Here is a 72,089-nt window from a genome sequence, read left to right on the forward strand (position 1 = left end):
GCTAGAAGGTCTGTCACCATCTTTCTTATAAGCCCCCTTTAGGATTGGAAGGCTGCTCTAAGGTCTCCCCAGAGCCTTCTCTTCTCAAGGCTAAACACCCCCAGCTCTCTGTCTTTTCTCAGAAGTATTCCATCTTCTGATTGCTTCTGTGATCATAGGGACCTGCTCCACCAGGTTCATGTCTTTGCCATGCTGGAGGTCCTCGTGCTGGACGCAGCACTCCAGGTGAGGTCTCACAAGGGCCGAGTAGAGAGGCAGAATCATCTCCCTTGACCTGCTGGCATCAAAGGCTAAATTATTTCCTTCTCTCAAAAAAATGCATTAAAAAATGCTGTCTCTTTAAATAAATCTGAGAGGATTCTTAGGAGAAAAGGGGGCAGAGTGCTAAAAGACATCTGCAGTGAGTGAGTAAGATTCAAATGACTGCTGGCTGAAACAAACAGTAACAAATGTAGCTTGTTACATTAAATATTATTCTAACCTGCTCTTTTTGTCCATCATTTGAGTTGGAGCCTGTGCTTCTAAATACACGTGATATTGCTAAATAATGAGTCATTCTTGCTGTGAAACCTTTTTTTAAAGACAACTTCCTGGAGTGTACAGGACTGAGAAATCATCTATTTTTAGGTGTTTCCTTAACATCATGAAGTAATTTGACTGTCATGTTGTGTTAGAAAATTTATGTGTCCTGTTCAGCATAATGTTTCACTATGCATTGAGTACTTCCTCCCCCTGCCCACTACCTTTGACATTCAACCTCAGGAAAGTTATTGGGATAGCTATTTCCATCATGCTTAAGAGGCCTCTCTAAGGCTGTGTTTTTCACTGGTCATGAACACACAAGGCCAAAAAATAGAGCTGAGGTATTGAGAAGGAAGGAAACTGACTCACAAATATAAGAGAACATAATAAAGTAAGCCAGTCAGCAATACAGAAATAAAGCTTAATGTGTTCACTGTAGTGGCAAGTGCTGTAGAAGAATCATCTTGGAAGGTCTGTTTCTTTCAGAAGGTATGATAGTAGCACTGGATTGTGTGGAACTTGACACCTGAAAAGAACTATGGATCTAATTATGTCTGTAAACAGTGTGAAGGAGTAAAACTGCTGCTATCCAGCTGAAATCAGTAATTGCAAAGCACTCTGTTAAAGGTTGTACCTTAAAACTTAGTTATAAGCTTTGTTGGACAAAGGTAATGTTTCCTTTAAGGCTTTTTAACTTGCTTGATGATGTAAACAGAGCAGGTTGATAGGAAAGCCTTTCTGCATTATCACTGTAGCTTTGTCTTTGAGGAAGGTGTGAGTTGATGTGCCAAAATAGTTTTGATACTATTACAGTGTGTTGTATTGAAACTATTTATTTCACATAAAAAGCTTGACTTCATTACTTCAAGATGGATAGCAATTAGCATGTGCAAGAAGAAGGAAAATACTGAGTCTTTTGCCTGCATAATTAAGATTTTTTTTTTCCTATACAAGATAACATATGTCAGTTCCTTTGCTTTTAGGCTCAGACTGCCTTTTCTTCAAATCCAGCTAATCCAGCAATCTTGTCTGAAGCTTCTGCTCCAATTCCTTGTGATGGAGGTAAGCTCATGTACTGCATAGTATCATAATGTTTGGAAAGCAGTTATGAAATCCTAAAGTTAACAGTACAGTCAAAAATAGCTATAAATATGTTACCCTATTTACGAAGGGTAATAAATGTTACTTTGTTTACATTTCCATTTTGAAAATGCCAACACCCACCTTGGTAAAGTGCTATAGGAGTCAAAAAACAGTGTTTGCTTATAAAAGGAAGTTGTGGCAAGCAGTCACCCTTCTCTTTCTGCAGCCTTTTCCAAGTGAGCCTAGCGTAAGAAGATTTGATGTTGGCGCCTTTGGACTCTTATTAGCTCTTACCTCAGATGCTTAGTTGTTGTTATTTGTGTCATGTATGTATTTGTAAGCTTTAGAGGACAGTGTGAGTCAGTCTTTACGTGTGAGTTTGCTTTGGGACAAAGACAAATCTCTGTCAACAAGAGAAGTGCCCAAGAAGCTGGCAATTAATCTTGTTGTGCAATCAACATAAAGCTTCCAGCAGATTTTGGAATCAAATGTGTGGTGGAAAATCCGTCAGATCTAAAGCTGAATGATTTGTCCTTGTACTTTCTCCTTTTCTCCCAAGCGCATGTACATCCACAGAGGTGCACAGGTATGTTTGAGGTTAGAGCTCAGCTATAGTCAATTACTCTTGGTCTAAAAGGCCTAAAGCCTCTAACTAGCAGGACCAGCAGCAGTGCTGGAATGGTGGTCAGGAATGCTGGTCAATCAGATATTAAATGTTGGTGGATGGAACTTTGTCTCCAGTTCTCCTCTGGGTGCTCCTGTGTCTAGGATGACTTTAAGGCAGATGTTCGCATACCATGGTTGCCTCTGGTAGATCTGGAGTAGGTACTTATCTGGCCTAACCCCACCAGATCAGACTTCAGTTTGCTTCAGCAGTCTTGGTAGCATTTTTACTACTGTCCATAGTTTGAATTTTCCTGCATGTATTTGGCCAGCAGGAACCAAAACTTAATTTTGACATCAGTTTGTGTATGAATTGCTCTGGAATTCTGTGGCTAAAGAGTGATTAATCATTCAGTATATCCCAAATTAGAGAAAGCCTTACATCGTCTATAGGATGTGCCAGATCCACTGGAAATGCTTCTGTCCTGACAGAAACACAAGACTGCAACATCGAGAGTTTCTGTGTTCTGCTATGTGTTCCATTATTCTGAGCATTCTCTATTTTAAATGAGAATGTAATTCAGCCAATAAAGATGCATCCTGTGTTGTGATCTTTAGTAAAGAACAAAACAGAAAAACACCTGCAGAAATCTTGTGCTGTGTTGTGTATAATCCCAGGGGCTTGAAAAAGCAAGCAAAAATAGAAAATCTATTAATCAAAAATTTTTCTAATCAATATTGATGAAGATGTAAGCTAGTAGATTAGTCCAGAAATATGGTCAGACAGCTCTCATACAAAGCAGTGTATTAAAGAGCAGAAAAATCTCTTGTTTATACTGGCATTTGCCTTGCAATGACCTTTGTTCCTTCCCAGAAAAGTTACTTTCCGTTGCTGGTCAGACATGGATTCTTACATAAGCTGATTTTATTCATTTATACCCATAAATGAACACTAGAAACCTAAGCCTTGTGTACTGGGGAGTCTGGTTGCTTCCTAAACCCTTCTTTTCATTGCCTCTCTCTCCAAGCAGCCTTTTCTGTCCCCACTCATTTACTCAGAATGTCAGAGGGACTCTTAAGAGCTCATAACTGGCACTTGTTAAATGGCACCAATTAATGATCTGTGGAATGTCAAGAGCAATATCAAGTTTATTTCCAGAGTTGTTCAGCTCAAGGTCTGACAAGTCTGTCAGTTCAACTTCCTTTCCTCCCATTCCTTGTGCCTCCCTCTGCTTGGGTGTGGAGAGATATTTTAAAGGCTGTGTGTGTTTTGTCTTGGTGAGAGGCATTTATAAAGCTCCTTCAGTTTGAAGCTGTGAGAAAATGACAGCTACTTTCTCATGAAGACTCAAAGCAGACTGTAGTGTGAACCTTAAAACCAGGAGGCTTCTGCAGAAACCTTCCCATGTCTTGGATCTGGAATATCCTTGGTTTGAATGCCTCTTGGGAGTGCTGTTTTGAACTTGGTAGAAGGTTTCTGTGTGTGTTCTTCAGCACATCTGGTTTGGGGGTGGGGAGGAGTTCTTCACTAACTGCCCAAAAGTTCTAGAGCTTAAGGGAATATCCTCCTGGAAGGCAGTGCATGGTTGGTTTTGGAACTGTCACCATGTGTCTTGTTTGTGTTGTAAATTGTGAATAGAGTAACTGAAACTGAAAGTTCTCTCTAAGTTCTTTTTCTCAGAAGTGCTGCTTGTCTGGTTCCTCTTCTAAACCAGGCCAGAATAATAATTCTGATTCAAGTGGGTCTTTTGTCTGTCATAATTTACCAGTTAAATAATTACAACAGCACAAGATTTGTTAAAGTAATTGGGCATGTAAAAGCAGTTAATGGCTCTTTTTTTTTAAACCAACAGTTGTATTGATTTTTGTTTTGTTTTTCTCCTGTAGGCTTATACCCCAGATTGTATCCAGAACTTTCTCAGTATATGGGCCTGAGTCTCAATGAGGAAGAGGTGCAGAGAAACTTAGCAGTGGCAGCAGCTGCTCAGCCACAGGGTGTAGGTACCAGTCAAGCATATTCTAGAAAACAAAAGTGTAATGACTACATGTGTATCTAGCATTCTAGAGAACAGACTATTATTTGCCTTAAGTACCATAGTTGACTGAGAGGTGAATTATTTAAGTAGCAGTGTCTATTTTAGTCTGTTCTGGAACTCAGCAGTCCATTTTCAATGTTTGGATTTGGTGGGGGAGACCTGGTCTTGTGGCTTATTTTGTGTGTTGTTTTTTTTAAATATAACTTCATGCAAACTGACATATAGCTATTCTTAAAAGTTGAAACTAAGTTATCTGGCTGTTTTGTTTTAATCAGCAACTGGTAACACGACCTTCTGCTAATTACATGGTAGCTCCAGTGACTGGAAATGATATTGGAATTCGCAGAGCAGAAATTAAGCAAGGCATCCGTGAAGCAATTCTGTGTAAAGATCAAGATGGCAGAATTGGGCTTCGCCTGAAGTCTGTTGATAATGTAAGTGTAGAAGTTGCTTTTTCCCCTAGAGATTTTACTGCTGGACTATATATTAAAGTATAGTGAAGTTAGTATGTGGTCACAAAATAGTCTTCTGTATAATGGTTTCTTATCTGTTACCAGGATTTTAAAATCCTCATTAGACTTGTAACTAGATTTCTAGCTCTCTGGACTAGGATCTGAATTTACAGACACAGTTTAATGCCATGTGTTTTTTATAAGACTTGAAAAATACCAACAATATTTTTTGTTTCAGTTTAGAGTTTGAACTTGTCCTTGTATGGTTGCTGTGATACTTTTTATCAGTTCAGGACGGCTTGTCTTTACCTTTGTGGAAACACTGGCAGTACTTAATGTTCAGCAGTATGCAGAATACTGCCCACAGCTTAGAAGTATCTCCTTTTTTATTAAAGGTGCTTAAACTATTTAAGCCATTTAATCTGTTTTCTAAAATTTTTTTTCTTTTTAAAAAAGCTGTACTGAAGGTAGCATATAGGGTGAAAATACTTTCCTTTAGCTCTTCTTATGCAGAAAATGGAATTTTCTTAGAGTAGCATAGTGTGATGTTGGTTTAACATCCCTCACTCCCAAAGGTATTATTTATAATTTGCTTTAATATACTTTACTTTGTTTTTAGGGGTACTTTGAGTAGAAATAGTTTTGTAACACCAGTTAAAACAGACAAGTATTTACCCCTTTGTTTAAGACTTTAATGTTGTGCTTATGGGTTTTTTTTATTTTTAATGTTTAGCGATCTATATAGATTTGCTTGTTTTTGAACTTTGTTCTAGCATTAATTATCTGTCAGACTTCTAAATACATCTAGAAACAGACTGAAATTTCAAAAGTGCCCCTTAAGAAGAGATAATTAGCAAGTCCTTCTGTCTTGTCTGTTTGGCTGATATTGTGTAGAATGGAAAACTTCAGGGGCTATGTGTTCTGTGACTGGTCTTCATCTTTAAGCAAGAACTTCCCCTTCTCCTCCCTTCCTTTTTTTTTTTTTTTTTCCCTTTTGCAGGGTATATTTGTCCAGTTAGTTCAGGCAAACTCTCCAGCATCCCTTGCTGGTCTGCGGTTTGGGGACCAAGTTCTGCAGATCAATGGTGAAAACTGTGCAGGATGGAGTTCTGATAAAGCACATAAAGTCCTGAAACAGGCTCCTGCAGAAAGGATTTCAATGATCATTCGGGACAGGTAAAGCCAACTGCAGATAAGGATTTGCCATTATCCATCTCTAAGTAATTCTAAGGGGTTTGGGTCTCCCCTTGCTTGAGTAGGTTTAACAAAATCTGTTTGTCCATGTACTTCAGTAATAAAGATCTTCATAAATGTTCCCTTTTGTGGGGAGCAATCAAAATGGTTCCTAGTTTGTAAACTTCCTGGTCATGATGAGGCGTAACATTTTTCCAAGATAAACTAGTGAGAGAGAGATGGCACAAGTTAAATTTAAACTCTGAATTGAAGAGTTCTGTCCTTTTTTTTCAATTCAATTTTTTTTTTCATTTAGTATAAGTGAAAGTCAACAATAAAAGACAGTAACAAAATGTTTGCTGTATTAATTAATACATTTGCATTTTATGTAGCATGATAGCTTTTCTTGTGAACTCTGTTGCCTACATAGGAATTAATGCCAGTTTTACTAAAAGCACACTTGATGACCCAATATGTTTTTAAAATAATGATCTTGTAGCTAATTGTATGTAGTAACAACAGGTCAGATTCAGCTTAAGGCCTGTAGGCTGCAAGAAGACAGATGATACTTCATGTGACTAAGTATATGCCTCAAAGCTTTTTCCATGTTCCTTTCTGCTTAAGAAGCAAGCCTGACTCAGTAGAAGGCAGCTGCTTTAATCAGGGCAGTTACTTCAAACACAGAATTAAAATACTGTGGCAGTAGATTCCCTGTTCTGTCTACCGCTTCTGTGCCCAACATGCCACCCCCTTCCTATATCTGCTGCCTTTTTAAGACAATTTAAAGGTTTATTGTCCCCAAAGCAGTAGAAATGTTGTTGGGGGAGCTTTGTACTCTCAGAATCCTGTGGTCTACCTACAGTTGCTTAAACTGCCTGTGCCATTTTATCAACCTTATAATGTTTGTAGAGAACTTAATTTTTAATGGAACTTTGGTTGGTTGGGGTGGTAGGTGGATGTTGTATGGGATTTTTGTATTATTATTAATCCAAATATTGAAATATCTGTAGAACAGGGAAAACATGTAAGGTTTATAAATAAGTACATTTTAGTACAATAATAATGAAGTTAAATGCAACAACTTTTCATTATAGAAAATATATGGGTCCCTTAGAGTACAATTACTTTTTATAAGCTAAATATGCTAAAATAGCATGTATTTTTTTTATGTGGTTTAGTAGACTGAAGACATTGCTTTGTATTTTAAATTCTTTATAGACCTTTTGAACGAATTATTACCATGCATAAGGACAGCACAGGACATGTTGGTTTCATATTCAAGAATGGAAAAATTACCTCAATAGTGAAAGACAGTTCTGCTGCAAGAAATGGACTTTTGACAGAGCACAACATCTGTGAAATTAATGGCCAGAATGTAATTGGGTTGAAGGTAAAATAACTACTGTGTGGGGGGTGTGGATAGTTGTGAGCTTTTTTTGTTTGTGTAGTGTGTTTTGGAGAGAGGGAAAAGGTTGTAATATACTGTTTAGTGTTTGTCAAATAACTTCAGTCATTATGTAACTTGACTGGAGACACACAGATGTTTTGGGCTTCTATGCAGTTTTGTATTGGTTGTTAGGGCATCTCATTCTCATCTTCTTTGCTTCTACCTGGCAAGGCTAGCCCTTTGTTTTTATCTGTAGTCCAACCCTGCTGCCAAAACAAAGGGTAAGCTTCCTCCTTCCAACCTGCATCAAATTTTAGCAGGAATTGTGTATGACATCTGTGTCCCTTCTCTAGTCAGTTCATGCAAGATGCTCATAACTGAACATCTGTGAAGTGGTGTTGCACTTTCAGGGATTTGTCCTGAAGGTTGAGTGCTCCAAACAAGGAGTTGGGGGGGTCTCAAAGCCACTTGAAATGTATCTAGAAAAAGCTCTTGAGTTGCTTTCTTAGTCAGCTTGAGTTGCATTGCTCATATGACTTCTTGTTTACCAACAGGACTCACAGGTTGCAGACATCTTGGCAACAGCTGGAAATGTAGTGACCATCACTGTCATGCCTTCCAGTATCTATGACTATATAATAAAGAGGTAGGTAACACAAAGCAGACATGGTGTTAATTATAATCAGGTGGACTGTGTACTCACAATAAGACCTAATTAAAAACTTTACTTGAAGCTTGGAGGAGGGATGGGGGTGCCTGAAAACTTGTTTAATGTGATATTTTGGTCAAGTTGGTGCATGTTGGTACTGTTTTTAACTTATGCTATGTTTGTGATGATCCTTTGCCTTTTCCTCTCTTGGAAAAAAACTTTTCTAAAGTTCTTTTGACTAAGTCTGAATTTCTGAGAACTGGATACTACATGTATTTGTTACCTTGTAACTAAAATGTTGCTTCTAGTGCAACTAATTCCTGTGGTGTAAAAGTGATTCTTGGCAGGATAGTTTTGGGTTTCTTCCTAATCCGTTGGCAAGTATAGCTTTCGACAACTAAACCTGTCCTGCAAAAATATTTTTGAAGTTGCTAGACATTAATAATGCTTCAGGTGTAATTGAGTCTTTTTTTCTTGGTTTTTTTTTTTTTTTTTTTTTAATTTTTTAATTTAACCCTCTTGGCTTGGTATCCTCTTTCTACAAAGCAGTTTTCAGTCTAACAGCCACCTTTCACTCTGCTCTCCTTCCCTTTTGCTTGTACTCTGCTTGCACATGTGTCCATACCCTGAAAGGTACCAATAACACAGCTCAGATACTAATAGAACTGTTGAGTATTGTAGGCTTCTCTTTCATCTGGGGGTGCAATTTGGTGCAGCTGTCTGTAGCAACTTGTCAAAAATAGTGGAGTGAAAGTCCAGCTTCTGGTTTGTATTACAGGCAGTGACAAAGCTACTGTGACCACATGCTTGAGTGGTCTTCTGTAGCTGTCTTACAAACTTGAATGCCTTTTCCTTTTCCTTAGGATGGCAACTAGCATCATGAAGAGCCTGATGGATCACTCTGTTCCTGAAGTCTAAACTTGCACCATGGATGTGTGTGTACATATATATGATGATGATTCCACTAAACTTGGGCTATTATAATCAGTGATCTCTTTCTTCTGCACATGAGCCTTTCTGGAGGCTGAGAGAAGATATGCTGCATCAAGCATTTGCATCTATAATGGCTGGGAATGTCACCGTTCAACATATCTGTGTATTCACACACTGTAAAACTTGCAGCCTTACATGCTTGACAAATGTGAAATTCCAATTGTTATGACTTCTTTTCGTAGGTCTTTTATTTAGCTTACTACTCTAAGCCATTGCAACTAAAGGAACCAGGTATCACTTGCAAAGCTACATGTTGTTACCCAGGACAATGCTGTGCTTTGTATGTCTAAGAAAAATGAGTATTTTTACTGCTTTTTGTTTGCAAGAGTAGATTTGAAATAGCGTATTAGAAGTAAGGCTAGTACTAGTTAATTTTTTGTTCTAGTAAATACTGTTTACACAACAATGCCACCTAGCTGAATATAGCTCAAGGCATCAGTCAGTAAGCATTAATTAAAGTAGTGTACAGATACTCAAATCTTTTTACTTGTTATATGAATTGTAACTAATATGCTTATCTCTCGCCTTAACCATGTTCTTTTAAGGATTCAGACGTAACCAAATAAATGACCAAAACTTTACATCCTGTGTGTGTACATACTTAAGATGAGCTAAAACAGGCTTGTTTTATTGAGGTCAGTTTCACCCAACAATGAAGATAGGAGATGCATATTTTAAAAAGTTTACTTGTTTTAACATTGAAATGCTTTAGAAGGATCGCTCTGGGCTACTTTAAATAAGATGTGTTTAATGGAAAAAATTCTTCACCATGAGGGTGGTGAGGCACTGGAACAGGTTGCCCAGAGAAGCTTTGGATGTTTCATCTCTCAAACTGCTTAAGACCAGGCTGGATGTGACCCCCGGCAACCTGGTCAAGTGGAAGGTTTCCCTGCCCCTGGCTGGGAATTTGAACTAGGTGATCTTTAAATCCCTTCCAACCCAAGCCTTCTTACAATTCTAACTTTCTTTACACCTTAAGTGTAAAATATGGAACAGCACTGAGCTGTTCTACAAGATTTACTAATTGTAGAGTTGTAATTTCACTGTAAAACTGCCTGCAGCTTGCTAGGTATGCTGGGTTTGGCTGGGATGAAGTTAATTTTCTTGTAGGAGTGGGTATGGGGCTGTGTTGGAGGCCTGTGACCAAAGCAGGACTGATAATAGCAGCATGTTTGCTGAGTTGTATGCGCACATTGACAAGGCCTCTCCAGCTTCTCATTTGGTCCCCTGCTTCCTGAGAGGGAGCACAGTGTGACCACTGATCCAAACTGGCCAAGGGAAAATTAACACCATTTGGCATCATGCTCAGCAATAATTAGGGGGGGAATATTTCCAAGGCAGTTGTTGGTCTGGGCATCAGTCTGCTGGAGGAATAAGGGAATGATTACCTTTACATCACTTTTTTTTTTTTTTCTTCCACACTTTCTATTTTCTCCCATCTATTGCAATCTACAAATTTTCATAGCTTTTGCCCTTTTGAGTCTCTTGCCCCTCTTGCTGTGGGGCAGGGTAAGTAAAAGGCTCAGCAGGGGCTCAGCTATCATTTGGATCAGCCCACCACAACAGGTCAGACACATGTTCAACTGAGACTTGAAGTTTAGTGACTGCCTTTTTACTATTTTTTTCTGCCTCTGCTCTGTTCCAGGTTTCAGCTATGAAATCTAGGATTACTAACTTCAGTTTTCCTCATAGTTGGCAGCAGCATGAAGTCAAAGCAAAGAACTTCAGTTCAGTAGAGGTATTATTTTGTTAAGATGTATTTGGGGGATCAGTTTAGCTATTCCTTCAGAATTTACTTGGATCCAGAAGTGGTCTGGGAGTGGTGGCATCTTACTTTTTTGCTTGTCCATTTAAGGGACATATACTGCAAAAGATTATAAGAGATCACACCAAAAAGAAAAGCAAACAGTTCAGAGCTTGGCAATCTGCAATAAACAGTCTCTCTCATCTGCCACTTCCTCTCATTAGCATGTGTAGCTAAGTGTAGCTTTTCCTGTTTGAAGGAAAAGCAGGGTTGGGAGACCTGCTCTTCCAGGGAGAAGTTCAGCAGTCAGGAAAAGTCTTGCCATGTAGCTTGCTGTTTCTTAAATGAATTTCTCAGTTACAGTAACCCAGAGAAAACCATTACAGCACTTTAGGCTGGAGAGGTGATCAAATTCATCCTGCAAGCCAATTTAGTGGGACTGTTTGGTTACTAAATGATGTGTCTCTGGAACCACTGTGGCAAGCCTACACTGGCAGTAATTGGTGGCTTCATGTAGCACTGGTGTAATTCGGCCTCATGGGCCCTGCCCTTGTGCCTGCAGCCATCTCTAAGGGCTTTGCCAAGCTCCTTTGCTTAGCTGTGACATCCCTGGAGCCCAGACACTGATCTCTGCTTCTAACCAGTTTTTACACAGGAGCAGATGAGTCAGCAAGGGCTGATTATAGATCTAATTGGGCTTTAAAACTCTTTACTTACAGCTTAACAGGTGGCATTTGGTTACTTAAATCTTGTGACTCCCTACTAAGAACAAATCTGGCTAAAATTAAAACTGGAAAAAAAAAAGTAAATGAAGACAACAGTATGTTGGGGGAATGTAAGTTGACAATACTTATTTTTTTTTTTTGTTATCAGCCAGATTGCTGGAACTACTGGGAAAATCCATTGGAAAAAACAGGGGTAGAATTTCAGTACAAGAACTTTCAGCTATAGCAGATAGCAACCAGAAGTAAAAGAATAATAAAAAAGCTCTTGTTTTAAGGCAGAAATTAGCTAGCATTGAAGAGTTACTTATGGTTAAATGCATATAAATTCACAGAAACTGCAAGGAATAGGGTTAGTCAATAGAGTTGACTGCTTTTTCCCCTTTAAAAAGCTATGGTTGCTTTAGGCAATGAAGCAGTGGATGAGGGCTCTGTTCTGTGAGCATGCTTTACAGCAGAAGGTAAACCTCAGCTGCACTCAAGAGTTATGTGTACCATGTATCCATATTTAACCAAAAGGGTATATTCTCTGAGGTAGTTTGACCCTGAAGCTTGTGCTTTCTCAGTTCTGAGTTATTTTCCTCTGGTTTAGCTCAGCAGGAGGCCCCCTAGTGATAAGGACAACCCGGAATTCACCCAAGCCATTTCCAGGCAAGTGTAGAAAAAACACATTCTATTATCTGTCCCTGCACACAGATATGTTTGGGAAATAAATAAATTTAATAAATAATAAATAAATTTAAAGGTGAAGAAACATGCTCCTGCAAGATTAAGTCTGGTACAGCAGGCATGCATGGTACAGCTTAGTCTTTTGCCATGTGTGGCTTCACCACACACACTCACTTGGTTACATAAAAATCCAGTTACCTCCTGAGTCAAGTGAGTAGTGTGGCTGAAATAAATAAACCACTTTGGTTTAATACTCTTACCTTACTGAAAAATAAGCTCACACTGCAGTTATAGAAGATTATGGGAAGGAGAGAACAGTGCCTAAACATAAGCTGATTGTTTTATAAAACCAAGAAACAGCTGTGCCTTGGAAGAAGCACTGGGTGTCAAACCCAAGGCAGGATATATGACTGAACACAGTTTAAGGCACCTCACCACCAGCAGCAGGGAAAACCAGCAGAGAAATAAACAGATCTTCAGTCATACTCAGGCAGCATTACAAATGCAAATGCTTATTGCTGTAAATAAACCACTTAAATATTATTTCAAGTCTTTCACTTCAGAACAGCTCCCAGCAGGAAAAGGATACCCTGAAGTCCTACAGAGAAAGTAATCCTTGTGCAACACTCCTTTCTTCTTGGGTTAAGACAGCTGGGGGATTGGATAAACCCAGAAACTGTAGCTCTGTTTAAATGCTGTATTGAAACTTCATCCCAAAGGTGATTTGAGTTAGAGGTTGAGAACACTAACCAAAACATGAAAATGCTGAAGATTACTGAGGATAGTAATATAAATGAGGAAAAGGAAGAGTGATAGTCTTTTTGTGCTCCAACTTCAGGCACAGGATTAAGGAAATATTTATCCCAATACATGGAGCGGGTCTGTTAGGGGATCAATTTTATGCTTGTCTTCTTTTCAGACCAATACATTAGTGCTGTTTCTGAGTAGGAAAAGCAACAGAGAAATTTTCTTACTCTGTTCTATGCCTTTGCAAATAGTCACAGGTAAGGACTATCTGGGAGCCCAGACTGAGGACTGCTCAGAACAGCAGCTGCTGTGGTGTTCAAAGCAGTATTTACAATCACATACATCTCCACTAAGAAAGGTTGACTGCACACGACATGACAGCATTAAGCTCCACACACCCTAAAAGGCTTAAATTAGATATGCAAATGCTTCTTCTTTCAAAGCAGTGCAAACAGCAAGCTCTGATACATTCCATGTAAATCAAACAATGACTGCAAGTTAAGAGCTCTTTAATTACAGAAAAATAAGTCTTTAATTTCATATCAGATATCATTTTACACAAGCAATTTCAGTATGATAGTCCATGAAAAACAAATGCATACTCTATGGAAGTTAAGAGCTCTCAGTGAAGTCACCATAACATAGAAAGTTGTGGTTGAACAAAGCTTCCTATCTGGTTGAGCTTCAGCAGCCATCATTGCACACAGTTAAGTTCCTTTAAAAGGTTTGGTTTAAAATTAGAGTTCATTTAAATGACTGGAGGGAAAGGCACTTAATATTGCAGTTTCCAGAACATGATTTGTTTGTCTTCCCCTCCTGTAATAACACTGTTGCATTGTTCATTCATCCACATGGACATTACAGCACCTGGGAAACAAAAGAACAAACAAGTAAATCTAAATGCAAGTAAGTGTGGTACTCCAGATGACAGAACAGATCTTTTTGAGAGAGTTTTGCATAGTCTGATCATTGGATTATATTGACACAGTGTATGCTAAGAGAAATTTTAGTAGGGTTCCAGGTAGTTGTAATTATTCACAGTAATGATCTCATACTCTATTGCTTCAGCTGACTTTTGGTACTAGAGGGACAACATCATTGCAGTGCAGAATGCAGATGGCAACTAAGGAAAGTATTCATGGATAATGAGCTTTTTTAACATGGAAAAAGTGGCAGAGTGCAAAATGTATTCACATCTTGTAGCATATGCCTCAGAAGCCCACTACTCAAAAGTCTCCAGCTACAGAATGATCTCTTCATAGGTCAAGTTCCAGAGTAAAACTTACAGTAGGGAAAACAACTGCTCTTAGTTAAACAGCCTTAAAAACTTAGGTAGTTTTTCTCCAAAGATCCTGGCTGCTCATGTACTGAGACTATAGATACATTTAAATCAGCCTATAAATCCCCATCCAAAACAAGTTTACTAGAGAATTTTACTTAATATTGTTAGATTCAGCCTGGACACACTGTGGCAAAGGATACAGTACAGTCTATACTATATTTGAGGGCCAAGAGGTAGAAAAATATTGACTTTTGCATTGTGTGAATTAGAAAAATTGAAAGTAATTTCCCTCTGGCCAGTCTTGTCCAAAGCAATATTTCCCCCATTCTCATTTGATTTCCTAGGAGGCTCACATGGACCTACTTTTAATTCTGGTGTTTCAGGTTAAGCTGACATCAGGAACAGCCAGCCGGCTGAGCAGATGACTCTCAAACTTTTCAGTACTAAAAGAGCTGGAAAATAGGAATGTCACACTTAGTTTGAGAATGGGAATAGTTCAGGCATACCTGTATGCCCTTTGATTCTTTCAGTAACTCTTCCTCCAAGAAGGTCCCAAATCAGTAATTCACCAGATTGAGATCCTGATAAGATGGTATTTCCATCCCATTTGAAGCACCTGCAAATAAGTGTGAAATTAGTTCATGTCAGGCTTTTGCATGATGACAGCCAAACATTTCCAAACTAGGTCAAAAAAGAACTGGAAATAGAGATATGAAACCAAAGGAAACTACCCTGTAACACAGCCTTTCTGGAAAGATTATTCCCAAATTATTTTAAAGAGTCATAACCCAAACTTGGTTCTCTAACTGCCCTAGACCCAGCCAGGCTTTCCCCTGGCAGAGTATGAAACATAATCCCATAACAGCAGAGGACCCAGTCAACTACACATATGTGTCATATCCCAGTGCTCTCCTAAGCCTTCACGTTCACTTCTGCCACTTTATATTCCTGAAACCATCATTTAAAAAGCAAAGATGACTTTCAGGTAAATAACTAGTGAAAATATATATATGTGAGCATTTGTGTACCCACCAAAAAAATGACCAAGTGTATAGCTGCTATATTTTTACTCTAGTAACTAAGTAAGCATTTCTTCTGTTTATCTGATAAACCATAAATAACTGTATACTTTTCAGTTGGTGGAAAAAGGTGATCAGTCTTTGATTTTAAAAGCCAATCTTTTTTAAGACTATCAAAATAAATTAAAACATTAAAACAAACCCTCCAAAACAAACCCAAAAAATCAATATTGGTGATGGAGATGATTCAAGTAAAAAACTCAACTTGTCAGACATTTCAGTAGTTCAGCTGCTGGAAGAGCTTGTTAGCTACAGCTGTCATCATCATTAAGGGACATGAAAGTTGTTGAAAAGTTATTTACTTAGAGAGCTGTTTGATTTTTCCTATTTGGAAAGCTTGATCATAATGTGCAACATGCTAGAATGTCAGTCTCTGCACTCTAAAAAGTGCTTCAATAAAACAAAGTTCCCAGTATCACTGCCCTTCCCACCTTGGTGTCTCCAACCATCTCCACCCAGGTCATAACCTGCATGTTCTCAGCATTACCTCTGTGGCTCTTCAGTGGTCACAGAAGATATGAGCATTCCAGTTTGTACATCTATTACTTTAAAACAACAGTCCTCCCCTGTGCTCAGTAGATGTCTGCTGTCTGTATGAAAGAAGGAAGAGAACAAACAAAAAAATCATGTTCAGACATTCAGTTCTAGTTACCAAAGCACTCTGCAATCAGCATGTTGGATGTGACATTGCCTGACCTACTTATCTATAAATAATTTACTGGAAATTAAGTCTCTAAGCAAGCAAAGATGAACAAGATTGGTTTAGAGTCTAGATCACTGGTCTATAGCCTAGCATGGCTTTTTGTACAGTTAAATTCTTTACAGTGGAGATGTGTGACAATCCAAAACATCTCACTATCCTCCTTAAAGCACTAATTCCAATAAGAAAGATATATTACATGGCATCAAGAGTAAGATTCCTTTTGACCTCCCAACAGTGCATATCAAAAACTGAAATCCAACGTACCAGGACTAAAAGCAGCATGAAATACAGTCCCAGAGTGACATGGCAACTGGTGCAACACTGTTGCTGTAGTAACATCCCAAACACTAATGGTGCCCTCTTTGGTTCCAGATGCCAGGATGGTATTTGCAGCATTAAGGTCGACTGTATTTACCTAGGAAGTTAAAAATCCTGTGATTTTTCCTGTTCTTTCATGTGAGCCATCTTGAGACGGGTTTTAAACAAAACAAGCCCATTATCCCTAAGATGATATTTTATTTATGAAAAGCTTTGAATTTAATTCTCAACATCCTTAATTAAGTACACGTATGAAAAATACAAACCATAAGAAGAAAAAATAGGTCACCTTGAAGATATTTTAAAAAGCTTTTGATTTTTACAATCAGAAATGCTATCTGACATTTCAGATTGCTTCTGGTACCGACATTCTCCGTCTAACTGCCAGACTCTACCCTTAAGGGTAAAATTTTCACTTTAAAAAATCTTCCTACCCATCAGTTACTTCCAGCTCTCTTGGATACAGTTCTTAAATGTTACCAGAACTGTTTCAGTATTTGCCAACATTGTGACCTATTCAAAAAAATAGCTCTTAGGAAGGTTTAGAACAGAGTCATTCTGAATATCTTACTAGAGTGATGTTAGAAGCTGTAAAAATAAAGTATGGAGTTACACATTTATGACACATTGCACGCAATATGTTTATATATTTACAGTGAAATTCACTAAGATATTTACCATGAAAGCATGGTAAACAACTCAGGAATTCTTTTTCATTTGCTTGCCTTACATTAAGAGGAAGCTGTAACAACCAAAACACTTGAAAAAATATTAATCTGTTTTCAAAACCAAAGAAACAAACAAAAGCCGCCCAATCCTTCCTGCCCACCATAAGAATTCTGTGCACACAAGCTGAGCAAGACAAATTAAGAAATGTCTGTTTACACTGGTGCTTCAGTCCCAAGAAATGGACCTTTCAACCCAGGAAGCAGGGAACACTGGTGCAGAACCATCAGACAGTGAAAACCCCAAACCAAAACACCCCTACACACATTTCCCAAAATATACTCCTCAGCCCCATATCTAATCTTTGTGTTTTACCACTAGATCATTATTTAAATAATCAATTAATTTTCTTATTCTGAGATATTGTATCAAGATACTTACGCTAACATCATGTTCTAACTCTGCAAGCAGTTCAAAGTGGTGTTTTTTATTGCTCACGGTCTCTCCAGGAACACAGTGCCACACCTACAACACAGATAGTTAAGTTTGTTCAAGGAAGCAGTAGTATAATGCCAGATGAGTTCCTTCAGTGCTGAACTCTCACATTACAAGGAGGGCTGTTTGTGTTCACTGTGGACCTTGCCTACGTGGCAGAATACAGCAAGAAATGGCACCTGAACTCCTTTACCCTAAGCCACATGGTGAACACAATTCTGCTGACTTCAGATAGCCTACAGAGCCTATCTAAGAATGGGTATATCACTGCATTAAATGTGCAGTGATAAATAATACACAGCAGGCTTTGGGAAATTATGTCCTGTCTCTAGTTTCCAAATTATCTTCCTACCTAACTGTAGGCATGCTCTTTGGATTAGCAAGTTTCTGGTCCTCTTAGCTGAAGAATGTAAACTACAAAATTATTAAACACTTTAGAAGCCTATTCCCAGGAAACAGAATCACCAAAGTCACAAAACATTCCAGTTCCTCCAACAAATACAGTTTCTCTTCAGAATACTCATTTTTATAGTAAGGTAGAATGAATGCAATTTCTTGAAAAATAACACTTCAGCTTTGAAACAGCTGAGCTAAAGCTAAATGAAGAATAAACTCTAGAAATAAATTTACTGTGATTCTAGCCAGGTTATTACTCTAGTACAACAGGTACATCCACCCTAAGGCATTTGGCTGGCTGAATATTACAAAGTACTGACTATAAATAGTTATGCAACTGCAACAATTCCATCTACAAACCTTCACAGTGGAATCCCAAGATGCAGAAAATAAGCGCCCATCACACCAACAGATCTTGCTGACTGCATCATCATGGCCCATTAGGACATCTTGCTGTCTCCCAAATGCAATTGAATAAAAATATCTAACAGAGAAAGGTTATAAAAGCATTAAGTTTTGTAAAACTTAAGGGTTTTTTTTTCTAAATAAAATAACTTTGTTTCTGTAGTTTCTAACAGAAATCTAGTGGAGGTGGGGGGGGTAACACTGTGTTTTAAAAATTATTTTCTGTATCATTATCTAAAACCATAAGCATGAAAACCAAGTCACTCCATGCAATTCAATACAGTCAATAGGAAATAAATACACACATATGATTGTCCCATGAAGAACTTATGACAGTGGTATCTCCTGGTAAGATTACACAAGATGACAAAGCCTGTAAGAAAAGAAAAAAAAAAATAGTAATACTCATTTTCTTACCACATATCCAATTCAAGCATATCAACATGCTTTTGGAGAACAAGAAGCATTCTAATCTTCTATAAAAATAACATGCAGATGTTATATGAACACTGATCAAGAAAACCCTTAGAGGCTGGACACTGAACATCACAAATACTTTATTTCTGTTAAACAAAGGGAGCAGAAAGATTCAGAAATACATGCAGAACTTAAAGATAGATCTTTCCAAAGAAACTGGCATTTCAAGCACGTGATATGTAATTGCTCGCTCAGAAATAACTGGGTCAGTTCTTCATCTAGTAAGCTACTATCAATTCTAGACACAAATAGCTAACAGAAACTAAAAATGCAGATTCTTTTGATGTTTGTTCTCCATCACAGGTATTTATCAGCTTAGGTTTTTCAAAGAAAAAATATAACAGTCTAATTCCTACTGCTCTCAACAAGAAACATTATTTACAGATACTTGCTCAGTTACATTACCATCACCAGAAACAGCAAGGAAAAAACCAACTATCAGCCCAGTGCTTCTACCCAGTATCATTACTGGTCATGTTTTAGGTCTGTTGAAAAACAGTAAGCTGCTGGACTGTAAACACCACTCCTTTTAGCATTGCTGTAAGTGTTTAGATCGGCACTAAAACTACAGGTGAGAAGAATAAGAGTATACAAGGCCTCCTCATGAAACACACTTTTGGCTTAGGAGTCAAAGAGCTCCCTTTTCACAGTGTCAAGAAGCGATGTTCCCAAGTTTCCCTTTGCTGAAGCATTAGGCACTGATGTATCTAGATTCACCTGCTAGTGTGCCCCATGGCAGACCATAGGGTCTTGATCCTGTATTTACCTGGGGACCAGTCAGAGCATGCTATGACTTCTGTCTGGACAACACATTTGCCATTCTTGTTGCCCCAAGAGATGATGGTAGAGAGAAAACATATATCTCGGTGTCTTGCACCAATAGAAGACTGAATATACTAACTGGGAATGTATCTTTATAACCCAGGTCTGGCCACAGTGCTCAAGCACAGAAAATCAAATGCAGAATTGCTTTCCCAGCTCTTTTAGGAGCAGGGGAGAAATGTTGTTCACAAGTTGCTGAGATCATTGCTCATGGAAGGAGGATGGCTCATTTTCACCCAGCACAGATCCACTCCCTGTGCTTAGTTTTCCTTTGCTGGCTGACTCACAGGCTTCAAACACTGGGGTGCAGTAAGGTAATCCTGGATGGGAGGACGTGGGTGGAATTTAAGCTTTGCAACTCTGGTTGCAGTGGCAGTTCAAGGTTGCTCAGGAAGACACCCCTGCTCAGGCCAGACTATCTGTCTACCACAAGCTCTTCCCTGGATAGCAGGGCAACTCAGAGCAGAGCCAGTGTGACCATTTAATGCTCCTTCTCCATGTTTGCAAAATGTGCTCTGTCTCTCTGTGGCCTGAGAGAGTCTCAATTCACTCTGCTAAATTATTCACACACAATACTGAGTAGGCAGGGGAAAGAAAAGAGGCATTGATGCATGCTAAGAGCCATCTCTCTGAGCTTTTAGAATATTCTCAATCATCCCAATCATCTCGATCTTATTTTGACAGCATCTTACCATGTTTGAAAAGGACACACTTCTCTGGATGGTTTTCGAGTCTTTGGAAAACATCTTCAAAGTTGAATCTGGGGATAAGGGACAAAATAGAAAAAAAAAAGGACTATTTTATATTCTAGAAGCTGATAGTTTTGCTCCTGCTTGAATATCTTACTATGAAAAGCAGACAGATTTCTCAGAGTCTCTAAGAAACTCTTTATAAGGCTTGTGACTTGGGCCTGGAACTTCCCTGTTTTGTACCAGTTACAGATAGACTACACCATGCTCGTCAGACTCTAAGAGAACTCTGGTATCAAAATGGACAAACTTCCATTGTTATACATTATTATTACTACTGAAATTCTCTTCCAAGCCTAGATAATATTGATTCTTGAGTCAAAATCATCTAAAACTGAGCAAAATCATATACTTAAGCTATTCAGTTACATCAGATATCACTCAATTTTTTTAAAAAGAGAAACCATTAACCTGCATTTATTCTGCAGGTTGTGGTAAATACCTCTGCAATACTTACCGTGGGATGTAGTGAAAACAGAAGACCCATTGCAAGTGACTGCTATTCCAGTAATTGCCCTGTTTAATAAAAGTAAGCTTGTGGGTGACTTCATAGGTTTTGAAATTTAACCATCATACTGTAAATAGACTACAGTTGAAATCTGTTATTTGAGCTCTGTAAGAACTAAGACATTCAAGGAGATTAAAAACACTACAGTGGTGTGGTATCTGCCTAGAGACAAAAATAGACTGTGACATAATATGTGAAACACTAGGAGAGGATCCCCATAGCGTTCTGTAAGAACTCCATCAGAAGGGACTTGCCCATGTGAGAGGATAAATGGTTTCACATTTAGTTTTTCCAATTCTGGATTAGCTACAAATAGTCAGGAAAGTGGCTACAAGCAGATTCTGAATACCTCAAGTATCAGGAATTGGAACTTGCACATTTCTTCTCCTTTAATTTGACACTGGCTAAGTATAGGTAGAAATTTAGACAAAGCTTGTATCAGGGAATTAGGAAGCACAGAGCATCCTACACAGCCAAAGTTCTGTTACACAGATCTGTGTCTCATTATTTCTCAGCAGTCTTCAAAAAAAGGAATAAAAATAATCAGGAGCTGAAATTTGAGTCTCATTTCAGGGTCAAGATTTCTCTAATGCTAATAATTTGGTAACAGGTTTCTCACTACAAATATTACCTTGTTTTAGGGACATGACAATGTCTTCCTAGATTGGATTACAGTCACCAAGAAAGTAGCTGGACTCAAGGTAGTAAGAAATCCTAACCAGCCCAGTCACTAGGACAACAGATGGGGCCAAAGGAAAACCTGGTCTTTAAAATATAGCTGACATTATTAGGTATTTTCAAAGTTTACCTGAAAAGTGTCCCTACTGACTCTAGACTCCCTAAGAATCCATCAGAACAGTTTGGTACCTGGATTAACTGAAAACCTATAGCTGAAGACTTGGCAAACTGCTCACGCAGCAGCAGCTTGAGATGTACAGTGGAACAACTTAAGTGTTTAACCTTTCAAATCTGTTGGGATGAAGTTGTATCCTCCTGGCATTATAAAAAAAATAAATAAATGGTAGTCTTTATCTGCCTGCTGTTATCAGTTTTAGAGAAGAGTAATCAATATCTGCTTCAGGGACTAAAATAATAACTTAAACAGATATAGAGCTAAGGAAAAACAATAGCAAAAGTCAAGCTGACAACAACCCATTCTCTGGATTCATAACCCCTTATATACTCAAGTTCATCTTGCACAATCAAATCACTAAGTCATCTCAGAAAGAAAAGTATTTACATTAAACCCTAACCCATCATTCAGATTGATACACAGATCCCCCACCCCAATTCAGTGGAAGAATTTCGACTGAAAAGAATAGTACCTACTCTTTGTGAATTTTATATTGCTGATCTAATTTTAGTTTGGCAATATTGTTCCAGGCAAGTGTTATACTTTCTTCTGTCAAATCTTCAAATGATTCTTCATTTGGAGAAACTGCAATAAAATGCCACGATAAAGTTCCATCACAAATAGAAAATAAAAATACGTATTTCAAAGACCTAGATAGCTGACATAAATATGGAAGTACAGAAATCATGCACAGCTTCATGAATAAGATCTTAGACTAATGCAGAGAGTGATAAGATCACTAACATTTTTTCCTAAATCTCTTTCTGAATTTGCAGAGGCTTATATAGTCAAAAATAGGATTATTCTCAACAAATTAGTGTTTTTAAACTGCAGACTTTTCAGAATGTAATTCTAAAATGGAAAACAAACAAAAAAAAAGAAAACCTAGAAACTCTGCAGCAATGTTTTTATGTCCTTTGAAAAGTCAAGGGCTTTCCAGATGGAAAAGAACTAGAAAAGCCATTTACTGCTACCATAAAGTATATGTTTTTATTTTTCTATTGCATTCTGTTAAGACTGTCACAACTTCATTTCACTGTTGCAAAAGTTAAGGGATGAAAAATGCAAAATTGACATAATAAGATATTTTTATAATGTTGATTATAAAAAGGTCAAACCCAAGACAAACTGTTCATGTGTGAATTAATGATTTAGGCAGCAAATCTATTTTAATACACATGACCATTACTATCACCACATACAATTCTCAAAGCTCCTCTTGCCATTGTATGCTGCAGGTTGCCATGCTAAGTAGCACTCGTCACTCCTCTGCTTAAAAGTGAAGGCCATTAAATTAAATTTAAATTAAATTAAATTAAAGTGAATTGAAGACAGTCAAATGAGAAATATCTTTCCAAGTGATAGATACCTGGGCTGAATTTTCAGCTCAATTTATCTACACTAATAATCACTATCTACATTATGAAGACAATAGTATCTTAGCTTCAGGGAAATGGTTTAAGTCCTGCCTTGAACAGAAGCCAGTGAGGGCATTGCAATACCTTTCTAGAAGAAAGTTATTCAGTCAACTCTGTCCCTACAGTATATAGCGATACAGGGAGAAAAAAAAAAGTCCTTTCAGATGGGAAAGGAAACGAAAAAAAGAAATCAGATGCTTAATTTAAGTTCTTAGGATTTACTTTGATCAAGCTAATTCCTCAGATATTCCTGTTAAAAACCCAAACAAATCTTTGCATTGTTTAAAATGCCAGATATAGTCATTGAAACTGCTGTCACATCAGCTTGAATTTAAAGTGTCAGGAATGCCAAGGATGACAGATAGTCCTCCCACAGCTTCAGAAGCAGAGGTTGAACAGTCCCAGAGGAGACCACTGGAACAGGAGGCAAAATACAGGGCAACACCTGTGTTTGAATACTGGTCTATTTGAAATTGAAACTGGTCTAGTTTTGTTCTTCTTTAGGATTTAGTTAATGGATTTATCTTGAGTTGGCTTACAGGGAAAGTAGCCAAGAGAGTTGTATAATGAGATCCTGTGGTAGAAAGATACTACTCAAAATTATAAGTCCTTCACATTGTTAGTTTATTTATTAAATATTTACCTGGAGACTCCGCTATGGAAATGCTGTGACTAGATGTTCGAGACAAGCTTTTCAATTTCGGAATTATCCTCTGAGGATGAGGGGTTGTAAACAACTGTTTTGGCGTCTGTCCAAACTCCAGGATCTGTGTCAGCAGAGCTACTTTTTCATTGGGGTCCATAATACTTTACAAAGCAAGATATATAATTAAGCCAAGGAAGCAAGTACTTTTTTTCCCCTCTCCCCTTCCCCAAAAGCATGGAACTGCATGTGCAGTTACTACAGCACTATCACACATTCTTATAGAATTGATTTACTGCAGATTTACAATAATGTAACAGCTTCATAACTTTGTTTATGTAAAATAACAATATTCTCAATGACTGAAAAAATGAAGCAATTTCACAAAAGCCAGACTGAAGAAACGTTTAAATAACAATCTTTCAATGCAAGCTAAAACTGAGAACATGATGCTGGTTCTCTGCATATTTGGGAGTATAAAATAGAAGCGCAACACCATTCATGTACAGAGCCCTTTTACAGCCAGCAGAGAACTTGGAGAGATACTGAGAAACTTGGCTAACTACTTTAACAAAAACATTCAGATTCTTGTTAATTACCTGTTTAAATCCACTCCTCCTTCATAAGTTAATGGGTGAAACACTGGAAAAAAAAGTTTATTTGTACAATGTAGATATACAAGGCTCATTTTGCTCATCTTCCTATAAACAGAGCTGCATTTTTAACTCATAAATAAGCTCCTTCAGCAGGCATTAGAGTTGGAGGTCCTACATTTTAATCCTGCTTTTTTACCTGAAAAACCTTTGGACTTCCAAGAGATTTTCAGAAAGTTTAAGAAGAAATCAGTACTTTCATAAAGGAAGGATCGCTTATTTAAGCTTCATTAAATACCCACCCCCAGTAAATAAATAAACAAATAAATAAGCAATCAAGCACAGCTACATAACTGGATCTCTAGTTACTTTTCAAATAAGGAACAGAAAGTAATAAAGAATGATCAGAAAGATCTGTGTATTCACCTTTCCAGGTGAATTACCATGACGCAAATGAGTTTGAGGCCTCTGCTTAAGAATATTTACTTTGACCTAAGTCCATTTACAGATCCCTTCTGCCTCTCTTATCTACGTAAATGTCCACAATTCATTATGCTAAAAAAAATCCATACTGCAGCAGAAGCAGTGCATTATGCATAAAAAATGCTTTCATTAGTGCACTCTTTTGAGATGTAAAAATATAGGGGCCGTAATTTATGTGCTGATTTACTGCATTTGAAGTCTGTGGAACATTGTAATTGACACTTATGCTCACAGTATGACTGGATGCCAAATGCTACAATTCTAAAATACAGCCCATCATATGTTAAAGACACGTGGAAAAAGTACACTGGAAAGAAACGAGTAGCAAACAACCCAACCCACTCCAAATCAAACAGTAAAAAAAAAGCCAAAACCAAACAAACCCCAGGAAAACAATCCTTGCTATCTCTACTCTCTTACCCTGGAAGTAGAGAGTACCAAAATGAGGAGTTGCTTATTCCTACCCTAACCACTGTTACAGGATGGTTTTCTTTCTAAGCTCATTCTATCTTGTTAAGTGCAAACCATCTCAACATTTTCTGTTACTTGTAGTCCTTCAAAAGGATCAGGACTTCTGGATTAAACACCCTAAAAATCTGGTCTGCTACTCTTTTTTCAAGAAGAGGGCACTTCCTTATTGGGTGGTAACATACACAGCTAAAATATCAGACTGATTAATAAGTTAATCACTGGTAATACTATTAGGTATAAATAAACATATCTACACAGCAGTCACATAACATCCCCTTTTGCCCATAGTGGCTAGATACATGTTTAGAGTAAGGCTGCAAACAGTGAAACATCTCACATGCAGTCATGTGGATGTATACAAGGACAAACCAACACACACTTTTTCCTTCATTCTTGCTCCAAAGACCTTGAGCCCATTAGCCCATTATTTCCCTTGGCAATTCTCTCAGGAGGAGGGCGAAATTGCAATGAAATTCTCTCACTGAACTGACCCTCTCAATGAAAGTGGAGGAAAGTTAAATACATGTTTATTTGGAGACCCTACATGCTCCCATTTTTAATTGGAAAACACTTATTCCCTATTATATTGCCACACCATGATGTGCAAGCAATTCCCAGCAATGCTACAGAATTGTCTTGTCCAGCCTCTTTAGCACATCTTCAAAGATGCACATCATCTTGAAGGCAATACTGCCAGTTAAGCCACTATTTCCAATAAGGATCAAGCACTCAAAGCAGAGTTATGAACACTCAAAACAAAATAAGCATTACAGATATGTTGTGATTTACCATTCCCACCTAATTGAAGCATCCTGGGTTTTTTTGCTAGTTCTGTAAATGTGTATTTACCATTGTGAGCTGCAATTGCTTCACTTCCTTTCTGCTTGTAGCCAAATATGATGTCAATCCATTCATGAAGATGTTCTGACACATATGGACTTTCTAAAGCCTCTTGGCTCTTCTGAAGAAAGTCATCAGGACCTGATAAGAGAAAGGTTAATGAAAGGAAAAAATATACCATTCAGTTATTGGTATCCATCTCTCTTCCTCCTCATTCTTGAAAAGCCAACAGAACACCCCACACTAAATCTCTATTTTTGTATAAAAATTTAAAGCACTGACATAATAGGGGCTTTTAAGAAAGAGTTCATTTAGAAGAAACCAGAATGGACATTTTTAAGGAAGAACCACAATTCCAGCAATCTTCAATTAATTGATTATACAAGAAATCTGACTATTATTACCTGATGCCCAAGGTGGAAGCTCTACATCTTCAACCATCTTTCCACCTTGCCTTTTTCCCAAGTCCAACTTCAAACTGTTTACTAGAAAACTAGAATCATTTTCATAAAATTCTGGAATCAACTGAAATTTAAAAAAACAAACAAAAACAACCAAGTTTTGATATTAGCTCAGTTTTTGTCACTTAAACAGATAATTCAGTGGAAAGAAAGTTATTAAAGTTCATATGTCATGCACTAAAGCTGGGCAGATTTTCCAGGTTTTCCCTACAAAGCAGTTCACTGAGCTAAATTGCTAAATTCAGTGGCACACATTTTAAACAATTAATGTGTGACATATAAATCTTTAATATTAATGAGGATCTTCAGAGCTATGTTATCATTTTTAAGACATCAAGTAACAGTCTAGACTAAAATCTAGAATAAAATTAAAATTATGACAGAACTTTCAGAGGTTAAATCAATTTTTTAAATACCACCATATCTTAACCATTAACTGAATACTATTTTTTTAAAGCATCGCTGTATTAAATAATGTTTCTTTGATAAAGGAGTTTGACAGTATTTATTATGTGTCAGTTTATTATTCTCAACATTTCTAAAAGTTAGGGTTTCTCAAGGCTCAAAACCCCAAGATACTACTTCTACAGTTTAACTGTCTGGATGTAGTGCTTCAGTACAGCCAAATCCTTAAAAGATTCCAGCAGACAATATCTAAAATTGTCTTTTCAGCCTTAATCCACACTCTGGTAATTCCCATGTATTTCCATTAACATTCACAATCATACTTCTGTTAAACTAAAAGCCAGAAAGCAGGCACAGATGAGCAAGCATGGAATTGATATGGGATTAATATACAGTTAATAAATGATTCATAAAATGCAGTCATCAACCTTATGAAAAAAACAAAAAAAAAACCCAAAAAACCCAAAAACCAAACCCACACAACTGAAAAGCACAAACAACAACAAAAAACAACCTATCACGCTCCAACCAAACACTCTCAAATCAACAGTAGATGAGAAAACTAAGCACAGATGAGAAGAACTGAAAATTTTCCAGCCATTTACCTCTTTGAAATCTGTTGCACCATCCAAACAGTTTTTCCAGGTTTCTGCAATGCTAGATAAGACAGATCAATCACACATTTGTTAAAAAACCCTATTTTTTAAGGCTTTGCACTCCCCATTGATGTCTATTTGAAAACAAAACCAGTCTAGTTATAGCCAAAGTGTAAACAAACCTGTTGAACATTCTGTCAGCATGATCAAACTTTCCATTCTGCAGACAGAGCATGTATTCTGGAGCTAAGGAGAAAGAAAAATATCATCAGCTTGCTCCAAACCTTGTCTGCTTTGGAGGTAACTGTCTGCTCAGAGAGCATATCAAAGGTGTCTTACCAACTCTAACGAGATAAAACAAAACATAACCCGGAGAAGAATAATGGCTTCCATACATGAACTTGGGCTCTGGCATTTCCTGATAACGCGTCTGCAACATAGGAAGAAGAAAGAAATGTCTGTTTCAAATCAGCTCTCCTGCTTTCCTTCAGTGCTGAACACATACACACTGTTTCTTTTTAAAGACACATATTAGGACCACCCACCCTCAATTTTTCCTCTAATGATAGAAAACCAAACAAACTTCTTAAGCTCTAATATCCATGCAGTTTTAATCAGAGCAGTAAATCAACATGGCAAAATAGCTGTCATAACTGATCATTCAGAACTATCAGGTTTTCAGTGTTTTTTTCCTCTCACTTTTGCACATAACTACAGTGACTCAAATTCAAAGAAGTGAAAACAAATGCTTCCTTTTTGTCTTTCACATCAAATTTAATGAACATACTGACTTCCATCAATCTGGAAGATTCCTTCCTGTCTGAAGCTCCTATGCATTACTCTAAAATGTTCCATAATATAAACAGAATGACTTTTACTGCAGTAAGCATGAAGTCAGTAACAGTTTGAGGAAAGTCAGATCTTAGAAGGAAAACTTTATTTACTGTTACTGTAAACAAAATATTGCTCATATTCTTGCCTTCTACAATCTTAGGAAGCTATATGATTTTGAAATATTTTAATATTTTTTATCAATATAATGGAGTTGTTCTGGCAATGTTTTTTTTCTAATGTTCTGTAAATTACTTTGGAATAATTAAATTTCCATAGAAGACAATAATTTTACACAAACAATTAAAAGCCAAGCAAGTAAGGACCTTCTAAGTCTCTCAGTATGTGTCTGACAGCTTATGAAAGGAAAGCCTGCCTACCTTGAGAAATAGAAAAACTATGTGCCCTATTGTAAGCACACATAATTTTCAAGTTGGTGCTCTGACCACCATGGTTCCAAATTTCCCCCCTTTGAAGTACTCTCCCTCAAATTCAGTATTTTTCTTAAATGGAAATACTTAAGATTTCTAGTACTTTTTCTTATTTCTTTCAAACATGTGTTTTACATCACACATTTAAATCAGTGGGTTTTGAAGTTTCATAAATCTATGTATGTTTATAGCATATCAGTGCCACCATATATATACATATATATAACAAATGGATTTCAGGATATTATTTTAAAAGTAAGGCAAACCTTTTAAAAGTATATATGTATGAAAAGGTAGTAAGAGAGAGGAAATGGATTCAAATAATTTTAAATTAGTACTGACAAAACCTGTTCTGATGAAATTAAGCTGGGAAGTAAATGTGGAATGGTTATAGGTGTATTTGCTTCTGATAAGATTTATAGTTAACTTTTGATACAGTAATTCATAAGACATAATCCCCAAAGCTTGCTGGACAAAGCTCCTTTCATTGCCAATATGTACAAGGCCCAAAATGTTCAGCACATAAATGCCAAGATATACATACCACAAGTCTATCCAGCCTCTCCTTATTCAGGGCACCAACTGGTTTACTAAGGTCACGAAATGTTTCAGGCTTTGTCAGATCTTAAAAAAAAAAACCAAAACAAATGCTTGGTTATAGACTCCAAGCATTCTACTATACTTTAATGTATCCTAATCAATATTTAAAAACACACCAACCCCACCCCCCCAAACCTATCCAAGCAGCAACAAAGCAAACAAAAGCCAACACAGAACCCCCTCCAGTAATTTTCTCCCACCCTACTAACTGCAACCCCATAAAGTTTTACTGTAAATGGCTACTCATCTCCTTCCAAGTACATATAAAGTCATACCTCTTGCTTAAGAACTAATAGTTAATATATGGGACAGTTATGACAAGTAGTATCACATAGTCAATGTCCTGCTACCAAAGGCACAAAATCAGCAGGTATCATCTTCTTCCTACTCATTAACTGTTCTGTCAGGCTACAGTTAAGTCCCACTATACAATCAGACTGAAGTGTTTGAGCAGGTGCTGATGAATACCATGAGATTCCCCATCTCTGCTTCTTGCAGAGGGACAGAATTCTCAAAAGGACAAAATCCCAACACAAACTGCACTAAGACCCTTCATTAGGGATCCTATTTAGGCACAAGCCTTGTCAGCCTCTTGCATTCAATCTGCAATGCTAAGAATTAGAAAAGAACACCTGGATTCTACACATTTCAGTGCATATAACTTGTTAAAAAAAAATAAAGTAATTTTACTGATTCTTTTCTATTATAAGAATCACAGAAAGTCTTTGAATGCTTACTACTGCTGATCTGCAAAGCAACCAAGCAGATGTTTGCTACATATTCTGTATCTGAGGAGTACAATACTTAACAGAAAAAAGATATTTTGTCCCCTAAGCTAAAGGGGAGGGCTACAAGAAAACATCCAAGACCACTAATGCCAGGTTCATTTTGATGTAACACCAAGTTTATGCAGTGTAAAAGCCCCCACCACACATTTCAGGTTGCTCACGATGCACTAACATGCTTTTTTATATACACATACCTAACACTGAACTAGAGTAGTCTGCTATGATCCAAGGAAATACAGGATACTGGGAGAGATCATTGCAGCTTCTATCAGCCAGATTGTTGAGATGGAGAAGATATTGGTAATTTGATATATGTCCTCGCTGCCACTGCAACATATAACTTTCAGCTGTGTGCTCTGCAATATGATTTTCTAAAATAAAATAAAATAAAACATTAAAAGTTGTGAGGTTTGGCGTTTGGCCTCGAAATGATACTGTGATTAACATTATGCAAGATACTATAAAATAATTAAGGGCACAGTTTCATAATAGAAGAAGTCAGAATTAATTTGCAACTTCATGTTTCCATAGCTACCATAGTTCACACAGTTTTTAGTATCTCTGCAAACAGGTCTAAATTGCATCTGGCCAAAAAAAAAAAAAAATCATAAAAAAGGAGTGTTGAAACCACATTAAGAATGGATGAATATTTGTGTGGAATGGAAAAATATCTGCAGACCATGAACAACTCTCTCAGCAATCTAGCAACCTTGAAGATTTCGAATTTCTAGAAGCAGTTATGCTACAGTCAAGAAAAAAACTAAATATATATTTCTACTGCAACCAAGGACGCCCACTATCTCTAACTGGTGGAAAGAAGTCATGTATACACATGAACAGGATTTAATTTCAGATCCATTGAAACAGAGAGTAGAGAAAAAAAAAACTTGACCCAAACTCAAGAAAGCAGGAATTATGCACATGGAGTTCTCTTTGAAGTATAGGCAGGAGCACAAGAAATTTAAACTGCACTACTCTCTGCTTATTAGCTGTAATGTCAAGGGATGCTGCTGGAAAACCAGGTTATTTATTTATTTTAACATTTTCTTCCATTGATTCAGTATACAGCACCTGGGCAAGTGCCTGAAATAGCAGAATTGAAAGACTGCAACCACGGCATGATGGCAAGAAAGAAACTTGGATTAGATTATGGTAGGCCTCTATTTTAGCTCAGCATAGGGTGGAAAGTCATATTCCAATCTTTCCTTCACTTTAGTACTTTAAATTCTACAAGTAAAAGGTGTTTGCACCTTCAAAGAGAGGCTCTTCTGCTGCCAGATACCAAGGTGCTACAAACGCTTTTAGGGAAAGGGCTCATCTTTTTTTTTTTTTTTTTTTTCCTAAGCTCCAAAATCATCAGCATTTTCACCTACACCTTGAAAATTCACCTTAGAAAATTATCCAGAAAAAGTCTGAAGCAGGGTAACAGCATGCAACTATTTCAATAATAGAGAAAATTATGTCAGAATCTACTCCCTTTTCAAAGAAAAATCTAGAAGACAAAAATAATCCTAAAGGAAGGTTTTCTTCCTTTGTGGCCTTTCCATTTTACTTTGTGAAGCAGGAGGAAAATGTCAACTGATATTTAGGCAAATTCATTGAAACAGAACTAGAGTCCTGGTATAATAAAAAAATAGCACAAAATTTATATAAACATTTTCACTGTTGGCAGTAAATATGAGTTTCAATGTTTCAAGTTACAGAGAAACTCAGCCCTTTTCTCCCTTTTTTTTCCAGGACACACACATTTTAGGAAGTTTTTGTTTACAATCTGCAAAAAAATAACCATCACTTTCTAGGAATTAATGTATACAAGATTTAATAAAAATGAGAATTCAAGTGTTTCAGAATGACAATTTTCATCAACCACTGCTAAGACTAAGGAAAGTTCAGGTATTTATATGTGCACTGGAAATCCATCCATTACAGGAAGTTTCTCAATAAGGTCTTAACTGAGGACTTGGGGGATCCACACACAAGCTAGTCTCTACTTTTTCAGCAAAACACAATTTAGCTGAGTGGATTTTATTTATCCTTTGCTTTGAAGATAATGTTTTGTGGCTTTCTTTGCTTCATTGGTCTGATTTTTGTTCTGTTTGGTTTTGACTTTTTTCTGAAGTGGCGGGGGGGGAGAGGGCTCTTAAATGAGTGCATATCAAGTTGCAAATCAAAAAAATTCCTTTTGCCTCAATAATGCCACCTCAGCTTTCACACTGGGCACTTCAAACACAACCAAACTGGTGCCATTTCACAACATTCATTCTGATCTTTGTTTATTTCTATTAAAAATTATTACAGCTTATATATCTGTTTATTTTTCTTATTCTTCCCACACATCAACAGAGCAAAATGCAGACAAATTTCCCTTCACAAGGTGCTACACACTACATTAATAAATAAATACTGCAAACCTATATATGTTGCAATAAGGAAATAGACCTCATCTCGATCCTGATAGTTGTAGAATTTCAAGTAGATGTCAGAACATAGATCATTTTCTGTACAAAATACTTCAAGTCCCTGAAAAGTTAAAGGAGGGGAAAAACAAATGAGAGCAATTATTGACAAGCTGTAGTGCTTGCGTTTTTTAACAGAAAGTTACAGTTATTAAAATCTAAGACTTATGGCTCTAAACTGGGTAGCAGTTTTGCCCAAAAAATCTAACATATTACATTTTCTATTTCCAATCTTAAAAGCATTCAGTTTATACTGAGCCAATGGATTGGCTCTGTCTGGATTGATTAGCCCTAGGTAATAGGCATTTAATTCTTTGCATCACTCCATTCACTTAGGCAAAAAAGAGGATATTTGATTTAAATGTGATTTGAGACAAAAAAAATTCTACAAGATTGAAATTTCAGTGCTAACACTGAAACATGACTGAAGTTTTACTGCAGGATTCTTATCATTCCTCAGTCACTTACAGTGACACATTAGTTTCAATATGAAGCAGAGACCAAACTTCCTCCACAAATCAATCCAGAGAAAATATACCATGAGAGAGAAATTAATTTTATCCTGTGATAGGTGCTTTAGATAAATAGAATTAATTGCTCCCTAACAGTACTCCCTTCTCCCTTCCCCTATGCTGACTGCTTATGAAAGAAGTTTTTCATCCTTGTCAGAATTCATGCTGTTTCCATCTTTTTGACAACACAGGAAAACTCTTAAAAACTGGAAAGGATCACTGAGTATTGTTCACTATTTAATACAAAGCTTTTAAGAATACATGGCTTTTACTTAATGATGCAGACTGTTTCAGCTGGTGCCTTTAAGAAACCATATATATAGCAAGATAATAAAGTAAAATAATAAAATAAATACTTGAGCTTACCAGTGGCATCAGCCCATGTCTTCTTTTATAGATGCGACGCACATTTTGCAGTGTTATTTGTACTACTGGTTTCTGTAGGGGATGAGGGAGGAGGAAGAAAAGATGGAGACATTCTAGGAGGTTTATGTTCTTCTACCATATCCCCCTCAGAAAATCTTAAGTTTTTCTTGACTACAGATACTAGCAATATGGAAACAATATCCATCCATGTCATTTTAGCAGTGGAATAGTGATGCTAAGCAGTTATGTTAAAAAAGAGGAAGCTTGTCTTTGCTGTTATGTTTTTCCTGAGTAGCAGAACAGTTTAGGAATAGGTAGGCAGCAGTGTATTATCCCCAAGCCTGTCGCCAGCAGCAATGTTCATGCACCAGAGAAGCAGAACACAATAAACTACATTAAAAGGAAGCCATTGGGCTGCTGGGCAAACTGTGCCACGAGTGCCACCTGGCGGGCGGGATCAGAATGGCACCGTTATCCCACTCAAACACCTTTCCCTTGCCTGCACTTACTTCCAGCATGTCATAATCACAGAATAATCCAGGTAGGAAGGAACCTTTAAAGGCTATCTAGTCTAACCCCACTGCAATGAGCAGGGAGACCTTTAACTTTGAGTCTGAGTGTGGTCCCACCTAACCTTGAATATTTCCAGGGATGGGGCATCCACCACTTCTCTGGACAACCTATGCCAGTGTTTTACCACCCCCATGGTAAAACCCCCTTTTTTTCCTATCTAGTTTGAATCTAGCATGTTATAATCTAAAACTATTACCCTTGACCTATAGCAAAAGGCCTTTCTAAAAAGTCTGTCCCCCAAATTCCTCCTCCTTTGTTAAACACACTTTCTCCGATTCTCCGTACCAGCTTGTAACAGACATGATCTCTCTAACTCAATATTCCTTTCAGAGAACTCAGAGCTCTCCCATTATTTTTCCTGTGTCTGAGTCTCCAGACTCCCCTGAATCTTCTGCTTGTCTTTTCCTTGTCCTTAGGGCACTCAAATTAGGCAGATTCCTTTCTTTCCCCACAGGGTACCAGCAGATGAGAGCACCAGAGGTGTGCTCCAGTCCTCAGCCCTGTGGAGGGAACTGGCAATCCAGCACTGGGATTAGAGGATGGGTCTATCTTGGTACTTCGTCCCTGGCCAGACTGTGCACCACCAGTCTGCAGGATCAGTCATACCCAGCTGGAGCAGCACCAGGGCTGCTGATAAAATCTCACTTGCAAATTGGGAAAAAAAAAAAAAAAAATCATCTGGGAATTAAAGCTTTCTGGTGATCGTGCTACTGCCATGTCCATACTAAAAGTATTTCACAGAATCACAGGTAAGTGACAGTGGCCTGCAAAGACCATCACTACTGTTTCTATGGAAAGTTCCAAAGCAGTAAGCCATCTGCCACATGCACTCAGTTTTCCTCCAGAGAAAGAAATTATCAGTTTTATAGAAAACCTAGCTAAGAGCTACCAAAGTAAACATGTAAAGCTCTAACTAACTTGGAACAGACTAAGATTGAGAAGTTTATCTTAAATGAAATATCACAAATAGTGATCCTCAAATATTAATAGAGAATGAGCAAAGGACATTTTGTGCTTTGTCAGTAGCAGGTAAACTTTAAGCAAGTTAGCACAGAAGCCTCAGAGAAAGAGATACACTGAATGCAGCAGAGCAGCAGAGATCGAAGGAAAACTAGTGACCTTGTAAGTATATCTGAAAATAGTCTTGGAGATATGCTCTATGTGCATTTCAGATATATAGTACAGAAAATTAAAACTGTCCACTAGCAGGGCAGCGTGCTCACATTGTATGCAAGACCATCTACGAGGCACTTACAGGATATCCATTAAGAGGCTGGAAGTACAAGTTAGCATCAGTAACGCACACATGCCCTGGATTAGTCACCAGTGGCGTCACCATTTCTGCTTTACATTCCATATGCAGCGTTTCAGAAATGCTTTGAAATCTACAAGTGAAGAAAAGGAGTAAGTTTACCTCCAGTTCTTACTTTGGTAGATGCACCCTTAAATTATTTAGAAAGGTTTTAGCTTATAGCCTTGGGACATCAGAGTGGGGGCTTCACCAAGCCTATTTTACCAGGAATAAAGTTTTGTTGGGAGCTCCACTTTAAAAGGCACTCCAGAAAGGAGCACTTCTACATTCTACTCCAGTCTGAGAACAGTAAACCAGCTGACTTTTCCAAAACTATATTTTTATTTGGCATACACTGACTCCCAATTGCAACAAATTCACAGATAAATGAAATGTTTTGGCGACAAAGTAACAGATCCATCTTCACAACATAGAATTTCCCACTCTCCATTCTAGATGCTTAGAATACAAAGAAGCTACCTTTCTGAATCAGGGAACTTACACTAACTCAACCAGCCATCTAACTATCAGTGCAGTAGACTAATCAGCCAAAAAGATGAAAATGATTTCCTAATAGAAAGTGATTAGAGAAGTACCTGTTTTTATCAAATGAAGTTCTGGCCAAGCGTGATTGCAATATAGCAGTGATCTAATGTGGAAGGAAAGAAAAATTAATATGGTCTCTGATTCAAATGCAATGAGAACTTAATTACTAAACAGTGGTATCACAATTTCATTATTAAACAGGGATATTAGAAATAATCAGATACTCACCATGGCAGCTTGATCTCCCATCTTATCTAGACAAGAAGCCCTGTAAAGCTAAAACAACGAGCTTAAAGTGAAATAGCACAGAGATGTCCCACACAGCTCAAAAGTCAACAGAAACAGGAGGGGCTTTAGCATTCTTTGTGAGAACATATTAAAATATCTATTATTATTTCTTTTTACAGTAGGACATATTTATTCACTGCTACTGCTATGTTACTACTTTGCTTACTACCACCCTGCATACTAAAAGCTAATATGGGTTACTTACAACAGCTGTCAGAACTAGACACCGTGTTCAAGTCCACATTTTAAAAATAAATATTCCAAGATTTTCACCCTGAGATAAAATAAAGTTCTACACTAAAAATCAAAAGATGCTGTGATGAAATATGCAGGAATATCGAATAACTACATACCTGATGTAGAGTTTGCACAACATCTCCTACTTTCCCAGCAACATCCAGTTGGAATAAGTGTTCTGTTCTACCCTAGAATTAAAAGTACATTTACTACAAATTAATTCCAAATAGACCTCAGTGGAAAAAAAAAGTCAAAACAAACTAAACTAAACTATAAACCCCTAAATAACAAAACTCTAAAACCTGGTAAAACTATGTTATTAAAGATTGTGTTATATCTCAAAGATTCCAAAAGCAGATGTAAAACCTAATCTTTTTTCTTTACAAATATATCCTCCCTGTGGAAAGCTCTCTGTGCAGTATTTTGTCTGTTGTTCAACACCATACAGCACAATAGCACTCAAGTAAGTGAACGCTGTGTAAGCATCAGTAAATGTAGGAGTAGTACCTATTCTGCCTATTTTAATATTGGCTATTTTAATATCTATTTTAAATACATGCAAATATAGTACTAGAAAATGGCATGCTACATTTTAAACAAGTATTTCTTAGAGAAGACAGACACCAGCCCATCAAATCTTTAAAGACCCCAAATACAATCACAGCCTATTTTGACTAGTCTTTTACAAAAGCCTAACACATCACCCAGCATATGTGGCACCCTATAAAACCCTAAAAGGTTTTCCCAGCTTTCTAAAGTGTCATTTTATAGTAGACATCCCTGGTTTTAAGTTAAGTATATTAAAAGTATGTGTATGGGTCAACTGGTACTAACTTTACACACAACTCGTATTTAGCAAAGGTTGTTGGATCCTTTCATGACCCCTGAATGTAGTACAAAACTGTAGCAACGTGTTTCTGTAGCATTTTGTGATGTCTCAGGCTAGACTTTAAAAAAAAACAACCAAGTGAGATGAAAGCAAGACATTGGCCAGTAGACACAACTGGATTAATTTTAAACTGAAGGAAGGAAGACATGAAAATCTAGATGATCTTCAGTGTAATGTATGTGATCTGAGCTGAACTGACAGCAATGCAAGAGGAAAGCACGCTTCGAAAAGCAAATGGAACTGGATTATAGGGAGACATGAAATTCAGTAGCAATTTAGATAAAAGCCCTGCAACATTTCACCAGAGCATCGTTTTCCTTCAACAAGAAAAAACACAGCTCTCAGAAATCCTAGTGAATGGTCTACAACTATTGCTTACAACCAACAATGCGACAGCTTTTGTGAGCAGTTGTCTCTGTAGCTCTCCAGCCATATTCAAAGACAACAGCTCAGTATTTTGTAATTGATCTGAAACAATCGAAGAAAGACATTGAAGATAAAATGTATTACTTAATTCCAGCACTCAGTGACATATGGAACTGGCAACAATTTAAGTAGAAGATATTTAGCAGCAACAGAAAAAAATCAGAAAAGATTGAAGGTGAACTTCAAACTTAGATTTCTTGTTTTAAAATGCAGAAACATAGCTGCACTTTAGTAAAGTAAATTGTGATGGTTAACTGTCAGAAATGTTTTAGCTGTGGATGAATCATAACTTAGGAGAAAATGAAGTGAAAAGCTTTCCAAATAACCCTTCTGATTCTCTTCCACTGTGTTGGCAATGGGATAAGGTATTTGTCTGATACTTAATAAATCTTGCACATGGCTGCAAAATGTATCATGGAAGGGCTAGAAAACATAATAGGTTTAACACAAGAAGAATTACCAGAAAAAAAAAACAAACTTTAAAATCCTGGTTCAGAGGCAGATCTAATCACAAAACCAACCAAAAGCACTTGGTGAGAGAACAGAGATCCTCTCTTGCCTCTCTGCTGCTCACTACAGTAATACAAATTAGTGGACTCTGTCATTCTTGAAGTTTCTTAAACAAATACATTGAGAAACATAATTGTGTCCTTTTCAATTCTTGGGCAAAACATGAATTAACTCTGCATAATAAAAGTTTACGTTTGTGTTTTAACTAACCTCACAATTTAAGCAAATAACCCTTATTCGTGTGCCTTGAAGTCTCCAGGCTCAGAATTGGAGCAGATTGACCCCATCAGCAGAAATCAACCAGAAGTAAGCTCCGATTTCTGCTGTGAGCAGCCTTATCTGCCATTTCTTTGAACTGAGAAGCACTCAGCTGGGAAATATCAATTAGCAATCTCTCATCTCAGGTCTGAGCAGAACTGAGGAGAAGCCACTTAGCCAGGATGCAGTGTCCACTGTACATGAGCAGTCAGCTGATAGTTCTGACTGTTGAGTCCATAGAGCTGCACATCAAGGTAAAAGGCAAGTGTCAAGTCTGCAGCATGCCCTCCAATAAGTATCAGAAAGCCATCAAAGAAGATTTCAGACATGTTTTTTCAATATACAATTACTTCTTTTTGTAAAGCTTCATTTTTAATACTCCTCAAATGATAATGATCTTACTCTTTCAGAAATGAGAACATAAATCCTTACAAAACTCCAGTTTGCGAAGAGCAGTGAAAAAATACATACTTACTCTTACTGTTTTATAGGGTGCAATAACATTTCTTTCTTTAATGAGAAAAACCTGAAAGAGTAACAGACATTACAGAATTACACCTCAAAAATAATAAATAAATAGCAATAAATATATAAATAAATAATGAGAAGTACTGGTAAATACAAAGCTATGAACACTGTTTAAGCAAGTAAAACACTGGGTTGTAATATCCTGCTTTAACTATCCCAGATAAACTGCAGAAAAACAATGACCTTTTATATCAGATAACTGCAAGGAGGGCAAGAGTCCAATTTAGTTCAGAGGCTTACTTATACAGTTGATTAGTGGGCTTTCATCCTAATCATATGACCTTCAAGGAGTTGCAATACTAAAGCAAATACACACAGCTACATTCAGTGGGGCAGATCCTCCCTCTCTTTTAGTGGCTAGAGGTTCTGTCCAAACAGGAATTACCCCAGACTGGCAACTCACAATGTACACTGTGCAAACTTACTCAAATTAATACCTTTCTTCTGCTGCTAAACATTTTGCTTCCAGCTCCAACCGCAAGGAACACCAGATTTCCTCCCTCATCCAATACCATGCTTTTGAACAGTATTACTTCTCTGGTGCTAGCCTCATCTCTGAGAACATCTTTCCTCTCCAAAACCCACATAAAACTACTCTCCTTCAGAACACTCTCACAACTCCTATAAAAAGACCTGACTGCTAGCATACCAATTTACACACTGTACCTTACTATCCCCCATCTCAAAGGTGATAAGTCAGAAAAAAGTTCTGGTTCTGCTGTTTGTAGAGAAGGTTCAAACTTGCTAAATCTCAGGCCTAAATTCAAGACTGGTTCTGAACTCAATAAAACACACTGGACTGCTATCCTGGGGTGACAAGTACACAACCTACTGTGTTCTACTCCTGACCCAAGAGACTTGGCTAATCACAGGTCCTTTCCCTGTGCCTCAGTTTCCTTCCTACAGGTAGCACACCTGCAGTTCTACACTCCAAAATATCATGGCAGCACCCCCAAACCCAGGGCAATCACTAAACTTGCAAGAACAGAGGCTCTCTATGCAGAATCCTGCTGGCTGCTACATACAGCCCTCCCCATTCCCACCAGCTGGCAACCTTCACCACATGACCGCTCCAAGAAACATCCAGCTAGAAGAAAGCAAGTGGTAGGCTTAGAAGCCCATAAGCTCAGCATGCCTCTCTAAGTGCTACATCAAAAAACAGTGGTAATTAGTGTCTTTCATCTGATATCAGCATGTACAGACCTGAATCATGCCATGGGAGAATCAGAATGAGAAACCTGCTTCACATTCATTGCTCTTCTACAAGATAACTACACTGACTACTCTACATAAGTAGACATAATGGTTTGGGGTTTTTTACTTCTAAGCTGAGCAAAAACTTAAGCATACTGTACTATCCTATTTTGGAGGATCTCCCCAATATTTTCTCAAGAAAAAATACTGAAATAATCTCAAACTATTATTCTCATTTACTGTATTTTAAAGCCATTAGTTCTAAATTGTCTGTTACATAAAGAGAAGTTGCTTATCCAGCTATGTACTAACAATTTTTTCTGAGTCTAAAAGACTAAGATGTTTAAGATGTTACAAGTATTCCTATGTGTGGTTTCCTACAAAGCCAAAATTCTGCTTAAAAAAATATATTTTTAATTACATCATGATCTGTCATAATTACAACTAGTGACTACTTGATGCTTGGAAGTCTGTATGCCTTTTATACAAAATACCATCATTAACGATGCCACCCAAGTACTTCAGAACATTTCCTCAGAGACAGGAAGATGACTGGCAAGCTACAAAGGAAAGGAGTGGGGGGGGGTTGCTAACCACACTTGCAATCTTAAAACTTAATTCTTCTTTCCTACAAGATGTTTCTTAGAATCACTTTTTCTTCAGAACATATAGTAATGATGTACCGTGGAAGCATTGCCTGGAGGAGCTAGAAATACTTTTTTAAAAATCACTCCATACACAAGAAAACCTGCCAACTCAAGAAACAGATTACACAGTACTTTTCACAGAAGGAGCTTCAAAATGAAATTAAATATACTGATTACTACAACACAAAGCAAAACCTTCTCTGGTATAGACAGTATTAAATGTTTGTTTTCAACTGCAGCAGCATGTAACTGAGCAAGGCTATCAGTTTTGGGCACTGGTAAAGACAGATTTTAGAAATATACAAGAATACTTAAAATCATATTTCCTGCCTCAAGTCTGTTCTACCCTGAAAGGAACACATGAACATTTTTTTAAAAACATTTACAGCTTTGGAACACCTATCAACCGCAATTTATCAAAATTTAAAGTGCATCCTCTTGGTTAACTCTAAGAATGAATACATCCACATTCATGACTCTTGACAGAAACTTGACAGTATTTCAGGACAACTTCTGAAATCTATTTGGTGGACACACAGCACAGCCCCGAGTTCTCACAAAGCTGAACCACAGGGACCGAGATGACTGCCCTTACCACAACATGCTGCAGAAAGTAGATGAAAGCAACATAACAAAACCAAATTAAAGATGATTAGTAACAAGTTTTATTACAGTCTAGTCTCCTTTTTCATTCAATTCTAATGTTTCCCTAAGCTCCATTATAAAATGAACAGGACAAAAAGTTCAGTTTATTGAATTAATGACTTAATGAAGTCATTAAGCGTTTGCACAATTTCCAGCATCAATAGTTTCACATTAATGCTTAAGTTTTGGCACTAATTTGTTTTGTTTTCATTTAACTTCCCACTCTTGGATGACAGCTTTGAGGAAAAATACCATTAAATAACATAAGCTTGCTCATTTATGTAGCCTCACCCATTTATACTTTAAGAATCTATTATATGCAGATCTTACCTGGGTACATACAACAGAAATCCCTCCAGATGTATTCCTGAAATATAAATAAGATATTTGAAATTATGGGCATTTGGGCTTTAAAGGATGTTAAATACATGAAGTATCCCAAATTTACCTACCTTGTGAAAGGGTTATTTGCTTCATTATCTTCTGGGGCTTTTATACTAATGCAATCCCTCAACGGTATCTGCAGCAAGTTATAAAAATACAGTCTTTCTTTAAAAGCTTTTTCAGGAGAATCTTTTAGTTACCAAGAAATTTAAGTTTGCACTTCTTACCTTGATAATGGGCTGGATATTGTCATCTGGTTCAAAAATAATTGACTTTGAACAGATTTTTAGGGAGCCTCTGAATTTTCTAAAATGAATAATAAAAAAAAAACAACTTATGCATGTGTTCAAGATACATGAGCCTAGAATGACCCCAGTAAATTAAGCTATGTAAAAGTTTTGTACCTTTCATCTTTGCAATCTTTATTTATAATATGATTAGCTGTGTGCTGTTCAAAGTAATATTCTTCCAGGTTAAGAAGAAGCAGTGAAAACCTACAAATAAAAAAAAAATAAATCTTTTATTCTAAGAGAAAATACTGTAACAGTTAGTACTCTTAATAAAACCTATCAGGTGTTTGGAAAGGTGTTTTCACTGATCTCTTTGCTGCAACTCACACCCCAATAATGAATTAATTTAGCTTTTTAAAATAACAACCTATTTGGAAAATTTGGGTGCACTTGAAGAAGATCAATCAATGCTCTTCCAACACATACAAGGTTATATATTTGATTCTGATGTCTTGGATGGAAATTATTCTAATATAGCCAGGCTACATAGATCACGCTTTAGCTGTGATCAATGTATGCCAGGCAAAATATGCAATGATACAAAAAGAAAGGGCAGGAACTAATTACTTAGAATGGATGGAATTAGATTGTTTTGAAGTCAAGCCAAATTACATTGGTCTAAAATGTTAAGTGAAAATACTGGCACGGATTTTACAACGCAACTGAGCCACTGAACAGATGTCCTCTGAGGAAGCATTACCTTCCTCACCAACCACATTTTGTACTTCTTCTGTACCTCTGTTCAACCCCCAGGAAGCCTGTTCATGGACTAATGTGATTAGCAACAAACCTCAGCAACAACAAAACAAAAATAGCAAACTGAAGTCTTCTAAAGTATTTAATTGCAGGATCATAGTAATGCCAGTGCTAGTACCAATAAGTGCAGATAGGCCAGATCAAGGAGAATATGAAAATGTTTTCTCTACCAACTTAACTAAAACTGCTGCAAGTGATTGAAAGTCAACAATTTTCTAGCAGGGTGAACACTTGGTCACTGAATGTTTCAGCTGTAGAGAATGCCAGTGGATACTGGCACAGCAGGAGAAGCAAAAACAACTTCAGCTGGAAGTACAACTTGTTTGTGTGCAGTGCTGATCTGATCTGCACAAGTACCCACATTTTGAGCTTTTTTGTGCTTTGCTCATGATGTGCTTCACTAGAAATGCCTGTGAAAACACTAATAAACACCAAGTGTCCCCAGAGCATTGTTGTTCATGTTGTATTCAAACAGCATTTTTGAATTCACAAGCATGTTGTATTCAAACAGCAGTAAATATGTCAAGAGTTCCAAAAATGAACTGAGTGAATCAAACAGCCTGTTCATTAAAAAAACATATTTCACAATGGAAAAAACAGCATTATTGAAAATACATCTTGCACACTTAAAGATTGTGTTGTGGTTGTTAAACAGAACACAATAAAGGTTTTTACTGCAACTACAAGTTAACAGTGGCTCTTATACTCAAAAGTGCTTGTGTTTCCAATATACTTTGTCCTACTGCTCTGCTGCTTTTTCCAAACGGCCTTATCCTTACTTTCCTCTCTTGAAAACAGTTTTTTTATGATCCCATTGTGCTTGTTTGGGCTTGTTTTTATACAGTATCTACTATGGGGCTTTGTTTTGGATTTGTGCTGAAAACTGTTGATAATTCAAAGATTTGAGCACTGAATGTGCTTAAACAGAGTTAAAGCCTTTTCTGCTTCTCACTCCACTCTGCCAGCGAGGAGGCTGGAGGTGCACAAGGAGTTGCATGGGGACACAGTCAGGACAGCTGACCCCAACTGACCCAAGGGTTATTCTGTGCCATATGCAATTGTACTCAGGATATGAAACATAGTAACTTCCATGCAGTCACTATTATATCCCATTTTTCAACATATCATCCGGTTGAAATCATCCAGGACAAACTTAAAATTTCTAATTTTGCAAACTCAGATTTTGCAACTTCTATCACATTTTTAAAGCTTTTTAATAAAGCTATGTTAGGATGTATAAGGAGCAATTCACCAGTAAAATGTTCTTCTTTCTATTACGTATAAGCATATACATTCAATTTACTATCCACAAGCCAAATACTATTATTTACATAATTTAAAAACAAATCAAGAAACTACATTCTTGAAAACTACAAAGGTAGTAACCAATTTGTTTTAAAAAAATCTATTCTCTTTAATCAGGAAACAGCCAGTATTGACACAGGGAACATGAGCCTCAGAGAAATGGCACATATGGCCATTATTTTTTTTCCAAGAAAACTATAATACCTGTTCAATAGAATTAATTTCTGAAATTCTTCATTTTTGGGCTCTCTCTTTCGTCTTCACCTATTCTTTTAAAGAACTCCTCACATTTTGATATTCTTTCCAAATTCCTGTTGACAGCACTGGTATTTACTAGATTTTTTAAGGTTTTGGTAAATGCAGGCATCCCTCATGTATTCAAGACAAGCCATGTTTTTATATCAAAATATTGGCTGTTATTCTCAGTAACTATAATATGCCCAACATAAGCCAAAATACCAAGAACCAAGAGTGTTTGAAATTTTTCATTATAACTGTCTCTATGAAACTATTGTATCTTTGTACTTGTCACTTTATAAATCAATCCACCTTCCCAAAACCAGAAGCTGTGGGCAAGAATTTGAGGTATTCTTTCCCCAGCATAACACTTACTGCTGCTGAACCAGATAATTTAATGAAGGAAAAAAAAAAAAAAGAAAAAGTGATGATATGCACAAAAACTCAAGATAAACTCTTTATATAGGCTAAATAAATACTGCGGAGAAACTGTAGATTTACTCCTTTTTAAATACCACGTTTGCTAGCAGCATCCAGTTTACCCTTTAGCTATTCTCTCTGTGTCTCTTCCACATGAGTAGTCATTCTCCAGGCTTAGAGACAGCATCACTGAAGAGCTTCATGCTGTAGACCAGCGACCTCCTGTGCAATGATGTCCTGCTCACTGACCTCAGCTTTTCTGTCTGGAAAATGGGTTGTACTGCTATGTTGGAAGCTGTTAAAGCATTTTTCTTCAAATACTGTCCATCATGGAGGCTAAGTGCATTTTCCATATTTATTTTCCCCTCCCACTCTCCAGAGTTTTCCATGTACTTCTGAAAGCTCTTCCTAGCATTTCTATGCTTGTTGCTACTCCCAAGTCCATTTATTCTAACTGCATTTCCTATATTTTCAGGCTGTAACGAGTCACTTCTGAAGGCAAACAGAGCCCAGATATCAAATCTCCACAAATACAATCACAAGTCTCTGCTTCTCTCAAGCACCCACTGCAACTGGGACAAACTTACTGCCTGTCCCAAGACTATCTCACAAAAACTGTCCCTTTTAAAATTAATACAATACCATAAGAGAAAGCAAAATTTTCAGACTTGCATCTCACTACTGACTAACAAATCTAGATCAGTTCAAGTTACTGCTAACAATGAACTCTGAAGATTATGATGCGTGATCTCTGCAATAACCTTCTGGAACTTCTCAATTCATCTCAGTCTTTATTGCTCAAGTATTTAAATTTCATTTGCCTGTGTTAATGACTGTACTGTACTGTTACTACAGTACAGTCAGAGCTTTTTATTTTCACTGAAAAAATGTCTTTCATATAAATAATCAGAGCCTCTGATAGTTACTGTATCAACAGGGTCCCTCTTGAGACCCATCACTGCACATGATGACACTTCAGGCTTGCCAGGAGGTTTAACAAGTATTTACAGATAGCAAAGGTACAGATCAATCTCTGGCATGTTTCCTAAGTAGACAAACAGTGTTGTGAAGGCCTGAAAAAACTAGGGTATCAATCATAATAGCTATAAAATTACAGCAATGGGGATCTTCAATGTGCAACCAAGCAGTTGGGCTTTGGGCTGACTGCCTTGCAAAGAGCTGCAGGAGGTATTCAACAAGAATTTCTATGCATGTTTACATAGATTTAAAATAGTAATTTAATTCTGCACATGACAGCAAGACTTAAAAAAAAAAATCAAAAAGTAACAGTAGGCAGAGAATGCATGAGATATCCCATATAAGAAATAGGTAAAACCTGTAAGAATTGAAAACTTTATTTTGGCTTTCAGTCACTGAGCAGCTGTACTGTTCCCAGTGCTGTGTAATTAACAGAACACACTGTAAACCTATGACTTTATCACACTGACCTGGAAGAGCAGCCTGGATCAAAAAATCAATGTCAAGACAAGTAACAATAAGCAAGTCTGTCCCCAGTCTACCCATCCTTGCCTTCAAGTCTGATCCCAAGACATAAAAACCCCGCAATCTAAGCACTTAGTTAGGCAAATAATAAGTTTTAACTTGGTAATGTAAAATAATCCTTTAGTATCTAAAATGAAAAGGGGTTTTGATTTTTTTTTCCACTTTTAAATTATCAGCAAGAACCAGCATCTTAAAAAAAACCCCAACCAAACAACAAACCAACAAACAAAGCCCAGTTCTGGTTCATACATATTTGGAGGAGATCCCTTCAGTTTTTATTAAACACCTTTGCCTGGTGCCCTAAAACTCTGTATTCCTGTAATACAGTAATAAACAAATGTCACTAAGTTATTTTTCAGGCAAACAGAAAAGGAACAAGTTTGAGACATTTTTCTTATTACCAGCAAGTGGTTAGTTTAGATCCATTTTCAAAATTAACAGCCCAATTGTTACTTGAAACTTCCCAAATATAAATCATTAATGGGTGTTTATTAAAAATCTACTTAGGTAGAAAGGTAATGCTTTAGCTTGGAAAGCAACTCAAATATCTGTTGACACAAAATCCTTTGAAATCCAGTAAAACTCACACCTTAAAGCTTATTACAGGATATTTTTATGCTTGCACCCTAATAAAGATAGGTTTATGCTCACAAATGTTGTGGCCACAATGCTGTTTAATGGTTTGCAACATAATTATGAAGTTAGTAAGCCAAAGGCATGTCTTCAGGGATCATTGACCTATTTTTTTCCTACAATGAACTTGACATACTAGGCTATCAAAAGACAGCCCAATATATTATTCTGAAAATGACAGAGACAAATTAGACAAGATTTTCAAAAAAGTTCAAACCCCATGGAAGTAGCTGTAAGGGTTGAGAGTCTGCAAGATGTTCAATGCCTTATACTATAGCCTCTTAACAGTCCAGTCTTTACCCTCAATGTCTCACCAACAGCAAACAAACCTTCAGAGAACTTCCAAGATGACTGAATTTTCTTACTACATGTAGTATTTGAAAAATGGCACTTGAAGGAAAAAAAAAAAAAAAAAAAAGCAGCTTCAGTAACTCTGCTGGTCCCACACGCTTGTAATGCCTCAAAAACTACTTCCACTTGTGGAGACATGCCAATTTTGACTTAAAAATTATCACAATAGCAGGCGGGCCGTAACTCAAGCTTCTATTCAGAGCTGTGGAGTTTTCCCAAGATAGTTTAGCACATGGAACAGTACGTGGAATACAAGAAACGGTACCATGTGAAGGGGTCAGGCATAAGAACAAGGTGACCAGGAAAAAGACTTTATCCTTTGGAATACAGCAAACTCACACAGCAGCTCTGCTGTCAAGAGATGCTGGGAAAGAGGCAGTTTCACTTTTTCCAAGGTAAAATAAATCAGTAGCCACCACTGCCACTATTGCAAAGCCTCGAGCTTTAGAGTGGGTGAAAAGGCACTTACACTGTTACATCTCAGCTTTAATGCAATTTCTGCATTCAAAAATCCAACAGCAGCAGCTTGGAGAGGGAAGGAAAAAGAACATGCTAGATAAGGGATTATCTTTTATTACAACTCACACAGCTGGAAAAACCAACACCACCAAAATAACACAATGAGTTTCCCAGACCCAAAATGGAAAGATTTTCAGCCACAGCTGTGCCTGTCTGTCTGAGAGAGTAAGTTGGGGGGTAGGAGCTACATCAATGGATGATCAGTACAATGTAAGCACACACATCTCTGCAGCCCCTCAGATAACTTTAATTAAGGCTTTAAGAGCTTTTGTGTTGGAATATCTTCAATCCCCACACAGTGTTAAAAGTATACAGAACCTGGTGGAGTAGAGAGTTGATCTTTTAACAGTCTATGAGGAGCTGTTTGAGATTAAAAGGTAAGGACTGACACTTAAGGGGAGAGGTAAATTAAAGCATGCTGACATAATTTTGCTTGAAGACCTATTTCAAATTCCTGTCTTTGTACAGTCCCAGAAAGATTATATTAAAAATAACTGAAAAATTCATATGACAGTCAGTTGGAAGGTATTTTCTTGTGAAAGGAATCAGTATTCCTTTGAGAAGCAGCTCCAGGTAGAAAATAGAAAAAGGTAACTATCTTGCCAAGAAAAACAAAATTCACTTCCTTTCTCAAAGAGTTACCATATAATTGCCACTCAGAAAAGGTCTGAGGAATATAAGTCAAGAACACACCCAAGACGCATAAGAAAACTCAGCACTAAGTGTCAAGAAAACATTTGCAAAAACTTCAGCTTGTATGACATCATTCCCAATACACAAGGTTTGGGAACCCACAGGCACCCAAACATTCCTAGCATTGTTCTGAGTATGCAGCCAAGAAGCTAGACATTCTTCACAAACTACAACCTGGGGTTTAAAAATCCTGCCAAGATGCTACAAAGTATCCTCCAAAGAAAAGTGTGCTGCATTATGTTTAGTCTGCTTGAGAATTTTACTGCTACCCCGCTTGATGTATGTGTCCCTCTATACTTCAGCTTGAAAAAGACTCAGACATCCAACAACACCTGGGGAAAAAAAAAAAGGAAAACAAAAAAAGTCCACAGTTTATTTTATATACCAATTTCACCTACCAAATGAAGCACTGGACTTATTCAAACTGGACACAGAATGACCATGCAGGGACCAATGCCTAGGCAAAATCCTGTTTATATCATGTAGGAAAGGTACCCATTGATCCTGCTTTAAATTCATAATCTCTGATTGAAGTCTTACTATTTTCGTCCTTTCATCAGAAAAGCACATGCTGGAAATCTACTTGGACACAAGGGTTTCAAGTGGTTGATCCAACACCTCACACAATCACTTGACCTGAAACTGGAAGTACAACCCTGCTAACAGAAGGAAATTGTTAGGGATGGAAAAATGGGGCAGCCCAATCCACCAGCAGCAAAACCAACTCTAAAATTAAACCTCCTCCCAACAAGAACAAACTATCTATAGGCCAGCTGTAGAACTCATTTGCTGATGTTTGGATAAAAGCCATGATTATGCATATTTTGTCTCAAGAGAGACTTGATAAGGCTACTGATTAAAAAAAAGATAAAATATACATATACAAATCCAATGCCCAAGCAAACATCGCACCAAAGATCCATCTGCAACACCTACATGCTGCCAGTAGGTTGCTTCACGTGAGTGATGTTTCCAGCAGAAGAGATAAACCCCTCACACAGGAAGCCAAGCAGGGTGCAAGACTAACCAGTTGCACTGTATAGAGAGCCCCCATATCAAGTGTTTACACTTGCCTGCATTTGGGCACACTGCCAGCAGAAGTGAGAAATCAATTTAGAAAGCAACGACCTAAGCCAAACACCACATCATCTAATTTGATGCTTTGTAACTAAATTTGTTTGTAAAAAAGGACTGCTGTTCATGAAGGGGCAATATTTTAGGGATTATATGAATTGTCCTGCACACAGGACATTTCAGCATTTTCTTGTTTTCTACTAGAAAATGGCATATAATCATAAAAGAAGGCTTATGTAACTGATATTAAAGTGGACTAAATAGTTAAGAGGAAATATTTTTTTTTCAGATCACTCAAAACTAATCTGATCTACCTTCCCTCCAAAGCAACTACATAAGAACATTAAGTTCTTATTAAGTTTCACAGTACTCTTAACTAGAACTTTTATACCTCAAAGTTTTCTAAAAAGAAATGTACAAGTAACAAAAAAATCAAAAAATTAACAACAAACCCCAAAAGAAAACACACATCAAATCCAGTTGCCACAAAATTTTAAAAAGTCCTGGTCAATTTCACTAGGAAATATCTACACCAAAGATACAAAGATCAAGCAAAGCTTTCAAGCAGAAGTTGGTGTCTCTAACAGCCACCCAGCACCTAGGTAAAAAAAAATCTCAGAACCTGTCCCTTCAATTAAGTCATAGCAAGCTGTTTTTTTCTTTCTGTTTTAAGGTAGAAATATAAGGACAACACACAACAAAAACACAGTGATTCTAATCTATCTAAACTCAAAATATTTTAAATCACTTAAATGCTTTAAAGATTTCATAACTGAGAAAAGCACAGGAAAAGAAGGAGAGGGACAGACTGATATAGAGTACAAAGCATTTAAATTTACTTGGATTTTATAATAATATCAATTGTTAGTCAAGAGGAAGAAATGGCATTGCAGATATAGGAAAAGCTGCCAGTGCAAATGAGAATGAGACTGATCTTTCATGAAGTGCTCAAATTACAAGCTCAAATAATATAATCCTGGTATGCTTTTAAGTGTGAACGAAGGAAAAAGTTCTCATCAATAACTGTAGATCAGTAATGCTGACATTGATATGCTGAGTTTGTTCTCAGGGCTTTTTAGAAGAGATTTAGATCCCACTTGGTTTCTTTGAGACAAGTCTGATTTTTGACCTTTTTTCTCAGCTTAAAAAAAAAAAAAAGGAAAGAAAAGAAAGAAAAAAGACTATTTAAATTAATTACATAACACAGTTCCCTGCAGCCCCTTACACACAACTGAAACCACAGCAGCCCCCCCAAAGAATCAGATATACGTGAAACAAGAAAACGTGATCCAGAACACATCTGTACTTCAAAAAAAAACCCACTTCAGAGGATGTGGTAGCTTCCATGGGCTGAACAGCTATGAATCAGAATTTGTATGGACAGAGTGAGTCCAGCTCTTCATCATGTGGTTTTCTCATCAACAATAAACAGTGCTGTGTAACCAGCAGAGACCTGCAGCAGGAATTTGCACAGGGCTCGCACTGACCAGCCTGCTGTTTCTTTGGTTCCTGCAGCAGGAGACAACTACGGATCCCGGATCCCCCCGGAGAAGGTGGTGGGTGTCCATCTATTGTGTGACCCATGCCGATCTATTGCTCTCACAAACATTTACTACGTGGAAATATTAAGCTTGCAAAAGATTTTGAAACTTTTTGACAAGACAGATACAGCTAAACCAGGCAAAAGAAAGTGGGACACTACCCAAAAATAAGAGAGTAAATTCAGGATACACTCAAGCACGTGTGATAAGCCTTTGTTGTACGTTCAGAAACAAAACAAAGATTACAGACAGCAAGCAGGAACGGGCTAATTGAATTGAACACTTTAAAGAGACAACACAGAGTCTGTAATTTAAAGGTTGACAGTACACTGACTACAGTGTTCAGAAAAGAAAAAAAAAAAACAAACACCAAAACAACAAACTTCAGTGAAGCACGGCTCCATGCCACAAGCACAACTGAGAACAAACTAATATACAGAAATCTACAAAATCTACAAGACGCTATTTTTCACGCAGTTTATGCAAAGCAAGCAGCATTCCTGTTTCCCCAGGTCCTTTCCCCACCCTTTTCAGCTTTAACTCAGAGGAACCATCAGCCACCTGATCTCAACAGTAACAACAACGAGGGCAGCGCAGCGCCCGGGCTCTCCTCCCGCCGATGCGCCGCGGCCTGTCCGGAGGCCGCGCCGCCCGCAGCTCCGCCGGGCCCTCCCAGGGGCCGGGACCGAGCGGGGGCGGCCGGGGCCGGCGAGGCAGTACCGCTCACCTCTCCTTGGAGTACAGCTCCCGCTCCAGCCGCCGCCTGCGGATGAAAGCCATGGAGCCGCCCGGCCGAGGTGCCGGTGCCGCCGCCACAGCAGGCCGGACCGGGCCAGGCCGCGCCTCAGGGAGGCGGGGAGAGCGGGCCGGTCGTGGCCGCAGCCGGGCTGGCGAGCCCGGCCCGCCCCGTTTGTACCGCGGAGAGGCGGGGGAAGGTGGCCCAGGGAAAAGGCCGGAGAAATGGAGGAGTCGGTCGGCAGCGAGGGTTCTGCGCCCTCGCCCGGGCTGTGGTGTCTCTGCGGGCCTTCGGGGCCTCCGCGGCGCACACGGAGGGAAGCTCAGGCTGTATTACATTGCGAAACAGCTTCGTTATGTAGATTAAAATAAAAGTTTTAATTGTAGTGCCACTGCAGTGAGATCATTGTGCCTGTAATGCGTGTGACAGAAGCTGTCCGGGCAGGAGGTGTGTCCAAATCCTAGGATCACAGAATATGCCGAGTTGGAAGGGTTCCATCAGGACTGTCCGGCTCCATGCCCTGCACCGCGCATCCCCAAGAGTCACACCATGTGCCTGAGAACATTTTCCAAAAGCTCCTTGAACTCAGTCAGGCTTGGGGCTGTGACCACCTCCTTGGGGAGCCCGTTCCAGTGCCCAACCACCCTCTGGGTGAAGAACCTCTTCCTCATATTCAACCTAAACCTCCTCTGACTCAGCTTCATGCCGTTCAAGTCCTATAATTGCCTAAAAAGACCTCTATGGAAACAGGAGTTAAGTGGAATCTCTTAGTTTGTGTAAAAACCCTTCAATTCCTAGAACTGCCACTGTATCTGAACAATTTATTATGGTTTTACAGACATGATCTCTTGTGCAGTAGAAAAACATTGCTTTTTGCATATTTATAAGTTAGGAAATTGGATTCATGGAGAGGATATAATTTTTTCACACAGGAATTAAAAGAATTATAGGCTTCTTGACCTCAAGGGATTGATGCAGTCTCTGCACTGAGGTGGATTCAGGTATATGTTGATCAGTGTTACTCAAATATTTTCAATTTGTGGACATAACTAAGAGAGTTGTTGTATTTATAGAAGGAAGGTTTACTTTGGCTAATTGTCTTTCAGGGTCTTTAGGAGTACTTCACAGAATCTAAGGAGGCAAAGATCACAGTTTGAAAACTACTTCTATCATCTGCATGTACTGTTTTTCTAATCAATTTGTAAAAGCACCTGTTTGAAGAATATCTGCAAAATTTGCATGTAGCTTGTACAAACTTCTGACAGTATCTGTGAATATGCATTTCTCCAATAGCCAACCTGATTTTTCTTTGCTGCATTCCTTGTCATACTTCCAGTGGAAATCATGGAATCACAGTCATGGAAAGGCTTGGGTTGAAAGGGACCTTAAAAATCATCTAGTTCCAACACCCCTGCCATGGGCATAGACACCTTCCACTAGACCAGATGGCTCAGGACTCCATCCAGCCTGGCCTCAAATACTTCCAGGGATGGGTTATCCACCACTTCACTGAGCAACCTGTTCCAGTGCCTTACCACCCTCACAATAAAGAATTTCTACCTAACATCTAATCTAAACTTTCTTTTAGTTTGGCACCATTACTTTTGTCCTTGTCACTACATGCACTTGTAAATAGTCTCTCCTATCTTTCTTGTAGGCTCCATTCAGGTACTGCAAGGACATAATTAGGTCACCCTGAAGCCTTCTGTTTTCCAGGCTGAAGGATCCCAAATCTCTCAGCCTTTCCTCTGAGCAGAGGTACTCCATTCCTCTAATAACCTTGGTGGCCTCCTCTGGACTTGCCCTGGCGGGTTAATGTCCTTACTGTGTTGAGGACCCCAGAGCTGGATGCATTATGTGAAGGTGAACAGTATTTATGTGCCTCATATTTGTTTTAATAAATAATTGTATATAAATATATACTTACTCATATAATTGTTTCTGAGGATATGTATATCATCTCATAGACTAAAGTTTTCTCACTTTTCTTATAGACTACACTCAGAAAGGATTTATTCTTCCAGCTTTATTCTGCCTTCTTTCCAGTATGACTTTTGCCTTTATCTTATGATAGAAGGCATCAACACCAACCAGAGTGCAGTAATTATGCCCCATGTGTTATGTATGAGAGGAACATTCATAAATACATCCCAGTAAGAACTTGCTTGTTTTACTTTGTCAGAAATTTCTGCTTAGAACTGATTCTAACATAATGCCATCGTCTTCTTCACTTCTGCACTTTTTCTCCTGTATAATTAAATTCTTCTCAGGTATAATATTTTACCTTAGCCATGATGATTTAATCCTCCTAACTTTAGACATCTATTCTAGTTAAGAAAATAGTTTTGAAATTTGATACTGTCTTCTAGTTCTCACATTAGTGAGAAACAAATTTTTTAATATAGCTACATTCTGTTGCATCTTGCAAATCACTAATGAAAATACTGAATAGAACTGAAATGATAATAGATCCTTATGGGTTCTCATTGAAGGTGCTCTCCAAGTTTGATTTTTGTAAGCAGCATGCCAATTGCTTGGTGCTTTCATTAAAATTATGTTTCTTTGGCTTTTTGTTTTAATGAAACTGTCATGGGACAGTGTCTAAATGATACTAAATTCAAGATCTGTGATACTTACTGTTTCTCTTTTTCTACTGAATCAGTGAATTTGATTGTAAAAAAGGGCATTAGAGTAGTGTGAGAGCATCTGTTCCTGACAACCTTATGGTAACTTCTTAACTGTGAAATTTATTCTAGATTCTTCCATAACATCAAAATAAATCTGGATTGCTTTAGACCAGCTTTCCTTAGATGCATTTTATCATTTTCTTGTCTCTTTAAACCTATATAGTCTTCTAGCAATTCAGAGATTGTCTTTGCTACAATATTAAGTAAATTTCTTTAAGTCCTATTAACTCGCTTACATAAAATTTACATAGTTTTTAGCTGATTCCTTCTTTAAACTCTGTGGTAAGATATATTTAAGTAAGTATCTGGGCACTTCTAAAGTATTTCCAGAACATTTTCTTATTGCATTTTATACTCCTTTTTGCCTGTCACTCATTTTGTACTGTAGGCTTCGTAATTTTATCCTTTTTTTCATATTCTTTTATGTTACCCTTCAGTTATGTCCCCTTATTGTGACTTCTTTCTTTAAATTCTTGAAGAGCTTTTAATGTGATGTTAACACAATCTACTTAAGCTTCCTTTCCTTCCTTTTGTTCACATCAAGATAGCTTGCTATTGTATGTTTAATTAAAAATGAGTCTATTGTTCTCTGCAGAAAATCTAGGTTAGCTTTAAATGACTGAGCTCAGGCCTAGACTGTACAGAAAGGAGTTTAATTAACTCATATAGAATGGCATGCTGTTATGATGAGCCTGCTTTTAGTACCTAGACTAGCTTGATTAAAGCTAGTTTAACTATTTCTACATAACAATGCAATCCATAGTTGGCAGTGCTGACATGCTTTTTCTTCCTCTTTCTCGCAGAGTAGGGAAGTCTATTTTGGTCAAATGTGTCATGATCACTTTCACTCAGTTTACTTTCTGCCTTTAAAATCAAAGTGAGCTCCTCTCTACTTGTCATGCAGTTGATAATTCCTCTTGTAATTTCCTCTGTACTGTGAAGCAAAAGTTCATCCCTAAAATACTAAAAGAACTTGATGAACATTTTATGTCCTGCCATATTGTTTTTCAAACTGGTATTCAAGTGATTGAAATCCATTGTTATCTCATGGGCAAGCTTATTGAATACCTTCATTAGTTGCTCAGAATATATCAGAAAAACCACCAACTTCCTCCTTTTGAATAAAGCTGTACTCTGTTACAAAAAATAGACCTGAATCATAAGGTACGTTTGCTTCCTCCTTTTAATTTTCACCAGGAACAGTATCTTTTGTCTCTTCCTGCATTCAATACATATTGAATCATCATCACCTGATTTACTGTACCCATTTTCCCTGGCATTCTTATATACAGCTATCACTCATTATATGCTACCATATCTCTGGGGTTTAACCAAACCTGTATTTTTCAATAAGCTTACTGGATTCCTGGCATTTGACTTAAAATATTCCAAGATGGTTTAAATTTTTTTTTTTTTTTTCATTTTTTGTTTCTGGCAGATATTCCCCGTTGTATTTAACAACAAAACTTTGTCCTTCAGGTATCTAAAAAGCTTCAATAAACACAATGCTCAAGTGTTTCATATCAATCCATTCTATTCTACTGGGCATTTTTACACACGTTCAGAGTAGGTTTAACCTCAACTGTTGAAGTCAGTGGTGAAGTTCCTGCTGGGAGTATAAAAGACTCCTGAGTGCAGTTCAAGGATTCATCCAATAATATATTTATTCTGAATGATATGTCAATAGCCAACCTATGACACATTAACCAAAGGCAAAACTACTAAAGAGTACTTTAGCTTATTGTTAATAGAACTAGTCAGAAACCAGAAACACATTTTTTTCATGGGGAAAAAAACCCACCATGTTACCTCTCATTGCAATGACATTTAAACTATTTAATATAAGTTTGCATTTTTGTGAAAAAAGTATTTTTTGAAAGATATGAATGAATAGTTTTGCTTTCAGGAGAAGTTTAGGACAGACTAACTTCTGAAAGGGAAACGCCGGCCTGAGTTTTCTGCTACACACACTGTCTTTTCACTGTGTGTGTACTCAGAGCCTAGAATATTAAATATATCCTTAACTGGTATACATCTCACTTCTACCAGAGATTTTGATAACAAAATCAACAATTAAATGTGTCATGGCTTACCTGTTGCCCTGATCTGAGTGACAACCTGAAAGTACATGCAAGAAACTCCACTAGATTAAAAACAATCATGTAAAGTTTACCCTCATGATAGAATTCCCAGCTCCATTTTGAATGCATTTAGACTAGTTTGTGATCATTTTCTTGTACTAAATTCTGCTAAGATTTTTAAGCTAGTTGTAACTCAATTTATATGTGTACACAGTGTGTGTTTCATTTAAAAACAATTTTAATTAAACCAATTTTTATCAATAAACAAATGTATAATTCACCATTTTCCATGGAGAAAAAAGTAATCCTAGAGGCAGATGTAAAGTGTCAGCACTTAAAGATGTTCTATAAGTCAAATTGTAAAGGCAAGGATGACAGAAACCTGTACAGTTATTTTACATGTCAATTTAAATTGAAGATTTTATGTAAAATAAATGTTTCCAGTGAAATCCTTCTGAACCACACCCATTCTGAAATACAGTCCTTGATTATAAATTGGTTTGGTTTTAGTACTCCTTAAAGGATTTCATCTCCTTTAGGTCTCTGTACTCCTTTGCTACCATTACTAACCTCTCTTTTTCATGGATTAATCTCTTCAGAATTTGAGGGCTGGAATTTCAGCCACTGAAAATCCACATACACACTGCACATACCAAACTTTATGTGCAGATCCTTGTACTTCATTTTGGAAGCACCCTGAAGAGGACTCATAAAATAGGGCAAGAGTGCATGGTAATCTAGAAATAATCAGGTACACTTTATACATCTGCATTGCTGGCAAATAAAATAATACTAATTTAGTTTCTTTAAAGGCATGTAAATTTTAAAGATCAGAGACAAATTTGTAACAGAAAAGAATATATTTACTTTGTTGAAACAGATTTGGAACACATGTGAATCATATGGAAAAAACAGCCGAATCTGTTCATCGAGTAAGATACTCCCACACCCCTTCGGTGTTCCAGCTACTTTATGGAGCTGATGACTTGGCTCCCCTCCAGCACCCATACATCCTTCATGTCATTAGATTCATGAGTCACTCTGCTCTGCTGTAGAGCTGCTAAATGTGGTGCCACAAATGTTCATGTGAAAAATGGATGAGCCCTTGAGTCATTTTTTAGTATAGCTGGTGTTTTAAGGAAAGGCCTTTTAGTAAGCTTGTTACATATAGTTCACAGGACGATGGAGCTGTATTTTATACCATAGGAATGAAAATAAACATGGACAGTGGTGATGAGAGAAAACCTGAAAAGTCCCAGGGAAGGAGAAGGCATCTATTAAGGACAGATATTATATGCAAAAGCAGTATATAATGAACCTTACAGACTAAATACCAGTTTCCATTTTATTCACCACCATAACATATGTATGTTAAATGTAAATTTGAAACATAAATTTCACTTAAATGTAAATTTGAAAAGTAACTTCTAATGTCATTGGGTTTTCCCTCTCTTTGAATGGGCACAGTTAAATTGTTGGCAAAACATTAGTTAGCTGATGAATACATTGTTTTATTCCTTTGCTCATGAGCAAGTGCATGTGTATAAATCTCGAAGGGATGTTTAAATCCCACTCTGTAAGTGGTAAAATTACAAGTCTCTCTTTTTTTGGTCCATGGGTTCAATGTTCTGGCAGAGGGTGTTTTTCTTGGACATAGGGGAGGGAAAATAAAGTAGAAGAATTGAGATGCAGAACTAAACTGTTTAATTTGCTTACACAGTTGGCCTTTAAAACTCTTAAAATGTTTCAATGAAGAATATTTTAAATGCCTATACTTTTTGGATAGGTAATAGTCCCAGATATGTTAGGCCATTTTTCTAGTAGCTACTTCAGCTCTATGTCCAACAACATTCTTGCTGAAAGAAGACCTGTGACAGAATAATATTCATGCTTCCATTTTAAATCAGTAAAACAAATGCATAATTTAGATTAATTTTCACACATGCATACAAATATATTATTTCTTTGACATATTCTTGTGCATTGGTTGACTTTATCCCACTTTCCCTAAACCAGAAAAGATAAAGAGCAAAACTATGTTATCATAAGTCCTATCTAAAAGCTAAAACTTGCATTCAACTGGGGAGATACAAGATCAGCACAACTAAGGCCTGCATAAACAAGTTAGACTATTTTTCATATATTGAAGGACACACAGCAAATATATAAAGGCCTTTCCTTCTTCTTTCCCATCTAGGAAACTTGGCATGCTTTGTATGATGTATAATAGAGAAGTCCTTTGACTATATTTCTGAATGTAAGACTGGAAGTGGAAAATGCTTTCTCCTCTGTCACCAGTCAATAGAATTATATATATTTTTATAGCAGCTGTAGAAGTGACAAATGAATACAAACAAGACTTCTATTCAGAGCAGTTGTTTAGAACAGAATTTCTTCAGGAAATCATGGCACTTGAAGCACTAAGGATGGATTGTTCTCAACTAAATTTAGCCAAATATGCAAGTTAAGCGTTTAGTCTAAGGTTATCTTCCATGCTTCTGCTGTGTGTCTTGGAGAGAGATGGCTGATTCACTGTTCTTACCTTGGACATCACACCTAAGGGGAATGGACTGCTTCCTATAGGATCTCTGCTCACTCTGGAGAGAGTCCAGATGACTGTCTTAAATTAGACATTCAGTTTTAAGGTACAGCTACTACAGCTGAGTAAAACGAGCCATGTCTGCATTATTTGTTAACAGCAACCCCAAATTTTCCCTAAAATTTATATTTACCCATTCCCATATTCACACACATGCAGGACTAACTTTAGCACATTTTCAGCATTTTAAAATCTCTGTGACCACGTTGATCTATAGTGATCAGATATGCCTGGACAGGCACCAGGCAGCATTGTGAAGAGAAAGTTCCCTGGACATGATGCACACTGCTCATATAGCTGTTTTGTAAGTTGTTCTTTTAATTGTGGTGAAAATATATCTGCTATCAGCTGAATGGTTCAAAGAGGAGAGAGGAAAAGCAGTCTTGCATTTTAAGAGGAGCAGAGGTGAAATTCTGGGGTTTTGTGTGTTCTGAAAAATTTCCAAAACCAAACTAGAGCTTCTGCTGAGTACTCATAAGCATATGGTAATTTTTACAGGATCACATTTAGAATTCTCACTTGGTATGATATGAAAGAGAAAAATTCAGTATTTGATATTGCTGCCTCATTATAAGAGATTGACTTCAATAGCCTTCTGTTCAAAGAATTGGAGCAGGATAGGGTGTGAGAAACTACTTAGGACTACATCACTCAGCAATAGGCAGAAAATAAATTGAACAGCTCCTCATGCTGTATGCCTTCTAATACTTATATTTTTTTGAAATTCCTAAAGCGAAACAGCATTAATGGAAGAAGTTCAAGTTACCTGATCACTTCTTTTAAAATGATATTGGAAAGACAGTTTAGACAATGAAGGAGTATTTGGCTTGTCACTCTTGGATGATAAAGATTAAAGATTTCACATGGTGCAAAGACATACTTCAAGTACCCAAAATTTTTAGAAGTCTAAAGCAAAAGGCACCTACTATTCCTCTGATATTTTGAACCTGAAATCCATGCTTCAAAGGAAGCATGTATGTTCAGCATCTATAATGGTCAGGCATTAAAGGATACAGCACTCCGGCTGACAACTTAAGCAATAAGCTATGGTGGTTTGGGAAGACAGGAACAGAAGAAAAAAGACAAGAGTATGATTGTCCTACATATGGCTGCATTCTTTCAGCCAGTTGTACCTGTGTGTTGGATGGTTTTGACTCTGCTTATTTTCCTTCATCTGACTGTAAGGATTTGTAATCTCTTTATGTAAGAAAAAAGTTACTTCTTTGGGAGAAGGACCAGCTCTTGGTTGCATTTGTATAATGTGTGACAGGATATTATGGCCCATGACATTAAATCAATTACAGCAGTAGAGCTACATTAATCACTGATGATGGCACCTGGATGATAAGAAAGTGAAGGAAACCAACAAGATTCCAGAAGTCTAAATGAAATCATGAGAGCAAATGCCATTACTAAAAGAAAGTGTTGTGATGGGCAGGGTAAGATTCTACTAGTCAATTACTGACAGAATTTGATTGACATTCAAGTTTTCCTCTACTCTGACCTGTGCTTTTCAACCACAGTACCAAAACCTTTCTACAATTTGAAAGCTTGTCATTTGGGAGTGATGTTTAAAGAAATTTCTCTTTTAAAAATGTTTTTCAATTTTTGCCAGCAAATGCATATATGTTTACAACAGGTGTTTCTCTGGTCAGTGCTGTTCTCTGTGCTCTTGTCACTGTCATGTGTCTCCAGATATTGAACAACTTCTTTCTCCCACACTTTTTTCTGGAGATATTTAGAAAGTTTATTAAGAAGGAAATAGCTTCTAACTTATAAATTTTTATAATTTCATAGGAAAGTCAGAAAGAAACCATGAGGAAGTACAATGAATAGACCTGAAGTAACCACGCGTTTATATATGCTGCAGTGTCTAAATATATGAATATTTATTACACAGCTCTTCTGCACTTAGCACACTGCCACCCAACATGAAAACACTTTAAAAACTAGGGGGTATGTGCAGAGCTTTCAGTTCTTGCAGGATTTTTCTAACTGTAAACCACAGGCTCTTGTGAAATAGCAGCACCACAAAGGTTTGTTCTTCCTTATTTTTCACCAGAAGCTGTAACCACAAGTGCCAACTGTACAGATGATATATGAATTATTTTGTAAAGGAGGAGATGCAAAAAACTATCAAGAAAATGGTTTTGCAAAATCACTTGTGGTGTCATTTCTTCTATTGGGACTACTAAGTAACAAATATGATTTGATGATATTTGATGATATTTTGCTCTGCTCTCAACCACAGCAAGCCATGACAGACCAGCAACCTTGAAGCTTGTTTATTGCACACCAAGGCATGAGCTGGGACTTTTAAAACACTTCTATTTACTGTCCTGTCTGTGGAAGTTCTGCCAACTTTTCCCTTCACTCTCTAGTGTGTTTAGTAAAGTGTTTGCATTGCTTTTCTGCCAGTTCTAGGCTTTAAATTTACCTGGTGGCTGGTACACATATGTGTCTTCTGGTGGGAAATCCGTGTGACAGAGCCAGGAGTCTGTCACTCCAACTGAGATCGATGCTTCTGAGATTGTTTCCATCCTAATAAATCAGAAACTTAATATGTATTCATCTATTACATTAATGAGTGTTTGAAATTTATTTACATTTATTTTAGACAGACAAAATCTGGAAAAATAATTTCCAGAAATACTTTCTTAGAAGTTTACATTACCTGTGCTTTTTAATGCAAAGTTTGATCATACGATAAGTGGACATATTAAAACTTAAACATTTTTCTTGGTGCATCCATTTCAATCCATTGAAGATTCTTGTTTCTGACAGAGATAGCTACTGCACTTCAGAAAACCAAATGAAGATTGATACACACAGTTTATGATATCCTTCATTAAAAAACCCTCTATCCAAGCCTTTGGATACTACCACATAATAAAAACTGTTACGAATTTTCACCTTGGAGAGATCTCCTATTGAGTTTTACACAGAAAATATTTCAGCCAGAGGTGAGTGAAATATTTCAAATCTCATAAACTGTGAAAACAGAGGAGACCTTGATGTATCAATGTGTGGAGGAAATTTTGACACTAACTTTGTAATTCTTACTTGAAAATTTCATTCTTGAAATGCCCTAGATGTTGACAATAAACTGCTTGTGAAGCTATTTGCCTGTGCTTATATCAACAGATCAGTTTTCTTTAGATTAAAAACAAAACAAACTAAAAAAAAAAGCCTGGGAAAAATAGGAGTGCTGTTTCATATTTTTGGTCACTTGATGGCACTAAACTAACACTGTATACATATTAATCACCAATAGCATAAGAATATTTCTGTGCCAGTGTTTGGGTTTTTTTAAGACTTGGCCTGATCAAAGTGCTTTGTTTTGTTGAGGGCAGATTTCAGACACAATGGAGATAAAAATAAACAAACATAAACCCAAGAAGCAGTAGAGAAATCTGGCTGACTGTGTTCCGTCTGTCTTGTTAAAGTTCATGACATACTACAAATACCACAATAGAATGGAATATGTAGCATTTATGAGAAAAAAATAAAGTCAGTTTTCCAATGTAATATACCAAAGACCAAACCAAGCCCTCCAGTGTAAAATCTGAGAGAAGTATCTGCAAACTTTGGACAGTGGCATTTCCACCAAGGTCTGTGGCCATCAGCTGGCCATCCACATGAGGCAGAACATATGGATAACCTGGATTTATCCATATCTCTTTGGGGAAATTGCCAATATTTCAAGGCTAAATGTTGGGTTTATTGAGTGAATTGGAAGTGAAGCAGGGAGAATTTTGTTTGGATGGTCTTGGTCACGTAACAGGAAGCCTCTGCTGTGGTACATAAGTAAAGAAGGGATTTCAGGACCACTGTGTCTCATAATGAGGGCTTCTCCTCACAGACTGTCCAGCAAAATGTCTGTATAGTATGTATTTGTACTGAAATCTGGGAAATCCTCAGTTAAGTGGATCTTTTGGGAAGACTTTTCAGCATCTAACAGAGTAACAAGGGAACATTTTTTATTTGTCAGAAGTTTTGATCTTTAAACGTATTTTCCTCTTCTACAAAGGAAAGAAAACCACATTTAAAAAAAAATCTTCACAGATCAGCAACCAGAAATGCTTTTTTTTTTTTTATCTTGGAACATATTTTGTCGTGATAATGCTTTTTCTTGGGTTGTTTTTAACTTCTTTTTCAACAGTTACTCACATTTCAAAGTCTCCAATTTAAGTCCTACCTGGACTTTGGTCCTTCCAATTTTATCCCTGCAGAACCTCATAACATCCTTGTAGTCCTCCTGAGTTGCCTGCCCTTTCTTCCAAAGGTCACAAAATCTAATTTTTTCCCCCAGTTCCAGCCAAAGCTCTCTGTCAGGTCAGGCTGGTCTTCTTCCCCACCATCTTGTCTTTTGGCCCATAGGGACAGCCTGCCCCTGAGCCTTTAAGATTTTCTTCTTGAAGAATGTCCAGCCTTCCTGAGCTTCTTCTTCAGGACTACCCTTCAACCAGTCTCTTATACAGGCCGAAGTTTGCCTTCTGAAAGTCCAAGGTGGCAGTTCTGCTGACCACTTTCCCTATTTTGAGATCTGAAAACTTAATAATTTTGTGATAGCTGTGTCCCAGATGGCCTCCAACCATCACATCACCCAACAGTCCTTCTGTGTTCACAAACTATAGGTGCAGTGAGGGCATTCCTTAGTTGGCTTCCTCACCAGCTCTGTCAGGAACTTTTCTTCCACTCACTCCAGGACATTCTGGACTGTTTCATCTCTGCTGTGTTGTCTTTCCATCAGACACCTTGAATTCCCCCATGAGAATAAGGCCTAGCAATTACGAGACTTCCCCCAGGTGCTTATAGGATATTTCTTCTGCCTCTTCATCCTGATTAGCTTGACTGTAAAAGAGTCCCACAAGGCTATCTGCCTTGTTGGCTTTTCCTCTGATTCTTATCCAAAAACACTCAACCCTATCAGTACCATCACTCAGCTCTAGACAATCAAAACCTGTGTTATGTGTTTCCATACTCTTCTTACTACCTATTACATTTTCATCTATGTGTAGTATGGGAAACTTGGATGGTACTCAGCCTGGAGAAGAAAATGTCCACGATTTCATCACTTCTGGAAGAGTGAAGCATTTATCCACAGGGTTTTTTCATTGTGTTGAGGTTTAACTGGTGCAGAGATAAGGCCATGATGGACTTCACTTTCTCACGTATTCATAAGCTCCTGTCTTCAATGATTCTGAAACTACTGAGAAATAGATCGCAAATCACTGAATATTCTGAGTTGAGAGGAGACCCACAGGGATCATGAAGTCCAACTCTGAAGGGACTGAACCAGCAACCTGCATGTTATTAGCACCATGCTCTAACCAACTGAGCTAAATAAATATGGTATTTTCTGGGAGTTTTTTAACTTTACAAAGAGTTCAATTAAATTGACGATTTTCAACTTTGTAGCCAATGAATCCATTGTCAAAATTTTGGTTGCATTTCTCGTCTCATATGCTCTTAACCATGATAAGCTTTAAGGAAAGGAGTTGAAAAGCATTGAAGCGATTTCCACAGTATGCAAAACCAATTTCAGCTCTCCTTTCTACTCATGAAAGTTAATGGCTTTCCACAGGAGGTAAATGAGGACAAATTTGGCTATCTTGGCTTAAAAAATACCTTGTTTTCATGGCTATCTGCACTAAATTTAATCCAACTACAACAAATGAATCTGTTCACAAAGTTGGATACATGTGAGCTAAGCTAACATAAGCCATGTGAAAAATCACCGTGTTCTATGCAGTACCAGTCAAATAGTATTTGAACTTTATATGAAAGTACAGAAATATATATTAAAATCTCAAAAATAGTAGATGAAAATGTAGTTCTTAGATGCATGTTTATTTTTACATGATAAATAAAATCATAAGATCCCAAATTTGAATTTGCAAGCTTGTTGCCAGAGAAGAGGAGAAATGAGGAAAAGCTCAAGAAACTGTCCTTTCAATATCACACACTGTCATATAATTTTTTTCACTATTACATTTCTTAATCTCTTGTGCTTCGTGTACATGTTCTGGAATCACATAGCACAAATCCTAATTTTTTTTAAGCCTGGTAAAAAATCATCATAATTTTAATTGCATGTGAAGGTTTGATTATGGTTTTAAGTATATAGCTCAGAAACTGCCCTCTCCTTATGTTGCTGTTTTTCAAATCATCTTTTATTCATGCAGCATAGAATTGCTTTTACTTATATAAATTTCTAAAAGGTTTTAAAAAACTTGCAAACTTCATCAGTCTGAAAAAAATTTAATCAAAAATCTAGCATTCAATGGAAGAGCTGCTAGAGGGACTTTCAGGAGGACAGACACAGGGAAATTCAGGTCTCCCTGGTGGAGGGGTGAGTGCGCTGCCTGAATGCCATGGGCACTGCTGCCTTGTCTGTCAGTGTCTTCATGGAACCTCACCTCATGATCCCTATTCAAACAATTTGGATACCATTTCTACTTGAATAAAAAGGGATAAAATGCATAAATGACTGTGACTCAATCAGAAACATTCCTGGAAGCTCCTAGGAGGACTTCCCATGTCCCCTCACTCCACTGTTTATCTCTTTTAACCCTGATCAGCCATTAGCTATCTAACAGGGCAGACCCATAGCTCTGCTTCATTCAGTTCTGTCTTCTTTCTTATAATTATGTACACACAGATATGCTAAGTTGTCTGCATCTGACAGATCTATAGCCTAACTAACTCTTCATTGGAAACAATTTTAGGTATAGGCCATCCTGCTTGGACAACGTGGAAATGAAAAGATGGACCTTCCCTTCACAAAGCCTACCAGTTTTCAAAATTCAAAAGCTATATTTTTAATTATAATAAAAAAAAAAGACATCGAGATACAGACTACAGACAAATTATTAGTACATGGGTACTGAAGGCTGAGTTGAATACAAAGAGAACAAATGTTTTGAAGCCAGATACTAAGCTAATGCAACTTGACATAGTTCCCTTAACATCAATGGAGTTCTTCTGATTTACACAAACTGAGAATCTGGCCCATTAAAATTTAAAAATAAATCTACATGTACTTACTAAATTTGACCTTTGTACTTTGAAATATAAAGCAGTCTTTTTATCCACAGGTCTGTGCCATCCTTGGTTAAAATCCATTGCAATTAAGACATATTATTTTTGGCCCCTGGAAAGTGCTAATATTGTTCACTGAAAGAAATAGAAACATGTGAATTCAAAAGAAAAATTAATAGAATTAAAAAAAATAATTAAAATAAAGAAGCCTGTGGAGTTCAAATGATACATATTCATTCACCCCACATTAACAGCTGTGTGCATGAAGATCTGCTCAAGAAATCAGACTTAATTTTGCTGGCTTCCCTTAGCACTTAAGTGTGGTAGAAGGAGCAAAGACTTTCTTTCCCCTCATTGGTAACTGGTCATGCTCCTCTTAATTTCTTAATTCCAATCCTGAATAATGTGTGAAATTTTGGAAAGACTTAGTCTTTAACAAAGAACTGCAATTACAGTTGTGTGCACTGCTGGTGCAGTACCTCGATGATGACCATCCTCTCTCCAAAGGAAGCCTTTGTATCTTCTGTGCCTGTCGAGAAACCCTGTGCCCTGCAGCCCTCTGTACAAATTGCCTGGGAGGCTGTGGGGTCCCAGAGGAGACCAAGAAAGAGAGCAGACAGGCACAAAACCTCTCTGAAGATTATGGAATCATTGAATCATTCAGGTTGGAATAGACTCTTCAGATTGTTGAGTGCAGTCATATAACCTAATACTGACAAACCCACCACCACTAAACCATGTCCTTGAGCATCCTACCTGGAATTTCCTACCTACCTACAAGCCTTTTGAATAACTCCAGGGAGGGAAACTCAAGTATATCCTAGCAAATGTTATACAGAAAGAAAGAACTGACTTCCCAGACCATTAATCACAAATAGGGCATGTCTATGAAACCAAATAGAGCCCCAGAATTCAGAGCCAAAATAGGTGTGGCTTTCCAATTATCATGGGTTAAACTTGACAAAATGGAAGCTTTGGCTTTCAGACACCAGTAGAAATCAAGAATAGTTAGATCAAAATTAATGGCCTCATTTGGAAAACTGACGAGAGGATGTTCTCACCCAAATAAATGCACACACCCGAATGCTGCACTCTTGAACCACTGGAAGCCAGGGAAGTGTGTAACACATACCTACCCAGCTACATATTCAAACTCTGCTCAGCCAGTAATCTGCATAATTACTGAGTAGCCTGCTAGCATGATTTTGTCTGGTGCCAACTGGGATGCTCTGCCATAAGATCAGAGTCAGATTTGGGGTTTGGAGTCATTAAAGACAATTCCCAAAAAGGCAGTGTCAACAAGAGTGACACAGTTTAGCTCCCTCCATCCTCACCCTCCTCCCTCCACAGTTCTCCCAAACTGTGTAAGCAGTTTTTTAACCTCAAACATATCGGCATATCAAACCCAAATCGTGTAACCCTATTTTAATTTTGTTTTCATGCAGCACAAGCAGTGTTTTGGTAAACTGCAGTGCCCTCTGTATTACAGTGAATAGTGTGAGCACACACAAATATGATGATAATCATATGTTAGAGCCTCAGAGGTACCACACTGGCCTGAAGGAGACCTGAAGGACAGGAAATACCTGGTGTAAGCAGGACCAGGCCAGACCACCTCACTTCAGAGCTGGAGAATGGTCCCTGAACAGGTGTTATTTGGCAGTTCAGGCACAGTCACAACCACTGCAGTATCAGGGACAAATAATGGATGTTGGGGTTGCCAACTAACATTTCTGTGAGCCAAAATGCCACCTGAAAGAACACAGCAGGTACAAACATAAGAAAGAACTTTATCCCACACGTGGTTTAGGCAACCACATTAATGTAAAGACATAAAAATAAGCCATGATATCAAAGTATAAATCTGGCATGCACTTTTCATTACAGTAATTCTTGAAAAAAATATCCCTTTTAAAATAAAGTCCTAAATATTTAACAAGCAGTTCTCATTGATATGCTGTATTATGCCTAGCAAACCAGAATCCAACAATAATAAAACCACATGTTTTATTGGACAGAATGCATAATGCAAACTTTTCCATCTAGAGAGGTTCCTTTTTTCTCACTGGGATGAACTAAGAATATGAATAATAAACTAGGTGGTATCTCTATGAGACCAATGTTCTTTCTTTCTTACGTAACTTAGGCAAAAAAAAAAAACAAAACAGGAAAGGTATATTCTGACTGAAAGATGGCTATTTTTGAAAATATTAGGTAGGAGCACATTTAAGTCCAGGTAGTCATTACTCAGCAATGCTCACACAGTTCTTATTGCCTTAAATGTGTATTTAGTGCTGATCTGTGCACTACAACTTTTAAATATTCATGTTCAGTTACTGAGAGTAAATATTCTTGAGACAGAAAGCTCAAGGCCCACTATGGTAAATCCACTTCAAACATAACTGGAAAAACATTACAAATCCTGTGTCTGCAGAGACAGAAAACATCCCAGCAATGAGAAATACATATTCAGAATGGCCTTTAAATTAGTTTCCATTGTGATGGACATTCTAGTCTAAAAGGGTCAGATTTTCTTATGAGTTTGGAGTCAATCTGACTATGGGCCTGATCCTCATGGTACAATTTAGAAGAAATGGTGTTGGCATCAATACAGAAAGTCCCATTTTGTCAGTGTAAGGACCAAAGCAAAGGCTCTCTAAATCTGTTAGACACCTGGTTTGGGCAATAATTTGGCTACTTGCTACATGTATATGTGTAAATGTGCTTAGAAAATTATGAAATTCTGTTTGACATTTTAATTAAGATCTTCTGCCACATTGAACATAAACTTTTCTGTGGACTGCTGTCTGCTCTCTCCATCTGCAAACAGCATGGAATATACATGGAAAAGTGAATAGGGAAATTAAACTTCCTAATACACTTTCTCCTCTCAGGGATAGATAAATAGGTCAAGCTTTAAAAAAATATTAGCTTCAAAAGTTAGGCACCTGAGTAGTCTAATTTTAAGATTCTTAGTCCTGATTCCCCAAGTGAATTTGAGAAGAATCAGTGATATTGTCTAAGGATTAGGTGACTGGCCCTTTATTCACTGTATTTTTAAAAATGCAGACATGCTTCTCCACTGCAGGATGGCTCACTGTTTTGCAGATTAAGCATTCATAGCAGATTGTACATTCCTAGCAGATTGCATTTGGCCTTCAGTTATTGATTACAAAAACTTGAAAGCAACTGAGTTTACATATATAGGTTTAGCTAAAATAACAACAACAAAAAAATCTTTCTTAATCCTGTATAAGGCAGTAAATGTTAACTTAAAAATTTCCATTTGCCATATGGTCTTCAGGTGATTTGATGTAATTCAAAACAGGCATTCAGTAGCCTAATGGTTTTACAGTACCACAGATGTGTCATTCCCTTGAAAAAATATTTTTAGCTTGCTTCTCAGGCCTTGATTCTGCTGGCATTAGAAGCCCAATTACAGAAGCAAAACAAATTCCAAATTCAGTCCACAAGGCTACATTATCAAAACCCTCTCCACTGGAAAAATATTCATGTCAGGCTTGAAATACCTTAATCATATTTCTCTTCATTACCCAACACAGTATATGAGGATATGGTGTAGAAGAGCTAGAAGCTACTCAGGAAAAGCTCTTCCCTGTTTTGTCCAAGTCATTTCAGAGAACTGTGATTTGAGCCTGAGCTTAGGCTCCTGGGGTCGCAGTTTTAACATGATTATGCACATGCATGACTAGCACCCATACTCGAGTGCACATACTGCAGATTTAAAGCCACTGGTTCCGAACACATCTTGGTTAGTTTTGTTGCCGTGTTTAAAGCAATAATGATAGCTCTGTGAGAGGCTCTAGGAAAGAAGTTATTTTTTTCTTTTGATGCTTCGATTTCTTACAATAACAGAAGCATTAGAAACATTGAAGCTCAGATGGGAAAATTCTCAAACCAAATGACTATGTATTTGTAGACTGATGAAGTTTAGATACCTGTGAAATACGTGCATGAAACCTTGGGTGAGCAAGTCCAATTCATTTTGTTCTCATTCAACCATATGGATCAAAAGTTAGTGTAACATCATAGTAACATTGCAACATAGAATAGACATCATAGATAGCAATCCCCTAAGAAATCATGTCTCTTCATTCAGTTGCTTTTCTCAGCACTATATCTATTACATCCAGTATATACTTCAGGTGATTTTGTTTTAAGTGTCTGGGATTACTTCAAATGACTGGAATGATGGCAGAGTCACTGGCTCTTTAAAAGATTTTCAGATTCCTTCTCAAAAAGCTTCCAGAACTACCATTAGTGAAGTGGGACTTCACACTCACATATCACCAGGGGTAGCAGTATATACTAAAGCAACTACAATGAAACTGAGCTCTGTTTCTAACCTTGCATTAATGAGATCACAGTTGGTAGTTCAAAGCAGGTGAAACAATAAATACGTAGTTTGAACAGAGAAATTTAAATGGTGTATGGGACTATTCATTACATAAAAAGCAAAAAATTGTATTGCAGACATGTTGCTTCTTGCCAAGTTCTTGTTGGTGTTCCAAGAAAATTAATAACTGACCTACTATAAAAGGCTATTCTTTTATTACTTCCTTGAAGCTTTCATCAAAAATAGATATCTCAAGTGTGTTGGATATTTCTGGTTCTTTTGAGGATTTGCTGCAACGTTAATCTCTACAGTGCGGTTGTGTTAACACCTTCCTGCTGCTAAACCAAATTTCACCTTTAGACACAGGGGGACTGAATTTTTACACAGGGATAATCCAGGACTCAGCAGCAGTGGATTTTGGAAAAGTGAGTGAAATATAACCCAAGCTGGGCTGATTCAGTTAGCAGGCTGAAGCTGAGACAGCTTAACAAGAAATGATTCTTTAAAGATCCTGTGTGTTGATACTTCAGGAGTATGTTACTTTTTCTGGAACTTCCAAGGGGCTTTAGGAGAAGACGCTATTTCATAGCTGCAGAGTAAAATATTTTTTCCTTACAAACAAGGGACATCCATCTCAATGAATTCTGCCTCATGACCTGCTTTGACAGGAATAATCATTGGACCAATTAAAATGTCTGCAGATTCTCTTTCTTCAAGAGCACATAGAAATTAGAGTTGAATGTTAACTCATATATTACATGTTACTACAGTGCTATACATTATATAAGATTGATAGATCGATAAGCAGGCAGATAAACATGAAAATGTTCTCAAAAATTGGTGCCATCAGAATATGTATGAAATCAATTAGATGTAGGTGAAGCTCTCCCCAGGCTGCAGTCTGGCTGAAGGATGGCTTGAATGAGGCGCGACTATCAGAGCTGCAGGTTGTTCACTAGGTAAGAGCAGTTCCTGAAGGACACCAGGGAGGTGAAATCAGAATTCAGGTATTTCTGTACCTATTGCAGATGAGAAGGGAATTTTATCCAGTTACTGGTACCTTAGCTCTAGTAACAGGAAAAAATTGCTGTGGTGATCCATTGGCATGGGAGCGTAACTTTTCCATTCAGCTCTTAGAACAGTTCATTATGCTCATACACAGAATCACAGAATCACAGAAACACAGAATAACAGAATAAGCTGAGTTAAAAGGTACCCACAAGGATCATCAAGTCCAACTCCTGGACCTGCACAGGGACAGATATATATATACACATATATAAATATACACAATACATAGCAATGTGTTCTGTGTCAGCCTCTGCTTGGCAAAGAAGTCTAAGCAGAAACTCCAACTACCAAGTTTATTTTGTGTACCTTGTTTGTGCAAAAAGAGTTCTTACATTTATGTAGTTTTTGA

At 37.4% G+C, this 72,089-nt stretch overlaps 2 protein-coding genes across 8 annotated transcripts in view; one reads left to right on the top strand and one right to left on the bottom strand.

The window, feature by feature from the left end:
• Positions 1–9,479, top strand: part of SDCBP (syndecan binding protein) — a 15,393-nt gene extending 5,914 nt beyond the window's left edge. Inside the window, exons 3-9 of the mRNA XM_015617906.3 lie at positions 1,506–1,584; positions 4,096–4,205; positions 4,520–4,678; positions 5,697–5,872; positions 7,088–7,259; positions 7,811–7,902; positions 8,769–9,479. Of these exons, the coding sequence (XP_015473392.1) occupies positions 1,506–1,584; positions 4,096–4,205; positions 4,520–4,678; positions 5,697–5,872; positions 7,088–7,259; positions 7,811–7,902; positions 8,769–8,823 (843 nt within the window). The 3' untranslated portion in view covers positions 8,824–9,479. The remainder of the gene's footprint in view (positions 1–1,505; positions 1,585–4,095; positions 4,206–4,519; positions 4,679–5,696; positions 5,873–7,087; positions 7,260–7,810; positions 7,903–8,768) is intronic.
• A 3,793-nt stretch (positions 9,480–13,272) lies between these two features.
• Positions 13,273–52,024, bottom strand: NSMAF (neutral sphingomyelinase activation associated factor). 7 transcript variants are annotated; one of them, XM_015617903.3, is made up of 31 exons: positions 51,893–52,024; positions 42,248–42,337; positions 42,071–42,149; positions 41,912–41,979; positions 41,790–41,826; positions 38,921–38,971; positions 36,479–36,550; positions 36,066–36,113; positions 35,888–35,940; positions 35,256–35,385; positions 33,428–33,499; positions 32,505–32,613; positions 30,288–30,464; positions 29,250–29,329; positions 27,783–27,873; positions 27,626–27,689; positions 27,453–27,504; positions 26,386–26,506; positions 25,991–26,122; positions 24,194–24,236; positions 23,595–23,758; positions 22,010–22,118; positions 20,630–20,688; positions 20,116–20,183; positions 18,430–18,497; positions 18,080–18,203; positions 17,270–17,353; positions 16,109–16,259; positions 15,629–15,731; positions 14,569–14,678; positions 13,273–13,647 (listed from the first exon to the last, which is right to left on the bottom strand). In XM_015617903.3, exons 1-31 carry the CDS (start codon positions 51,943–51,945, stop codon positions 13,553–13,555), a joined length of 2,757 nt encoding a protein of 918 aa, XP_015473389.1. In that variant the 5' UTR covers positions 51,946–52,024; the 3' UTR covers positions 13,273–13,552. The 7 variants fall into 7 exon arrangements, 5 of the variants coding, with proteins under 5 accessions (XP_015473389.1, XP_015473388.1, XP_033368159.1 ...); XM_015617902.3 differs by lacking the exon at positions 51,893–52,024 and adding an exon at positions 44,974–45,083; XM_033512268.1 differs by lacking the exons at positions 41,912–41,979; positions 51,893–52,024 and adding an exon at positions 48,949–48,972.
• Positions 52,025–72,089: the final 20,065 nt, after the last annotated feature.

This window comes from Parus major, chromosome 2, assembly GCF_001522545.3.
Source record: "Parus major isolate Abel chromosome 2, Parus_major1.1, whole genome shotgun sequence".
NCBI classification, from domain to species: Eukaryota; Metazoa; Chordata; class Aves; order Passeriformes; family Paridae; genus Parus; species Parus major.

Bases quoted from the DNA above. Each gene is read 5' to 3' on its own strand.
- NSMAF (XM_015617902.3), bottom strand. From the start codon at position 45,038: ATGCTGTCTCTAAGCCTGGAGAATGACTACTCATGTGGAAGAGACACA. The intron at 30,465-32,504 runs GTTTGCAGTATT...ATTTTATTTTAG, and splicing joins CCTTATTGCAACATATATAG to AAAATCATATTGCAGAGCAC. The intron at 24,237-25,990 runs GTAAATACACAT...TTTTTTTTCCAG, and splicing joins AGCAATTGCAGCTCACAATG to TGTTTCACCCATTAACTTAT.